This window comes from Cupressus sempervirens, chromosome 1 (assembly GCF_028749045.1).
Source record: "Cupressus sempervirens isolate cs-2001-9-10 chromosome 1, ASM2874904v1, whole genome shotgun sequence".
NCBI lineage: Eukaryota > Viridiplantae > Streptophyta > Pinopsida > Cupressales > Cupressaceae > Cupressus > Cupressus sempervirens.
Genome location: NC_143118.1, coordinates 392,662,020 through 392,734,108, shown reverse-complemented (window position 1 = coordinate 392,734,108; position 72,089 = coordinate 392,662,020). Strand labels below are relative to the sequence as shown.

The 72,089-nt window shown below is 35.9% G+C and overlaps 1 protein-coding gene across 1 annotated transcript; it reads right to left on the bottom strand.

Moving 5' to 3' along the window:
• Positions 1-14,381: 14,381 nt before the first annotated feature.
• On the bottom strand, positions 14,382-63,544 carry VPS41 (vacuolar protein sorting 41). The gene is made up of 19 exons (XM_089826730.1): positions 63,058-63,544; positions 60,756-61,025; positions 60,383-60,562; positions 60,038-60,301; positions 54,859-54,988; positions 54,675-54,765; positions 53,852-53,954; positions 51,619-51,725; positions 51,448-51,541; positions 51,165-51,320; positions 50,975-51,037; positions 50,736-50,801; positions 22,774-22,974; positions 16,562-16,639; positions 16,351-16,470; positions 16,074-16,154; positions 15,847-15,932; positions 15,684-15,765; positions 14,382-15,414 (listed from the first exon to the last, which is right to left on the bottom strand). The coding sequence occupies exons 1-19, from the start codon at positions 63,466-63,468 to the stop codon at positions 14,959-14,961; spliced, it is 3,039 nt and encodes a 1,012-aa protein (XP_089682856.1). The 5' UTR covers positions 63,469-63,544; the 3' UTR covers positions 14,382-14,958.
• Between the last annotated feature and the right edge of the window lie 8,545 nt (positions 63,545-72,089).

The window sequence follows — 72,089 nt, the reverse complement described above, 5'->3', positions numbered from 1 at the left end:
GGGTATGAATTGCCTAAGAAGAGTGATAGGAAAAAGATTCATGTTGTTAATGATGAACCTATGAACACATCTTTCATTGTGATGAATGAAGAACCAAATGTTTTCATATTTGGAGTTCCTATTACACTCTCACTACATCATATGGATAATGATGAGGGAGATATGCCAGGTGTTCCAAACATTAAAATGATATTTCTTGAAGAAGATATGAGTCTCTCAAAAAAGAAAAGGAGGAAGAGATGAGGGAAATATTTCCAATCATAGGTAGTTAAAGAAGATATGAAGGAAAACTAAATGGTAGAAGCAGATCTAAATGAAGATGAAGAGGATTGAATATAAAAGGAAGCAGACTTGAATATTGAACTTTGTGGTGATAAGATGAATGCCATTAAGAACTTGAATAAGGTAGGATTCATTGGCATGGAAATGAAAGACTCTAAAGATGATGAAAACTCATATTTAGATGACATGTAAATCATATAAGTTCCTTACAAATTGCATACATTGTGTCGAGTCTAAATCATGAATAAAGATGAAGTAGTCTAGGCTAAGACTAAGGAGAAAATACTAAAGGATAGTGAAATGTTAGAAAATGCATCAAGTGTATTAAGTGAAATAGTACCCAATTACACACCAAATACAAATGATTCATCTTCAAGGAAAAGCAAGTAGCTAAAATATAGTATTGCTAATGATAAGATATCTTTGGGACTTGTTATTTAGAGTTTGAAAGGTGCTCTAACTGAATGAAGTAAAACATATAAATCATGCATAGAATACCCCAAGTATGTCCAAAAGATTGAAACATTTATTAATGAAAGTGAGGGAGATTTGTCAAAAAAAATCAAAAACCTAGGATCCCTTAACAACTTCAGCATCCAATCATATAGTGCAAGTTGCATCCATAATTGACAAAATCCAAACTTCGTTGGCTGAAGAAAAAAAAATGAAAGGACATCTGCACCAAAGTTAGACATCTTAGTCAAGGGTGTGAAGAAGGTAGAGGTAGGATGTTTACAACCAGATCCATGTAATATAAATTTTGTTGAGAACTTGACATGTGATAATTTTGGGGAAAATTGAAGCTGCAAAGATCATAAGAATGAGTTGGGACAATGATTTGGGTGCTCTATGTAGCAATTTCTTAGATTTTTTTAGATTTTTTAAAGTAAGCTTCATATACCTTGTAAATATGCAATGAGAAATAATTAGGAAATTTTGATAATAACGTTAATGTATAGTCCAACCTTTGTTATTAATGTCAAAGGGGGAGAAGTAGGAGTGAAAAATGAAACTGGTAAAATATTTATTCATCTTTGGGGACATATATCTTTTTAGTTTTTTAGAGTTGGGGACTTTCGCAATTTTGTTTTGGATACTTAGTCTTTCTCACTAAGTGTTGTCCTCAAAGCCAAACGGGAGAGTTTTGGCAAGAGAAATTGTATTCTAACTTATATGATGTCATTAATAAAAAAACTACATGATTCTTTTGGTTTCTTACTATTACCAAAGCTTATAGAAGCTCAAAAAATTAAAATGACTATGGAAGAACAAAGATACTGAGTAGGACTCAAATAAAGCTTGGATGCAGACAGGTTTGATTAAATCTTGGACAGTGTACCTAGGGGAATCTTTACGAGAATGTATTTTATTCTAATCTACCTTCATAGAAATTAGAGATGAGCGGTAATGAATTTATGATAGACTAAGCATCGGCTTGACAAAGAACTAATAATATTGAGGATTGTTAGTAGATCAATAATGGATCTTGATAGGTTGATTATCAATGATCTTTTCTAGTTTGAGATGATTAATCCAACCCAATAGAAGAGGTATGTGGTGTCAAACAATGTTAGGAGAATATTATGTGCAAAGATCTAGTTGACTAATTACACACAGGATGTTTTTTTTCTTGGGTTGACTAATGAAGGATATTATATTTGGTAAATGATATATAATATCAAGTTTTTGAGTGGATTAAGGTGTGAAAGAAAGGGATAAGATAATGAAATAATAGTGATTTTATTGGGATGCAAGGAAGCAAATGATAGAGGGTAAGAGAGCATAATGGAAGAGTTTGTGTTATGTGATCAAAGAATGATATTCTATAGAATTGTTCAGGCATAAATGATGTTTTTATCTAGTTCATCTTTCTTATTGTAATATACACAGGTATTGTAAGGCAATGATCCTTCCTTATTATAATTTTAGTTGCAAGCTCTAGGTAGAGAGCCTATATGAAAGTACATACTTATTGTACTAAATCCCCTAATAGTGTATTACTTCTAGTAGAGTAGTTTGTGAGTTCCATCCTCATCATGCTATTTCCCTTAACAGGGTTTCCATGATAAAAATTATGGTGTCAAAGTTGTAGATGCTTGTTTCATGCTTCATTTGTTTGATTTTCGTTTTGGTTTGCTTATGGTTGCATAATCAATTAAAAAAAAGTTGCAAAACACTAAATCAAAAACCTAGGATCCCTTAACAACTTTTTCATTCGGTCATACAATGCAAGTTGCATACATAATTGACAAAATCCAACTTAATTGACTGGAAAAATAAATAAAGAATGAAAGGAAGGACCTATACACCTAAGTTTGCAATCTTACTCAAAGGAGTGGAGAAGGTAGAGGTAGGATGTTTACAACCATATCTATCTAATATAAATTAAGTTGAGAACTTGACCTATGATATTTTTGGGAAAATTGAAGCTGCAAAGATCATAAGAATAAGTTGGGACAATTATTTGGGTGCTCTATGTAGCAATTTATTAGATATTTTTAGAATTTTGTAAGCTTCATATACCTTGTAAATATGTGATAAGAAATAATTAGGAAATTTTGATATAAGTTTTAATGTATAGTCCAACCTTTTTCATTAATGTCAAAGAGGGAGAAGTAGGAGTGAAAAATAAAACTGGTAAAAGATTTATTCATCTTTGGGGGCATATATCTTTTTAGTTTTGGATACTTAGTATTTTGTCACTAAGTATTTTCATCAAAGCCAAAGGGGGAGAGTTTAAGTGAGAGACATTGCATTCTAACTCATATGATGTGATTAATGAAAACAGTACATGATTCTTTTGGTTTCTTACTATTACCAAAGCTTACAGAAGCTCAAAAAAATAAAATGACTAAGTATGGAAGAACAAAGATACTAAGTAGAACTCAGAGAAAGCTTGGATGCAGAAAAGTATGATAAAATCTTGGAGAGTGGACTTAGGGGAAGCTTCAGAAGAATGTATTCTATCCTAGTCTACCTTTGCAGTAATTAGTGATGAGTTGTAATGAAGTTATGATAGACTAAGCATCGGATTCACAAAGAACTAAGAGGATCAAGGACGGTTAGTAGATCAATAATGGATCTTGATAGGTTGATTATCAATGATGTTTTATAGTTTGAGATGATTAATCCAACCCAATAGAAGAGGTCTGTGGTGTCAAAAAATGTTAGGAGAATATTGTGTGCAAAGATCTAGTTGACTCTTTACACACAGTATATTTTCTTCTTAGGTTGACTAATAAAGGATATAATCTTTAATAAATGATATATAATATTGATTGTTTGAATGGATTAAGGTGTGAAAGAAAGGGATAAGATAATGTAATAATAGTGATTTTATTGGGATGCAAGGAAGCAGATAACAGAGGGTAGGAGGGCATAAATGGAAGAGTTTTTGTTATGTGATCAGAGAAAGATATTCTATGGAATTGTTCAGGCATAAATGATGTTGTCATCTAGTTCATCTTTCTTATTGTAATCCACACTTCTATTGTAAGGCAGTGAGCCTTCCTTATTGTAATTTAAGTTGCAAGCTCTACGTAGGGAGCCTATATGAAAGTGCATACTAACAACATCATTAAGCACTCAATTTTAGATTTTCGTCTTTAAGAGATATTTTCTCAAAATATGTATTCATATTATGTAGTCAACATATTTTTATATTTAAAACCTTAAGAGAAAGTCCTTAAGGTAAGATCAATCCAATGTTTTAAGGAGTGAGGGTGGGTGTTATTTAATTAATGATAAAAATGGGTTTTGAAGCGGGCATAAGACTCTTTACAAAATGGTCACATAAGATATTCTAATAAATCTCCACAAAACTAATAGATCTAGACCAAGGTGAAGGTTTTACCAACACGCTCCCTCAACCTAAGAACAAGGCTACACAAAAACCAATATGCAACCAAAGATAAAAGAAAGGACCAAAGAAAACTCCAACCCAACCACCCACAACCATAAGGAAATCAACGATTTCCTTTAGCCCTACCCTTGTATGAATGAAAGTCCATTTTAAAATAAGGTGAAGGCACTTTTAATTTTCTACCTATTAGTACAATTAAGCCCTCTTCCACCTTAGCAGTGACATCCTACCATACCAATGAATTTAGCATGGGAGTTTAAAAACCCTGAGGGGGAAAACAAGTAACACCCATAAAAGAACCAAAGATTGGGCCATCAACATCCTAAGAGCCATGGTCTCCAAAAACTAGGGGAACAATGTCAACCTCATCCTCAAGGGGGCAGGCTGGGGGCCAAGGTATTTTTTAGTGGCTAATATTCACCAATTGGCTAATTTCAAAAAAAATGGCTAGTAATTTGGCTAAAGTTTGAAGATTTAATGCAACATAAATTGCCACATCTTTATCAAATTTAGTTTTAAAATATTTAAAATCGCTCAATAATTTAGTTTATTGAAAAAATTAAACTCAAAGATTTGCCACAATATTCGATACATGATTACATTTTATTCACCTAAATATTATATATTATTGGAGTAATTAAAATTAATTCAACAATAATTATCATAATTATTAGTTTTTGATATAAAAGAAGCCAAAATAATGGGGTTGGCCCTATACAATAGTGGTGAAACTATCAGCGCATAACCAAATAGACCCCTTAATGAATTACATAAAAAATAGAAGTAAAATAAAAGTACTAGAGTTCATGTTCTTAAAACTAACAAAGTTTAACAAATTAACAAAAGACATGTAGGTGGTCAATGCATCATACCACCCACAACCCAAACCCAAGTTTCACAAAAAACCAAAACCATCTAAACTAGATGGAAAGAAAGAACCAATAGAGCACCAAAAAAACACCAGGCATAGGAAAGGCCACTAACTGGCATCCTTCTTCTTGCCTTTCCCAGCAAAAAAAACTTTCACCCAATCCTCTGCAAGAAAATTGTAGAGCAGCTCCGAATCATCTTTCCCAAGGCCAACCTCCTCCTTCTCATGAGCCAGAAACTTGAGGGTGGTCATTTTCGTATGGATCACCATCATAGTGAACTTGGAGAAGAGGGTGAACCCTTCCTCCAGCGCATGACACCAATCCTTCAGTTCCTAGAGGTCTTTGGAGGTAACAACCACCTCCTCCACAGTACCTATCTTTAGTTCTTTGATGTGATTCACCAAAGACTTCCTCTTATCCTATACATCCAAAGTGTTAGTGGGAGCCCTTAAGATTTCCAAACCATCATTCTTTATTAGGGAAGAAATAGTTTCAGGGGGGGCTTTGTCAGATTTGGGGTCTACCTAGTTGGCAGCAGATAACAGGGTGAAAGTGGTAGAAATATGAGTGGGATCTTGGGAAGGGTCCTTGGTAGGGTTCTCCGCCTCAAAATTCCAAGTGCCATCAATATTGTCATCCCACTTCTCCTCCTCTTTGTTATCAGCATACTCCTTCAAATTCTCCTTATCATCCCCTAAAGTCTTAGCACTCTCCTCTAAATTAGTATCTTCCTCCTCATCCTCCTGAGAGTGTCTAGCCATTTGTTTAAATCTACCCTTGGTCTTAGCAAGCCTACCCGATCTTCTTTTGTTCCCACGGAACTCATCATCCGAGTCCCCAATCTCCACCTCCCCCCTCGTTTTAGTTTTTATTTTTTTTATAGGCAGCCAGCTCCAAAACTAGGGTTTTTTTTTTCCTACTCTTGACTAGGGTTTGGCATGGTAAGGGTTGTGAAGTAGGGGCATAACTACCACCCGCAAACTCCAAATGAAGGGGGGCACCAATGGGGACAAAATTATCAATGGCTATCACTCTGGGAGGGAAAAGGGCCAAGTGGAACTAGAATAAACAAAACATTAGCCCTTGGTACAAAATAGTGAAATTAGCCCCTTTCTTTTTTTTCTCCCTGACATCCCTAACCATCTCTTCTAGGGTGTGCATCATAAAAAAGGCAATGCAAAATAACTCCCTATTACAAAAGTGATTAAGAAAAGGGAAATTGTAAAAATAATACACATCATATCTTTCTTCCAGGGTGAGATACTTATTATGACTAGTCGCACATCGTCTCAGGGCATCGGTAACTTATCCCTTTGAAAATTGTCACAATACCTGTCTGGGGCTTCGTTGCCTCTGAAAAAACTAGACAGACTAGCTTCATCTATCACCTTCGTGATCTTCTAACACTTCCTTCCAATTATGTCAAGGCTCATCACCATAGCTATGGTCTCCTCATTCACCTAGAAGGTGATACCATTGATTGTGACCCTTTTATCCTTCTGGTTGCTAACGAATTCTTTAGAACAGTTATCATCATAGCCAAACATGGCTTGCATGTACGGGACAAACTCTCCTTCCTTCAACATTATCTACGTTGCCCTCCTTTTGGAGAAATCTTCCATCTTCGTGGGCTCCAATCTATTAAGGTCCCCACCCATGGAATCTTGCTCCTAAACAATATTACTTTCTATGAGCTCGGTAATTTTCATTTGCAATAAAAACACCAGCCAGAAAATCACAAAAGTAGAGCTAAAAATGGTGTGTCCGACAGTTAAAATGGGTTCTTCCTTGCACTTCACGGGGATGTAATATCTAGAATGTTCAGGCCATCTTAAAACATCATTACGGGGAGTGCAAATGATTTGAGTGTAATACTTTAATGATCTGACAGTAATAATAATGATGACTTTTTTCATAATCATCCCATACCACAAAAAAAAAACTATGGCTCTTTTTTTAAAGTCGGGCTTATCAATTTCTTTCCTTTTTATGTGCTATTGCATGATGAAATCCACATAATTGATCCTCGCTAAATGTCTTGTCATATTTAAGATGATCTTAGTCATCATATTAATAGGAAGGCTACCAAAAATGCTAGTTCTCCAGATTTAGGTAGTCATCAAACATAGTTTAGAGGGGTTCTTTCCCTACTAATTAGGGAATTTTTGTATTTCAGTAGCATTTGAATACTCATTCATCTTTTTAGGCTATCCAGATCAAATCCCATGCCTACCATAGCATCTATCACCACATTGCCTTCCCTAAAAGTGTGTTGTAACACATATTGATCAAGGGTCGTTAGGAATTTTCAAATGTCCCCTAATATGCAATGTAAAGCCCAACCCAATTGAGCACACCCTTCAACAGAGTCAATGATGAGTTTAGAATCACCTTCTCTATGGTTAACCTCCTAAACTTCATCACCATAGAAAATTTAAGACCCCAAGGTAAGGCAATGGCCTCCACCACATTATTGGTTCCCTGGCCCAAATTCCCTAAGTAGGCTAACAACACCTCTCCCCTAGCATTTCGCAGCACACCTCCAGCTATCACCAAACCATCTCTCGCCACACCATCAAAGTTGAGCTTGGTAGTAGACATGGTGGGAGGGATCCAACAGGTTGTTCTTCTTGCAAAAAATTTTGAGTTGTCAAAGTGTTGGAAGTTGGGGAGAGTGTTCCAATTTCTAGAAATCTCCCCATTCTTCATGCTCAGGGGGTTCCTATGTAGCTTTGAACTTGGCCACCATAACATACTCTGTAACAAGCTTCCTCAATATCTCTCGCACTACCTCCTCCCCCCTTTCTTCCTCCCTGAAGACTCAATTATTCCTCTCTGTCCAAACACCCCAACAAACATGTGGGGGGAGTATATTCCAAAGGATTTTGAGTCAAGGGTGGTAGAAGGGACAGTTCTAGTTCTCCACAAATTGTCCATTCCTTTGTTCATGACCCAAACCAATTAGAATTTGCTCCAAATGTAGGACCATACCCTTAAAGTATAGGGGCATTCAAGAAAGAGGTGCACTATGCTTTCCTCTTCCTCCTTGCAAAGATAGCATATGTTAGTAATCAGTATGCCCCTCCTTAGGTTGTCAGTTCTTAAGATCCTCTTGTGCATGACCGTCCACGGAAGAAATTGACTTTGGCAGCAAGTGACTATTCCATATCTTTCTCCAATTGATAGGGGTTTGATACTTTTCAAATATAAGTTGGTAGATAGATTTAACTGAGAACTGGCCATTAGTCGTCCTATCCCAAACCACCTTATCAAACTGAGCATGCAAGGGAGTTTGTGGTAGTTGGTCAATTCCTCCAATTTTTTAACCAGAGGATTCTCTCTATTGGGAATATCAGTAGTGGATAAACGTTTCCATTTCCTTTGGGCATCAATATAGTCAACCACCTTGTCTCCCACCATTCTTTTTAAAGATTCATGTAGACCATTGAACTTGTTGTAGATCAATGGTTTCCTCGAGCCAGTTGTCCTCCCAGAATCTTATTCTTTTATCATTTCCCACCATCTCAACCCTTTCCTTAGAAAGAAATTGTTCTTAAGGATGTTACTCCAAACCTTAGAGCCGCTTGAGAGGTCATTATTAAGGAGATTATACATTAAATGGGTGTTGGCAAGGTATTTAGCCCTCATGATTATTCCCCATCCGGTCTTGTTTTCCAACAATCTCTACCCCATTTTAGTGAGTAGTACTTTATTCAGATCAACAATTCTTCTTATTCCCAACCCCCCCTTCTTTTTTGGGTTTACAAACATTCTCCCCATTAACAAGGTTCAATTTGTTTCTCTCCTCCATGCCTGACCGCAGGAAGTTCCTTTGCAGTTTTTCTAGTTTTTCAGCCATACTCTGATTAATCTTGAAGATGGAAAGAAAGTATATAGATATACCCTATAGAGTCGCCACCAGTAGTTGATGTTTCCCCACATTGTTAAGTACTTTACCTTTCCACCCAACAAGCTTATTTTGCATCCTTTCTAGGACAGTGTTCTAGAAGGTGGTGGAGACATCCTTGATTGTCAGGGGGAGACCAAGATAGGTGTCTGGGAGGTTCACAGAGTGACATCCCAAGATATTTTTAGCCTTAACTTGCAAGACTTCAGGAGTGTTAAAAAAAGAGACCTTATTTTTTACCAAGTTAATTTGTTGACCTGAACAATCTCATAGTTAGTGAGTAGATTCCTCCAAGCTCTAGACTCCTGGATAGAGGGTTCACCAAATAGGAAAGTGTTGTCTATGAATTTTTGTATAACCTCAAGAGATAATGTAGTAGCAAGTTGGATTCCTTTTATGTCGCTCGACTCTGCCAACATGCAAACTGACCTACCCAACACTTCAGAAGCCATAATGAAAAGGTAAGGGGATAGAGGGTCACCTCGTCTCAGGCCTCTGTCAGCTTCAAAGTTACCCCAGGGGGTCCCATTGAGCAGTACCTCATATTGTGTTGTTTCCACCATATTTCTTATGGCCTTCACTACATCCTTTATGAACCCCACATGTTCCAGTACATCATATAGGAAGGTCCAATTGACTCTATCATAGGCTTTCGAAATATCCAATTTAAGGGCCATGCCCGGTCAGTCTACTTTTTCCCATCAAGTGAATGATTTCATGGGTGGTAATGGCAACACCCAAGATTTGTCGACCAAGGACAAACCCCTTCTCTGGGCCCCTAATAACTATTTTCAAAAAGGGTTTAATCTGTTGACCAACACCTTGGGGAAGACATTATAAATGGTATTGCAAAGGTTGATTGGTCTAAAATCCCTTATTTTTCTAGGTGTCTGGATCTTAGGCACAAGAACAATAAAGGTTTTATTGATCCTTCTTAGCATTTTCCCAAATCTGATCATCTCCCTAGTGACCCAAACTAGTTCATTTTTAATCACTTCCCAGAAGTGTTGAAAGAAGGCGGATTGGAAGCCATTAAGGCCTGGTGCCTTGAAGGCCTTCATAGAAAACACAGCTTTCTTCACCTCTTCTTCCGAGACTTTCTCCCTTAGCTTATCATTTTCCTCATTCCCCAACACAAGTGGGATGGTACTGAGCATACTTCTCCTAATTATATTGTTGCTCCTCTTGTCCTCCCTTTTCTAGGCATCCATGAAGAACTCAACCGCATGTTTTCCCATATCCTCCTGCTCCTTCCAGGCCCTTTCTCCATCCTCTTCAAGGGAGGTAATGGTGTTTCTCTTTTTGTGTTTTTAAGCTAATCTATGGAAGAAAGAGGTATTCCTGTCACCTTCAGAAAGCCAAGAAATACAGGATCTTTGCTTCCAGAAGACCTCATTGTTAATAGTTTCCTTCCACCTCCCCCTGCAATGCTCTTCTTGCGTGATATAGCCTTTGTGTCGTCCCTAGCTGCCATAGTCGCTTGTAGCCTTTTAAGTTCCTCTTCAATATCTCTTTTGATTTTAAACACATCCCCAAAAGATCTCTTTGCCCATTCCTTTGCATTCCTCCTAACATTATTTAGTTTCTGGGTAAACCTAAACGTTGTGGTCTTGTCCATCCTGATGTTCCACCATTCTTCCACCTTATTTCTAAAGTTTGGGTGAAATTGCCACATAATTTCATACCTGAAAGGTTTAGGCCCATTCACCATACCATTCACCTAATTGAACATAATCAAGAAATAGTCATAAATAGTTCTTGAAATTTTAACAAGGGAGGAGGGGCTAAGGTGCAACGAGTCCCCAAAACCAGGAGTCTATCCAATCTAACTTGAATCAAATCCTTACCCTTCCTATTATTGGTCCAAGTAAAGGGGTTACCCTACATTTCAACATCCATGAGATTATAGGTATTCATAAAATCTAAGAGATCTTGCATGCTTTCCAGGAAGTCATTGTTCCCCCCATCTTTTCTGAAGGGTGTAGGGGGGTGTTAAAGTCCACCATGCACATAATATTTTTATCCTTCATATTTCCCAATACTCCTCCCACCCTCCCCCAGGCTTCACTTATGCCAGCCCTAGCATTCGAGGAATAAATGTTCACTAGGTTCCATAGTATTTTTCCATTGTTGAACTCTGTAATCATGAAGTTCTTTTCTTTATGGACCTCCCTGCTCGTCAAGACATTGGGATTCCACATAATTGTTATACCCCTCGAGGCTCCTTCTACTATTGAATAAAAGAAGGCAGCCCCAGGCCATAACTTATCAACCAGCTTTGCAAAATTTTGGTCTGTCATCTTAGTTTCCTAGATGGGAATACAATCTACCTTTTCAACTAGAATACATTGCCTAAGAACATATTGTTTCTAGTTATTCAACCCCCTCATATTCCAAGAAAGGAATTTCATTTCTTACCTCTCTTGATTGTCTCCAGTGTAAGTTGTCTTCCACTGGCCACCTCCCTTGTTGCTTACTTCGTTCATGTTGTTTTGTTGTTAGGGTGCCCCACAATATTTGTTACCCCCACATCTGTTTTCTTTCCACCTGTAGTCTTCTTCATAGGGAATTCCCAATCTCTCGTAACACTTATTTGAGTGGAGGAAGGGGTCAATAGAGCCATCATACCCTCAGCCACCTCAATACTTCTCATGACTTTGGCAACAGCTTCCTCTGGAGTCACCAATTTGAGCCTTTTCGAGGTGACATTCCCCCAATGGGGGCTATTAGCAATATTTTCAAGTTCTCCTTTGTTGGAATCTCCTTTTACCTACTTTACCAATAAGGAGTTCTTGATAGGAGTTACCAACATTGTGGTCTGTTTATGGGCCAAATGATCAGAGTCCCCATAGGGGTCTTGGCCAAGTTCACTTGGCACTTAGTTATAGCATTGCCTGTAATTTCTTCTACCATTGGGTCTTCCCGAGGGATCTCAATCACCTTCTTCCAAGGTCTAGTTTGCAGTATCCCCTCCCATAGCTGGGGATTTCATGAGGTCATCAATCTCCTTCCTAAAAGGGTATTCGTCTATGTCCCATTTTTCACTACAACACTTAGCGATACATTCAAATGGTCGACTTTCACATCCTTATCCTTCTCGTCTCTTTCCTCAATGATCTGGCCTTCTGGGTTATCCTCCTTCCTCTCAACTTCTACCCCCGTAGGAGTAGTCGAAGATTCCCCTAGCACCAATAATTATTAGTTACTATAGGGATATATCACCAAAATTTAGTTTTCACTATTGAATCAAAATATAATGTAATGATCCTCATAATATTCCATGAGGTAAAAAATGTTCAATTTTGATTGTAATATTCCATGATCTACACAATAATTATGATTCCAAAATAATTGTCAATATAAATAAAATTTAATAATAATAAAATAGAGAGATCCGCCAATAGAATTAAATTTTTTTATGAAAGATTCGATAATATTTTATATCTTTTCTAGATGGTGGTTTCTTGAAGTTTACCATGGTGAGAGCAAGGTGGGGGTGGATGTTGGCATAATACCTTTTTCCATAATTTTTTGATCTAAGTACTAAATGATTGGATGCTCAAATGAGGTTATTCTCAACCTTTTTTGGCCTGTATAAATTGAATCTTCATTGTTAATAACATATTGAACATTTACCAAACTATTTTGGATTTGAATGTGTGCTCACATCTATCTTGTTTAACTTGTCATTTTTTTAACTAAGGCTTCGAATCTAGCATTATGTAAACAACACAATCAACCTCCCTTTTATAATAGTCATATCTATGACAAGGCATTTGTGAATATCAAAAGCATAACTCTCAACCCCTCTATATTTTTTCTATGCGAATTCCCAAAAAAAGAACTTTGTTTTCCTTATTACCAAATATTTCAGTAAGACTTCTATAGAATTCATCATTCATCATGCACTGTGATGGACATGTCCCTGTAGTAGTAGCCCACTGCTTTGTACCCTCAAAAATATAGAGGTCTAAAAGATGTCCAACTTCTGTATACATTTATAGAACACTTGCTTGATCCATCAAAAGTGGGAAGTGATAACTAATTGGTCCAAGGCATGTTGTTGTAGATCATGTGTAAGAAGATTTTTTAACTTCCTCGTACTCACATGACTAGCAAGTGACACCTCACATTAGAAATCCTTTGAAATAGTTTCATATTTAGCATAACTACTAACTTCATCCTTTGTATAACAAGTCATGGTATCATCAATCAAGAGATTAAAAAAACTAAAATATTTTCATTCTCAAAATTGATGTAGACATTAAAGTATTTTTGTTGTGCTTAGGAAGAGAGTTGTTATTGTTGAAAAATGGGATCACTTCCAATAAATAAAAAAATAAAAAAATAAAAAAACCAAAATCTATTTTCATTGAACTTATAAATCATAAAGTATCATTTAGATCATCCTTTCCTATCATGAGCTCAATGACAATTCATCACTAATTAAATATTTCTTCATAATTAATAATAATTTGTTTGATTTTACCTTTCTGACAATATTAATATTTAATTATTTATTGTTTGATTTGATATTTTGCTAAATCGGAATTGGCTATAATATTATGTAATAAACATTGTTTAATCATAATCAATAATCAATTATAAGAAACAATGATAAGTGAACATAGACCACCTTTTATGGGGTATATTGTTTTTTCATATTAATACATTCCTTTTGAAAGTAAAGTTGCTCTTTGTCCATCTTAAAATCTCTATAGCATGGAATTTGGAAACGACCACATCAGGAAAAGGCAATGCAGACTTTGCACCGCTATTTCCAATTACCCCACTCTGTATAGTGATGCCCATTGCTTCCCCATGGTTCCCATTGTCTGCTTTTGTTCCAACTCTTTATTTAGCTTCTTGACAACCTACAACTTGCACATTCAGTTCAACTGTTCTATGATATACTGAGGCGAGAGAAAATTGTATCAGACAAGAAAGGAAAGTGCCAATCATCTATAAAATGTAATCAACGAGGAAATGCCTAGTTCATTTTTGCACGATGCCCCACTTTTGAATCCTTTCTGTTCCTTAGAGAAATGTCACCTGTATTGAAAAATCTCAAGTGATATTTGAAAGAAACGTTAACAAAGAAATTAGTTATTTCAGAGTTGATCCAGCCTAGATTCATACCTTTCCATACTGTCAGGCAGCATATAATATCAGCCTTGAAATTCTACCCCAAAGTTAAATACGAGGTTTCAAACTGCACACCCACAGTTTGAGTTGGACGCTAAAGAAGTTTCAAGTGCTCATTTATACATCATACAAAATCATGTGTGAGACATAAAAAGCTTAATTATTATAGTTGGTTTATGTGGCTAAATCGGAGCTGGAAGTCTTCTAAACTACAGAATTCAAACATAGCTGATAGTCTGAAAAATCAGATCCCAATACGGTACATCAGATCTGAGTAAAACTCATGGAAGATAGACTGATGAAGATTGCCTCATGATAAAGATATTAAAGTAATATTACACCATTTTATTTCAGATATCCATTTACAGCCTCAATTTTTGGCAACCCAGATCATCTGTTGATTATAAATGACTAGAAGAAACTGTTATTGCTTCTGCTCTTTTGTGTACAGCTGCCATTTGTCACAAACGCTGCAGCAGTATAAGGATAACCATTTGTTCATCTGACATTAAAAGAGGTGTGTCGTAAAAATTTCAAGACTTCTTGGAAGTCTAGCCTTTCAAGTCTTTACTTTAAAAAAAAATAAACAAATAAATAATTTAGACAGTACATGTAAAAGGATCTTGCAATGTCATGTTGGAATGCTGAACTTCAAAACTTTGGTTTTCACTATAATAAGCATTTACCTCCCACCTGAAAAAACCTAAAGTAATCACTCAACATAAATCTATTATCACTTTAAGATGCAGAACCTGCAAATGGGAGGGAAATAATATGAACTAGAAAACACCTTCTGTCAAAGGATCACCAAAAAGACACAGAAAACGCCTATATAATGTTACAAACAATAAGGCAAAACCAAATAAAACAATGCACATTAAAATTATGAATCAGGCTTTTCTTTTTGATGATTTTGCAGCCGTGGTGCATAGAATACAACGCATGCGCAGCCCATCAGAATCAGTACTAGAATCATCATCCGATTCTTCATCATCGAAAGAGTTTTCTTCTGGGTCTCCAAAACCTCTGGAAACTTTTGGACTGCTCTTTTGGCTTGAATTTTTTGTGATGGATGAACTTGTATCCGTAAGACACGTGGTATGATAAGTATGAGAGCAAAAGAAAGCTACAATTGAAACATTCTGGATAGAGATGGGATCCAAGCATATGCAACACCTCCCCGTGGCCCTTGAACTCAAGTTCTTTGTTGTACTCTTCCCATTTCTTAGTCCTCTGTCATCTCTAACTTGATGCTTATTTGCATTAAACTCGTCTTCCCTACTTCCAATGTAAATACCATGACGAGCCTCATAATAATATTTTACCAGCAGGTTCACACAGTCAGCCTGTTATTGCCAAGCAAGACAAAATCAAGTCTTGAAAAATAATCAAGACAGCATGGTGACACTAAATAAAAAGTCATTCCTAAAACAAGTGAAATGTATTATTATATACTTCTAAACTTCATGCATAAAATAACAAAGCAAGCCAAGTCATAAAAGGTACTCTTCAATCACTAGGTGCTTTGATTACCAACACTTCAATATTCAGGCAGATGGATCTATAAAATGTTTACCGAAAGATGAATCACATATAGATCTTAAAAAATTATTACCTTTAGAATGTCATTGCAACCATGCCGAAGTGAAGTTTCTGTGCGATAATCTGTGATAATTTTGACAAGCCGATCCCTTAACCTGCATAAAAAATATGTTAAATCTTATTTTAAAAACTCAAAAACCAGGCAAACCGAAATAAACAGACAACATTCTACTTGCCTTGGGATACGCAAACCATTTGGTACCATATTTACAATATGAAGCGGATCTAGATTACCCACTGTGTGCTCCAGTAACATTCCAACCTAATTGCGATAACCAAATGTAAATTAGAAATTAATGTCTCACAAGACTTACAGCAATACCAAAGCAAAAAAGATTCAAACAAAGAAACACGAGACAATGGAGATAATATATTATCAGAAGGAGAAGTTCTATGGGCTAACCATTTCTGGATTGCCAAGGCTTTGCTTAATCAGCTCCTCCCACAGATCATCATCATGTTGCATTGTGACAAACTCTATAGCCTGTCAACATACGAAATATTTTAGTTGAACACAACATCATAATGCATCCTCAATGCTTGAACTGTGAGTGTAAAAATATTCTGATCAGTTTTTCAAGAATGTTGAACGCTTGACTGGCATTCTTATAGTCAAACCTCTACTGTCTTCCATAAAGATTTCTAGTTGCCATGATAACAATTTAAAAACAGAACCCTACCTGTTCCATATCTTCCAATTTATTTATGATAAGTGCAAGAGCCTTCCTTGAATTGCCCATCCTCCCAAGAATAAATACTTGCTCTTTTATAAGACCTCTTCTGATACAAATCTCATAAGCCTGCATCATTTAAACTTGAAACTCTGCTCACTACTGAAAACAAATTACATTTTATATTTCACTTGGAAATTCACTACAAGTGTGTATTCACCTTGTCAAGGGAGTAATGTTGGCTGCTGCGGAGGAATGGGAGAAGCAATCTGGGCTCATATTCTGCATAAAGCTCTACCTACACATGATAGTTGTGGAGTTAGGATACGTTTAGTCTCCAAAGTGAACAAAAAGACACCACTTTTTTCAACTTCTTAGAAGCTCGCATCATTGTAAAATAGTCTTCATGTCAGTTGGATGATATAGCATTTGGAGTGTACAAGCCTCAGAGACTGATACAAGTTATCAGCCTATAATGGCAAACATTAAGCCAGAAGTAGAAAATTAAACATCGAACGTTCAGATGATGTGTACAAAGGCCAGAATTCTGTACACCCTGCCTAAACAAGAAGAGAAGCTTGAGCACAAAAACTAATATCACTTTTGATCTAAGTTGCCGGTTCGTATTTGTGTCCGGATTAGGGTTTGAGATTGGCAAGCGTTCAACTTTGTTTTGGGGCCGTCTGTACAAATACATATATTTGTTTGTGTGCGGCATGCGTGCGTGTGAGCGTGCATGTGTGCATGTGCGCATGCATGCGCGTGTGCATGCGTGTGCATGTGTGTGTGGACTTGATGATGAAGAATAGGATGATGATTCTAGTAGAGAATCAGAAAGGCCAAAATAACGAGTCCACACTTTCTAAATCAACACTATGATTCCATACACCTGTTTTCCCAAAAAATACAATTGCCAAAAAATAGACACAAATTTAAAGGGATAACGGAATCCAAAGGTTGGAATTCATGCCCGAAAATAGCTGAGCTAAACAATCCAAGAAAAAGGAGGATGGACTTGAATTACAAACCATTCTTGATGAGGTAAATTCCAAAATAACCAACAAAGGCATTAAAACAATAACACCCAATATCAAGCAAACGTATAAGAAATCTGTGGAAAACAAACCCCCTTTACACACTCCTAAAAACCCTTCTTAAAAGGCTCACAAAATAATTATTTCCTCTCTGAAACTAAAAGCACTCATTTTATTGCTTATCACAATGCCGCTTCACAGAAAGCTCCACTACGTTTCACAGAACGCCATTTATTTAATGTTAATCTTGTCAACTTGCAGAGAAGATGTTGAAAACCCCGTAAGTGGCTACATGCAATAAACAGTTATAGTTATGAACCATTCAATGGAGCCCGGTGCGGAGGTGGATATGAAGTTTTATTTATTTTGGAAGATATAAAATTATAGTTTAGTGGTGAACAGCAGAGATTTTAGAATTTACTCTGCAATTCGGGGAAATCATTCCAAAGAGTATTGCAGATTTTGAAATTAATAATTTAATTTCACATTTTTTTTATTTCATAATTTAATTTCACAGATTCCACCAACACCCGCCCCCCCCCCCAACTGACTCCAACTGTAGAGCCTCCAGGCCAATAATTTAAAATTATATATATGCATAGAAAAAATATATAATTAATGGCGCGAGTGTGTTAATGTTAACAAGTAATGACAGCCTTTATCTATGTTACTGGTTTGCTACAGGGATGTCTTAAGTTTGAATCTCAGTTCAGTGCTGACAGGGATGTGCCTAGGGGACATTTTTCAACTTGACGAATCCAAATCAAAGCTAGACTAGTTTTGAGAAACCAATGGTTAGTCTGGGCATTTTTTAAAAATTTAATATCAATTTTTGATATTTTTTAATTCTTTAAGACATTTGACTTTGACTTGAATGCATCCTTAAACCTTAAAACTCATTTCAAAGGCATTTAAAACACAGTCGTTTGTGTCATTGCAAATGCAAAACACAAAAGTCACTTATTTTTGTTCAGCTTTCTCAATTGCTTGCCATCAAAAGAATAGACTTACAGATTGATTGGTGAAGGATTCAGAGTGACTGATTTGCTATTCCTACAAATGTGCAATAGCTCATTCACTTACGAAGCAGATTGTCGAGGAAGATTTTTGCAAAGAGGTTTGTTTTCTTTCAAATTCTTGTTTTTTTGTCCTATGAATATATTGCATGTGCAAATTCTTAAACTAAGTTAGGTTCTATTTTTCTTTTACTTTCAAGCGTTTTGTATGTTTTTATTGAGCTTGTTGCCATAAATATTATAAGATTCAAGTTAACCTCTATGGAATGCTCCTGTTTCAAAACAACCCCAATTTCTCCCCTTTGGAAGTCTATTGATATTGTACAACCAATTCAAATTTGATGTTTAGTATTCAAGCAAATGCAATCAAGTGAAAGCCCATTACTGAGGCAGGGCATCAAAGCCATTCAAAGAATGAAGTACCCATTCAATTAGATTAAGTTATAGCATATGATAATGAGCTAGAAAAAGTTGATAAAATAGCAAGTCGCAAATTAAATCATCCTTTGCTAAAGAAAGAATCTCAAGGAATAAAGCCCCCTCCACCACCATCTAATCTTCAACCTAGAGAACCACCATTACTGGCTAAACTCAAAGAACCTGCAGCCTTACAGGCAAGTGTTCAAAAGAATCATTTGAAATGACATTTCACAATGAGTCTCACCAGATTGTCAATCAACTAGTGTTCATTGCAATGGATTGGCTGTCAATGCTATTCACTTAACATATTGGTAACAAATGGTGAATAATATAAATGAGGCTTGAAATAGGGGTATATTAAAGGAAAAAAATACAAGAAACAAAATGATTACCAAGATATTTGATGTTAAACAAAGAGTGTAAAAGAATCCTGATGAAACCAATTATCCATAAAAAACAAAAGACAAGATCAACAACTAATAGAGCAAATGGATAAGAACTAAAAGAATAAAGAATATCCCATCATAGACTAAAAATTACAATATTACTGTAATACCATCCCATAATGATCAATCTACTAACCACACCAAGCCTATCCTGAAGGTTACGACTTTGTCAAGACTCCGAAGAGATGGTAACAGTTTGCTCCTCAATTGAACAGTGCAACATCACCAATCCTCTTTGACAAGTTTACTAATACAATGACAATCTGGTACATCTGTGAAAGTATATTATATGCCGTTCGACCTTGATGCTGATCATTCTTGTACACAAAATCACTAAGAAGTCTGACTCAAAATATGAAACATAAACCCTTTAAGCAGTTAGTAATCGGCTTAATCTGTTGGACATCACCATTGTCTAGCCTTGAAAGTTTCAGATTGGAAATCGAATCTTTTCTAGTTTTTGCTTTGGGATTTGATTATGTATCATTTTTTACATCAGCATTGCGGATCACATTGTGATCTATTGTCATTTTCTTTCTCTTTATGCTTTCTCTTTATGCTCTATTTCATTCTGATGATAAATTACAGAGTGTGATCCAAAACATTGATGTGAATAATGACACACAAATGAATCCAGAAGCAAAAACTACGATTTACATTCATGGATTGTGGAAATCTACTGACATTAATCGAGCCTTTCTTAGCTCATTAAGGGTTCTCAACGCATCAAGTGAATCACGCAACTGCATCTTCATAAAAAATTTATATCCATGATGAGATATCATTATCAAGCATGATGTTGAGCGTAATTTCATAGCATTAAAGTTCATCATTTCGATCATATTAACTGGTCTATTCAAAGTGAACGAAGTCCCTTCAAGGGACTGGAGGATAAAATCCTTCTTTGCTGTGATTCTCTTTGCTGTTGGAAGACACAGTCTGGAGAATCTTTGAGCATCTATTTTCAAAACGTGTATGTCTATGGCTGGATTTTGTGTTGGAGGACATCAATACTACATAAAGGAAGGATGCTTATTGTTGTTTAGACAGCTTCAGAAATTGTAACAAACTCCTGAACATTTCCAAAGATCTGTGTGACTTTTAGCAGCCAACACAGCAGATTGGAGGGCATTTTGGTATTTATTATAGTTACAACCAGCTGCACCACTTGGAAGCTCATATACGAATGGTATGATCAACATACCTGGGCACTGGTTAGTGCTGAATGTGATTTGAATGTGATTTTGTGTTGGAGGACATCAATACTACATAAAGTAAGGATGCTTATTGTTGTTTAGACAGCTTCAGAAATTGTAACAAACTCCTGAACATTTCCAAAGATCTGTGTGGCTTTTAGCAGCCAACACAGCAGATTGGAGGGCATTTTGGTATTTATTATAGTTACAACCAGCTGCACCACTTGGAAGCTCATTTACGAATGGTATGATCAACATACCTGGGCACTGGTTAGTGCTGAATGTGATTTTTACCGGTCTCTTATGCTTTACAAGCCAACTATGTAGTACTGTCAGTAATTCTGGGCACTCATATCGGTGATTAGAGACAAAACAAGATCTGCAAGCAGTTCATTTCTATTCTGCAACATTCAAACAATGATCTATATAATCCAAAATGAGCATTGTTGATTGGAAGTACTCAGTTATAACATTAAAATATAATGCATAGTTTTGTGCACTGTTTCTTAGCTTGAATTCAAGTCCAAAAAACATAATCAAATTATAAGAAGCCCAAATTCAAACAAAAGACAAACTAAACCAAGGCAGCCCCTTACAACAGTGCAAGCCCAATGTAATGATCCATTAAACTCTCAAAAATGAGCCAAATGGTTCCTTAATTTTCAATGCTCTCTTGCCCATTTTTACACATGTTTAATAGAAATCTGTTGAAGTGCATGTTTTAACTCATTACACTCAAAAGGGACAAAATATTATTCATCAATTTTAATTGATCTTTTTGACACCATAAATTTTAGACAAGCTCCTATTGAAAGTTAGCAGATATGATGACCAATAAGGCCAATGACATCATCTCAGCCCCCTAGTCAATAGTTGTTTTTTGACAACCATTTGATCATCTCCATGATGAGAATCTCATAATTCAGGTTTTGTCTTCCCTTACTCCTTGTTTTTGCTGCAAGTGCGGCATGCCTACAATAAGATTCTATTGTAATTGAGCCATTTGTCTCCCCCAATTCCTCGTTTTTGTTTTATTAGAGAAACAGAGAGAGAGTGGGGGGATCCTTCTTCTTTTTTTAAAGAATTTCCTGCTTCTAGTGTGTGTGTGTGTGTGTAGAGAGAGAGACTCTTTTAATATATATGCATGTGTGTGTGTATGCTTAACAAGCTACAAAGTAACTCAAATAACTAACTACACATCTGTTCATTGAGAGGTGTCAACTTTGGATGCATGAAGAAACCCATGATAAAATTTCACTTAGTAATTATTTAAAACTAATAAGCAATATACATTTAAATAGTGGCTGATAAGCTGTTAATCTGTATAATATCCTCACAGGCCTTCACTTCATTCAGAAGGTGGTTTTCCAGAAGGAATACGATTGCGAAGATTTCGGCTATGGAAAAAAGGATGAAATGAAGAGATTTATGGTTAATTACATTCCTATGCAAAAGGGATCCAGGGTAAAGGTGAAGGGTCAAGGAAAGGAAGGGAACTAGACAAAAAACAAGACAGAAATTGATTGATTGATACCCAAACAACCATTACTAAATAAGCATCACAAAACCTGAGATATTAATTATATCTAAACTCAGTGGCATCAATAAAAGCTGCAATTGCTAGCCTCTCCTTACTTTGACATAAATTTGAGAATGCACAGAAATCTTGCCATGTGAAACAAATGATAGATTGTTTTTAAACAAAATACTAAAATATAGTACAGAAGTCATTATGGCCTTCTCAGGTATGTCATATCTTTCATTCATTGAACACTTATCCACCTTGCAAGGTAATATTGTAAGAGCCTTCAACACCCCTGGGCTCACACAGTAAAATGCCTGGTACCTAATTACCTACTAGATATACCACAGTTTTTAGATATACGTTGTATATTATGCATGGTTGGCATAATCGGCGATTAGCAACTAATCAAATCACAACTCTGCACTTCTAAAAACTTGCCAATTTTTTACCTCGGCAAGTTTTTAGCTGCGACTCAGCTGCGTGACAGACAGCAGCATTAAAGGCAAAAAAAGGTGTTTTTTGTTTTTTATTAAATTTAAGCAGATTTTTTTAGGTTCTCAAGTTTTTCCGTAGTTTTTTTGAAAAGCTGGCGGATGTTTTCCCAAATAAACTTTTTGGAGCATGGTGAGTTATTGCTGAGTGGGAGCTTTCCAACTATGATATTATGCAACTAAAGCCCAAATATGAAACCAACCAGCACAGAAGGAGGTTATGATATCATAGATTACAAAATTATTCATCACCACACTAGACATTAACATCATAACCAAACTATTGAATACAAACAAATATTACCTGAAGGCCATGGAATTCTTCCCCTGCATTAGGATCTGTCTCAAAGAGTGCATGCAAATATTCGTGCAGGTATAATCTGTGTGTCTTATCATTGCCAAACTTCAACAACTGTGAAACTACATCAGATGGTGGGATAAACTTCCGTTGCTGGACAAGTAACACTACAGCTCTTTTCAAATCTAAATTCATCAGAGCTTCTGCCTGCAAATAGAGATCAAAGTAGGTGCCAGTTGTCAAGAACACAGATAACAACTAATACAACAAGGAACATGGCATGAGATTCAAATGCTGTTGCAAAAATATACAGTTTTCTGCTATGAGCTTTACAATATAAAACAGCTACTTTTCAGATTTCATTTACGTAGAAATGTGTGAAGTGAGAAACATCAGCAATGAGCATTACAATTAAACCACATTATAAAAGTGAGGTAATGTAACAAGTTCAAAGTTGAAATCATCTAAAAATAAAACAAATTATAAAAGTGGCTAGTACCAGGAAAAGTGAAAGTGAGCAACATCAGCAGTAAGCATTACAATCAAACCACATTATAAAAGTAAGGTGACATTACAAGTTCAAAGTTAAAATCATTTAAAAATAATATAAACTATAAAAGTAGCTAGTACCAGGGAAAGTGAAAGTAATAATTCTCATAAGTAAAATTAGACAGTATCCAAACCTTACTGTTACATCCCAAAAAAATTATCTTTTAAAATAATCTTATAGCCGTTGTAATGGTTAGTTAAAAACTCTCAGATATCATGATCTTGTGAAATGGAAGTTATGACTAACCGAATTGATTCATGTGAAAATGACTTGTTACTTGATTATTGTTATTTTGACTAAAAAACGAATGCTTATATTTTAAGATAAATGATAGTGTTGGTTAGCCTGTGTGACAGCCATCAGTTCTTGTGTTTTGCTGATATTTCAATTTAAATGGAGGAACATGTTATCATTGTGGAAATATGCATTTTTGGTTGCAGGAGCAGACAAAGGGGGGAAGCATTGCTAAATGGGATTTAAGGAATGGGGCACCAATTTAGTCCACCGTCAGACCATCAAGTATGGGTTATAACTACTTTGGTGAAGGATTTAACAGCTAGGCAACAGAGTATACCTTGGACAGTCATGAGCTACTCGGTCGATTCTTAAAAACAAGGGAAATATTACAAATTGAATATCTTGAGAGAAACTATTACCTTTCTTTTATTTATGAGACACTGGAATGGTCAACAAATGTAACTTTATATATATATAATGACACCATGTTATTTGCTAACATCTATAAGTTGCACTTACATGTATATATACGTATATGCGTGTGTGCACGGGCAATATAATAATAAACAGAATTATACGTGCTCTCAAAATTACACACACGTGTGTGTGTGTGTGTGTGTGTGTACGTCAACTATAGGTAGAATTCAATAGCCTGATGACAATATATATATATGACATAAACCATGAGAAAGTACAATCTTTATGTTTTAATTATGGCTTCATTCATAAACCGGTGTTTGGCCTTGATTGAGCTTCTTTTCTTGTAACCGAAGAAGCCATGGGAGGCCTTATTTTACTCTCCCCGAAGCTGAGGACTAAAAATGATAATTCATTTTCTTCTCCACGTGATTGCTCTGAACCGAAGCTCTTCTCTTTCTCCATAATTCCTTCAAGCAGTATTCCAAGATCATACTACCATGCCTCAACTACAGTATTGGCAACGCTTATGACAATGATTCTGCGTGGAGCTGTGTTATAAGATCATGTCAACAGATTCTAAGTTGCATTTCAGGTCATGATATCATTTTCGCATGTCTTATTTCATATTTCATATGCTATGCCTTTTACAATGCATCTTTTCTTTTTGAATTGCACTATGGAATGAAGGAACATTATGATAATGTGTAACCACGATCTTGGTTAGGTATCTTGGCTGTAACCAAGGCTCAAGATGTATTAAGAATTCTGATAAGCATCAGCACTGTTCCCCTTTATACACAATAGTTCTTTTATCCATGCATATTGGGTGCTAATACAGACCCGTAGAGTATGATCCAAAATGGTCCCATTAAGAATGTTGAACAAATATTGTATAATGCATAATACTGTACATTTTGCGTAAGGATGGTTCCTTCGTATATATTTGCCTTGTACACTGGTATTAGTCATATACCAGTTGAGATAAGAATCAGATTTGTATATATAAATTTTGATTGATAAATAGCGCATAGTTACCAGCAATCTCCCAGGATGCACCCCATAGCAACAGAATCGAGTATAAATGGGTGAAGAGGAGAGGTAGCACTGCAAGAACAAACTGTAAATCAGTAACTAAAGTGCATGACAATTTAAAAAGAACTGTTTAGTCCAAGTCAGCTCATGATTGTCCAAAGTATATTCAGTTGTCAAGTCGAGCGGTGGTGATCAGGTTGTTCATTTGCCCATCTAAATCCTTGGCCGAGGTAGATTAGAGGCATGCTTGCCACAATTGATCACTAGAGGTCAGAGTGCTAGCTGACAGAGGGGAGGTTGTTGGAGGAGTTCCTCAACCTTGTCTGATGCTTAGCCAACACTCTTAACACCAGAATGCTCCGATGGCAGGACTATGGTGCCCCAAGCTTAAATCTGGGGTAGGGAGGGTCTTTCTCATAAGAGATTGTGTGAAGATATGTTAAGCTCTATGGTTGAGAAGTTAAGCTCCTGTTCACCAAATGTCGAGGCTTGCACAACACATCAACAATTATTACATTACATGTATGAATTCTTAATGTTTTGCTTGTACATATTTTTTATGTTACTTTGAAGTGCATAATTGCAAATATGGTTAAATTACTAGTTTCTTCCAAAATATAATCATAGAAGTTGGTTATGGAAGTTATATTAGACATCTTTCATATGAAATGGATATAGTCACTACTTAAATTCTGATTACTTATCTTTGTATAATGAATTCAGTTAATAGTTTTCCTTTCTATATGATGTAATGAATTTCAACTCTTTATGTCATTCCATTATAATATTCAGTTATAATCTTAGAATATGTTCTCTTTTTTCAGCTTAGTAAAAATGGTACGTTACACTTACGCATCTATGAGTACCCTAACCAAGCCAATATTGGATAACATCTTTGGTTCTCTAGTTACAACTAACACAATTATGCACTCAAGAATTCTGAATAACATTCTTATTTTATGGATTTTGTCTATTGGCCCAAAATTGAACACCCAAGGACTGATCTTATTTTCAGTTTGGCAACTTGACATAAAGAACTAGCTTAATCAATCTATGACATACTAAACTATTCCAAAGAGATATTGGAACAGCACTACAATCCCAAATTTAAAATAAGGGAAACACATTCACAAGCATAGCCCTATAATGGTAATGGCCTCTTTCATTTGTTTGCTTTTAAGTAAAATCATTTTCTGTATAAGTATCAACCATTCATTCAATGTTCAATGACTACCGACCTTGCGCAGTTAGCCCCAAGTATTTACCAAGATAGATCCTTTAGTTGTTCAATTTACCTACAAATGGTATATAAAAAATAAACTAATAAGTGTTGGACTAACCACCAACATTCCCCTTCAGGATTCGTGACATGGCTTAACGGCCTCTTGTTTTCTATAAGTCGTAGTTGTATCGAGCATTGACAAGTCAATCTTTTGGTGTAATGACAACTATAGCTTGTAACAAGTGGTATCAGAGCTTGGTCACAAGTTCAAATCTCCTCAAGAATCGTTGCGGGAGGGGGGGTAGAATATGTTGGACTAACCGCCAATGTTCCCCTTCGAGATTCATGACATGACTTAACCACCTCCTGTGCTTTATAAGTCTAGTGGTTGTATCGGGCATCGACAGGGCAATCTTTTAGTGCAAAGACAACTCTGTTAAGGTTGTAGCTTCAATCGGATTAATTTGATATAAAATACATTATTGTTATTGGTAAATCATCATTTCCTATATATACTTATCCATGTTAAATAATATATATTATTGTGTGTGTGTGTGTGTGTGTGTGTGTGTGTGTGTGTGTGTGTATTGTTATACATATTATTATTTTTCTTAATATATCATTATTAATTAAATGATGATTAAACCATTGAGACATGTCTCCTCATATTTATATGAGCTTCAAATCTGCATTTGGAACACACCTATAACAATGGCAATGTTAGTACATTTGCAAAATGTGATCTTTAAACATTGACATGGTATCAGAGCTAGGCTGCAAATGCAAGTGTTTTAAGGCAATGGAATAGTAGAGGAATTATTGAGAGTTGAAAGCCATCAAATTTGAAATATTTAGGCAACGATTGTATTTAATATTTTATCTTAAAGGCTTCATAACTTAATTGCAAATTCACCCAGTGGAAGAAAAGGAGTGGTGCGGAAATATGGAAGAGTTTGATATGGGCAAATGAGATGTGAATGAAAATGTTTTCAATGTTCCGACTACCTATTCAATGCACAAATCATACTACAAATTCTGTGTCTACGTGACTGGTCACTGGATGAACATCAGATTGGCATGTGACTACAAAGTGCAGCTCGATGAGGAGATCAATATCCAAGGTCAAGTTAATGGAGTGAGATGGGAGACAATAAGCCTTTAATTCCAATCCATGGTCATTGTGATCTTGGCAGGCTCTTCTGGAGACATATAGCAGGAGTTTTACCATTACAGAGACATAGTTAACATCTGTCTATGCAATGTTTCCACAGCTGAATGCCAGATGAGATTTGTGTGATTCTTTGAAAAGGGTCAATCATATTTTTATTGAACTATTCAATTTGATCAAACCCTAATCAGTGGTCAAACATGTGTGAAAGACTGCTTGCAAAGTATGGAGTGTCGAGCCATGCAAAAAGGTAAACCAAGGCGGCTCAATTGTAAATGACAAACAAGATTAATACATTGCTCCAACTTGTGCTTAAAAAAAATGTTGTAGCAAATTTGTGCCAACCCTCAACCACATGGCAAAGATCATGATGGAAGTTACCATTAAAGAAGAGAATTATACACAAAAGCAAGTATAATAGCTGGTCCTACTATCCAGATCGTAATCCTTTATAGCGTCGAAGACATCTCAAAGGTCTATTAAGGATGTTGGGCACTGGTTCCACTAAGGTAAAAGAACACCTAGCAAAGTTGAATAGATAGTCCCGTCAACAACAAAATTAAGGATAGAACACAAAAACACGAGCATGAGGAAATCACATGTACAGTCAACAAGTAATACCAAAGGGAAAAACCATTTTGAAGAAGTGTAGATCAACACTCTGGAGGAAGTTCAGCAATAATAAAAATCAAAGGATTTGTGTAGGAAATTTATACCTCAATGATCCATACCATTTGATAGTCATTCAAAATCACAGAATGTAGGGGGAAAAGAAAATACATGGAAGATTATTCATCTCTAGATAATCAATAAAATGCATGGGACACATAATACCATTCCTACGTAACACTGCAGTAAACAGGAATTCAACAAGGTTGTTGGGACTTTGTATACGAAACAAGAATGGTGCATATATTTGCAAGTAATTGAAGTATGAAGATCAGACCTATAAGAAAGAGATAACACGTGGCATAAAGGCAGGCCACATCGATAATCCTAGTCTAAAAACGTCTCTAAACAAATCCACATATATAGCCGCCTGTGTAATGACGTATTACATGGAAAAATATATTGAATCACAAAGTATGTAGATACCTAAGAAGGAAGAGTTTAGACAGAAAGGTTTCACTACAAATTATTATCAAATTAGTAATGGTCAACAAAGACATGTTAGAAATTTCCAGAGATAGCAGATGGGATGTTTAATGCATAGCTAATGGAGATATAGTACCCATCGCAAAAGCACAACAAGGGATGCATTATAAAGGGTGACGAAAGATGCATTAAGCAAACTATTTCAAAGGGAAATGAATGAAAAAGAGCATGCAACGTACCCATCGTGAGACAAATTAAAAAAATAATTATTTGCATATTAATAATATAATATTTGAGGAAGTGTAAAATCTAATATTAGTAGAAATGATAATGGGAACATATATATAGCAATATAAGAAGAGTAATTGGCCCACGCCTAAATATCAATAGAGAGGTAATGATTGGAAGTCTTACCAAGCTATTCACACATCTACAATATAACCAATATATGAGATGGGGATGGTTCTGATGAATAAGTTTATTACTCCTCAGTGAGTAATGGATATTCTAGGTATTAAGTTTTCTAAGTCAATATATTAATTTGGAAATTGGATTCAGATTTATGATCCTTACTAGCAAATTTCAATGGAAATTAGGGATCCCAGCCTTTCGTTGAGATATATATAAGAGCAAGATAAAATACATTCAAATAGGAAGGATGAGAGGATTATAATAAGTTGTATAATAGTTCTATGGACAAACGTACAAAGTGAGAGCTTCATGGTTGGGAATGAAAATAGACTAAGGTTCTAATATATAAGAAAGAAAGTTTTCTATATTTGAAGAAATCTAAAATGGAACAATGATATAGGAGTGGGAATTTTACATTGAGTGGGGTGAATAATTACCTTAACCAATGTTTCATTCCCCATTTAAGGCATTTTCTGATTTGATGCATATGGACCTTCATTGGAGGATTTACATCAAAGATGTTGAGGTGCAGATAAGTATTTCATATCTTTGAGTATTACATTTATCTATTTGTGTTTCTATACATACTATTAAGAGCTATTTGCCTTGATCTTTTCCTTTATGTCTGAGGATGTTCTTGCAGGAAAAGAAGTTTGGTACTTTACACATGCTACCAAAATATTGTGCAAATTCAATCTTATGACAGTAGCTCGGAAAAAGTTGTGATCTACAATTCATTAGTCATCTAATGACCAGACTGGATAAAGTGAAGATCTTTAAGCGAATATTCTTGATGATTGAGATTATGACTATTCTTCCACATTAAGAGGGAGTATGACACTTCTTCAAAGGCAACGCAGGAGCTTAGAAGATTGATACTCATAGGGAGTCTAGAAATTGTGTGAGTGCTTGAGATTATGAGCCTCCTCTTGTGTAAATCATGCAGAAGTAATGACTTATCACCAAAAAGTCAGGAAGATCAATATCAAATTCAGAGGGAGTTCGACAAGCATCCTTAGGCAAAGAGAGCTCTAAGGGAGTAACTAGAGGACTTGACTTCCCAGGATTGTTTTTCAAAGGGAGAAATTTGAAGTGTGATCTCTTCTCTATAAGGGAAAAGTTCGAAGTGAACTTCCTTGTAATGCATTCTTATCTATGAGAGAGAATTGAGGTGAAAGCCCTTGTACCACCCTCTGACTTGGTTCATGGTGGTCACTATTTTGCATATGATGTGTAATGAAAGGTGACGATCTTTCATTGACATATATAACCAGAAGGTAACCATTGTAAGGTGACGATCTTATAAATGGTAGACCTGTTATCATGACAGACTTCATTAAGTTGTTGTCCCAGAGCGATGGAAGTCATGATAACAAATGTATCATGATCTGACTTCATTAAGTTGTTGTCCTAGAGTGTTGGAAGTCATGATAACAAATGTACCATGATCTGACTTCATTAAGTTGTCGTCCCAAAGTGCTGGAAGTCATGATAACAAACATATCATGATCAAACTTCATTAAGTTGTTGTCCCTGAGTGCCGAAGATCATGATAATTGTCATGATAGAGACCATGACATTGTGATTTCTTGTTAAGTTGTTGTCTCGAAGTGTTGGAAATCAGATAACTCGTATCATTCTAGGATATAACATATTCTTTTGATAGGCTTCATGGATTTGATGCCAGTGCACATACCAAAAGAATATATGTATGATGAATATCATATGATTGATATTTCTTGTTGAATCGTACTTCAGAGTATATTGAAAGATAACATCTAAGTTGATGGATTTATGTTGATATCCTTAAATATGTCATTCCAGGAATATTGTACTGAGATGATATCTCTTCATATACTTGAGAGCATAATTTGTTCTACAAATCCTCCCTAGCTAAGAGAGGGTGTTAAGGTTGTAGCTTCAGTCAGATTGATTTGACCTGAGATACAGTATTGTTATTAGTAAATCATCATTTCCTATGTATACTTATCCATGTTAAATAACATATATTATTGTATGTATGTATGTATGTATGTATGTATACATATTATTATTTTTGTTAATATATTATTATTAAGTAAATGATTAAACCATCATAAGACATGTCTCCTCTCATATCTATATGACTTTCAAATCTGCATTTGGAACACACCTATAACAATGGCAATGTTAGTACATTTGCATAATATAATCTTTAAACATTAACAAACTCTAGCTTGTAACAATAAGCACTTAGAGAACCCTCTAATGGTTATTGCCTCTACCACCATTTACATTTGTATGGTATAATGTTGGGATTAGGAAAGGTTGTTGGCACTTAGAGTGTTTGTTCAAGTAGCAGACATATTGTATTGATGATGGGTTTTATCATTAATGTCAACATATGTTCTGAGGTTGCTGACAGACTCAGATTTTGCATGTTGCAGGTCATTGATAAGTTCAGTACAGACAGTGATTGGTAATTTTGAATATGTGAGCTTATATTTGTGTTGATGGAGGAGTACACATCATGTCTATGGTCATTGTACTTTATGTGATTGTTTGGTTGAGTTACAAATGATTTAATGAAGACTGGTAGCAGACCAGTGGGCAGAGATTTAAGTCAAAGGTAGTTGCAGTATTTTGCTTGTAGCTTGATTGCAAGCAAGAATTAATGTTGGCAAGCATAGAAGATGATAGAAGACTGTTTGGTGCACATATGTTCAGATTTGTGGACCATTTAATTAGTTCTAGAAAGGTCATTGATGTGTAACATGCGATATGCAGTGCCTCTCGTGTTTGCAGTCTGTACCTTGCTTATTTTGATTCGAGAGATACTTGATACTCTTATTATTTGTACTTTGAGATGACCTGAGGGTCGGATGTTATACTTTGATTTCAGTATCTTAAATGCTATACTGCTATGTTGTTCAGTTTATCATATTGCATGTTGATGCTATTTTGAGATGACAGTAGGTCTATGACGATATCTGGTTATCTGGTATTTGGACATATCTCTAATTATGTTATGTGATGGATTTTATGCTATGGTGATTTACTTCATTCTTGATTCATTTTTCTTTGTGCGGAAGTGAGTGATGTAAATGGATTATTTAGGTATAAATTGAATAAATGGTTAAATTAGTCATTTAATGCATTTATTGCTTCGGCTATGATATTATATGCAATTGCACTTGATCATGTGTTTAATGTGCAGGAATTATATCCCTATCAATGGCACATGGAATTAGTGATTCAACTATTTACATTTCACCAATGTCGTCCCTGTATGGTCGACGTATCCTTGTTTTAATTGTTTAATTAAACCTTTTGGTGATTATTAAATCCGAACTCATTTGCATTATGTGACTAGACTTGTAAGCGTGTCTTTGCATTTAGAGATTCGCATTGTCGCGAAAGTTGTTAAGAAAATTTCTGTGATTTTGGGTGTTTGGGCTTTAAATTTTATAAATTTAATTTTTGGCAGCTTTGCCTTAGATGAATTCCTATTTCCAAGAATAGTCTATTTTCATTTGGGTTGATTTGGAGTCTAGCTAGTCTAACTAGCTATTTGCCCAAATTGATTATTCACTCGAAAAGTGAATAAGTATGGAAAGAGGAATTTAATTCCTCACTTCTCACTTTTGCAAAATACAAAATTGAGAGATTTTCTTCTGAAATCCTTCTTTGAGGGATTGCATTTTTTGTTCGTTGTGAGAGCTTCGGGCATGGGATCTTTGCAAGGTTAGTCTCATTGGATCCGGCTCAAGGAGACCTTGCTTTGCTGCAGTTTTCAGCTGCTCACGCGGGATTATTATTTTATTAGATTGATTCACATTTTACCCCTTTTGATATCAGGTAGGGCTCTCCCATTTTCTTGTTTTAGCTCAGATTTTGTATCTGTTTTTGGTAGTTGTTTCTCTGGAGGTTGAGAACTAGTGTTCCCCTACGTTTTTGTTTGTTTGTTCTATCCAGTTCGTCGAGTATGAACGTTTTCCCAATTTTTGGGATGAAGGTTTAGGGTTTCGTGCCATTATACTGGCTATTTTTGCATACAGTGTCTGAACCCAAATTTTATTGGATTTTTGGGACTTTTGTGCCCAAAGACCAAATGGGTTTTAATTTCGAAGATTTTCCAATTTTGGGATTTTTACCTCGTTTTGTGTGTCGCCCTATTTTCTCAGGTTTTCTTAGCATGGGTTTGGTTGTGGACCTGGATAATCCGTTTGGATGTCAGTCCGACCATTGTAGCACTTTTATGTTGCATTGAGATGTGTGTTGCATCCGTCCTCCCAAGTTTCTTTTCAGTTGAGTGTATTTTTGCATTGTCTTCACATCCAGTCCTCGTGTTATGATCTTCATGATGGTGGTGCGCCACACACAAGTACGTACGCGTACATTTGTCGAGTGACTTGCAAGGCCCAATCTTTTGTGGTACTTTTGAATGTTATGATCATTGGGGTTGGGTTGGGAATATGCATGCCTATGGGCACTCATCATTGGATGAACATGGGTAGCGTAGGGTAGCATATGGAGGGGGCTTCTATCTCTCAGCTTGGCAATCATGGCGCCATAGGTTGGTAGAGGGAGCTTTAATCAAATGATAACTAAATAAAATATTGGGTGGTAATAAAACTAAGATAATAAAAAGATTCAGGATGTGCTCCTTCCATTGGGAAGTGTGAGCTGTCAATACTAGCTTAGGCTTTTCGATGCCAAGTGAATCTCCATGATGTTAGCCTCTACATAATAGCCCATTGAGTGTCTAACCAGGACCTATAGTTTATGCATTGTCTCTGATCTTGGTTTCAATCATCATTATTGTTTGGCGTGGGTGTTAGCCATGGACATTTGCTTTGAGCGTGTTTGTGGTTGGATCATTATCTCCATCAACACAGCGAGAGTGGACCTACCGGTTTCATGTGGTTGGGAGGCGTAGCTAGCTTCACCACTGTTGGGGACCAGTGTACAGAGACGCTCTATTATCCCAGTACAACCATTGCTAGATGTTTTCACTTAGTACTTTGGGTTCCGGAGTATGTCTTCTTGTGATTTATGCTTTCATTAGAATGCGTGTATATCATGTTTAGATGATGTTAGTTTATTGACGCATTCCCTTATTAAGATATTTAGCATACAATAGATGATGTCATCTACTTAGTTGGAGTATCCATTGCTTTTGGTTTAGCATGTTAGATTTCCTATTCTTATGATGTTTTTAAGCTTTAGTAGTGACATCCTTATAAGATAGCTCTAACTATCTAGTTGGTAGTTTGGGATGTTACGCACGGGGGATGGGTAAGACCTTTGAGGTTTTATGATGTTATTACGGTTGGGAGGACCTGCACACTTAGTTCGTTGTTTCAGTTCATTGCGATGTGGTTTCAGTACACTGTGATGTTACCTTTTGTACTTTCCCTTCACTGCTATGTTAGATGGTTAGATGCAGTTTCCATCTAGTACTTATTGTTTCGAGTGTCTATGCCTCAACTGTTGATCAGGTACTCCCCGGTGTGGAGGTTCTCTCTTTTGTTTTATGCTCGTGTTTGCCTTTGTGCATTTCTTGCTTTCCCTAGGCGACCATGCATCAGGCAATACTTTTAAGTATTGCACGTCTAAAGAAGAAGAATCGTGCAATACTGGAAAGTATCACACACCCATATAAACTCTATCGTGCGATACTTTGAAATATCGCACGCCCATTGGAGAAAGGTCGTACGATACTTGTGTAGTATCGTATGCCTTCAGAAGAAGTGTCGCCAAAACCCTAAAAGTATCGCACTCCTTCATTAGAAAGGTCATACGATACAAGAAAGTATCGCATTGTACTGATTTAAAGTATTGCCTAGGTTTTGGAAAACCCTGTCAGAGCGAACAGCGAGCACTTTTTGGTTTGACCGAAAAATTTTCGAAGGTGTTCTGATACCCTATACGGTGTTCTTGAATACCTTGGAATTGCATTTTGAATTCGGAATTTTTTCGGATTCAGAACCATTTGCGTCCTTCTGTGGTTAGTCATTTTGGTCAATAGTGGCATTTGGAGATACTTTGGTGTTTGGATGTTTGTTTAGTCTTCTGTTGCGATCTTTGTGATCCTTGTATGTTGTATGTCATGTGCATCCATACTCGTTAAAAAAGAAATTATCTTGGCTTATATTTATCCTTGTTCCAAGGATCTTTGGGTGGGGCATTACACAATATATTTTTCTAGCAGCCAACTAGGCATTGTAATGTGTTGATTATTATTGGCAAGTGTTAAATATGTATTGTAGCGTGCGGAACACTTCATGTAATGATTGTATAATTTCTTAAGAAGGCATGTATGCCTTAGCATGGTCCTATGTATTTAATTATGCATTGGGAAAGCCCTATCAGGCCAACCTAATTGATTATTTGTAATTGGTATAAAGGTTATTTTCCTCATTTGTGAAGTATGGAATGATATGTACATATGTAAGCCTTGATGTTGGATTGTCAAAGCAGAGTTGAGATATTGTTAGATGCTTTGAGAAGAGGTATGAATAGAATTCATCATTCCTAGTGGACATCAAAGGAATTATTTTGGCAACTAAGCCGATTAGTCAATTCACATTTCTTGGATTTGTAATCCAGAAGTAAAGGTGGTTTAACCTTTACTCCTTTAAGCAGTGTGTTCAGATAGTAAGCCTTTTCTTCTTATCAACTCATAACAGGGTTAAAACTTTCTAACAAGGTTTCAAGGTCTCCTAACAAGGGTTTGTCCTTTAACAGGGACAAATGTACTAAATGCATCGAGGGAACTTATATTAAGTACAACATCTAGTGGGTTTTCCTCGAGAACAAAAATCAATATGTTATGGTGTATGGTTTCTTGTTATTGTGCATTATTATTTTAATTGTTGGTGATCAATTTAATGAGTTTGGAATTAATTATATTTATGCACAATTGCCTCACCCCACCACCCATAAGAGTTGAGGTGTGGACTTTACTTCTTAACACAAACTATTTGATGTGCAAGTTGAAGCAATTGTTAACAGTCAACGACCAACACATGGAGGATAAAAATGTGTCATCAAATAAATTGCAATAGATCATCACTAATCAAATCAAAGATACAACACAAAAAGTACCACTCAAAGCTTATACAAAGAAAGATAATTTAACATAAAAAGAATATTAAAGCTTTTTTGAAAAGTAAATCAAAATTATGTCAACTATTTGTCATTTAGCATGATTCTTGTAAGGTACACTAGCCGTTTTGCTACATAAGGGAAGACCCTAGCTCTACAAAGAGCAAATTTCCTAAAAAATTGTGTTAATGTCAATAAATTTCCAATATATTAGAAATTTGAATAATATCTTTATTATTTCTCATTAAATGGTCAATATTGTAGATTCTGTAAATATTATATAGCTTCTAAGTTTATCATTGTTTCATAATGGAAACATCATCTTCCTACACTGAAAATGATCGTTTGATCGTTCAATTTATTAAGATAATATCTTTAATATCTTTATTATCTCCTTAGTTAAATACTTTCTATAATGGTCAACTACTTGTCTTTAGTCCGTCTTTCAATCTAGATAGGAATGTTTCCTATCCTGTCTCTTTTGTCTTCAATCCAAATAAGAATGTTTCCTATCCTGTCTTCAGTTTTGTTTCTAATTTCATCTTCAGTCTACATTGTTTCTTTTAGAAACAACGTCCTTGTAATTCTTTATAAGAAACACATTTGTTCCTCTATTAATCAATCAATCATCCGAAAATTTGTTAATCTACCAATTCTTGAATCTTGTAACATGGTATCAAAGCTAATACTTAAATTTTTTTGAAAAAAAATTATAATTTCTTCTTGAAATTATTTGTTCAAATTTTTTTCAAAAAAATTTCAGTCGATTTTCTCTAAAACCCGCCTAGGGTTTTCTGCCTAAGAAATCTCAAGCTAGGGTTTATTATCCAAAATCATTTTATCAAACATCTGAAAAAAATTGTGGCCATTTTTTAAGAAATCGCCGATTTCCTTGGCAACAAATCGCAAATTCAAGCCACATCTCTGCTGCTCGCTTTTTTTGCAAACCCTCCATCAGATCGCCTCTGCTCATATCTGCAAACTCACAACATCCATTTCCAATTTCCCTACCACTCATATCTACAACCAATCGAGGCTTGTTTCCTCTTGAAAATCATGGCATAAAAAAACACATATTCAACTCGCATTTTTTGTAGGGGACTCATGATTCTGATCAAAATCATCTTGTGGTATTTGGATGTCCGTTTTCCAACCCTCTACGTGCCCTAAACTACCATTATTTGGAGTTTTTTGCAGCCGACTGGTATTTTGCTCGAAACCCTAACTTTTGGATCAGGAAAAAATTTTTGCTTGCAAACTCTTGGTAGGGTTTTCGAGATCTCAACTTGGTTGTTTGTTTTTTCTAGGTGCCTCGATTTTCGAGCCAACAAATCCAAAAAAAACAGCATATTCCTTCTTGGTTTTTTGAGTTCTCTTATGGGTCACTCTCTGATTTTTTCTGGGTCAGCTGGGAATTTGCCTTGAAATCTATGTCTGTTGAATTTCAGTCTTGAAGTTTGTACCTGAATTCTTCGAAATGGCATCTTTGACTAATCTAAAGTCGGAGGGCAGTCTACGATTCAATGGCCGCAATAATAAACACTGGAAGCAACGCATGTTAACCATCTTCGAGTATCGTCGTTTGGATGAGCTTGTTCTAGGCACAAAGACTCGTCCAACCTCCCACCAAGCAGAACAGGACAAGTTTGATGATCCCAATCAAGAGGTTGTTATGCTTCTTAAGCTCTCTGTTATTGATGATCAGCTACCGCAAATTCCTTCCGACAAGTCAGCTGCAGAAATCTGGAAATATCTGAAGGAGCTGCATGAAACATCTGACAAGAGTTGGGCATTCTTTCTAAAGAATCAGTTGTTCTCCATTATGATGGATGAACATATGTCCTTGCAAGAGCATTTGACAAAGATTAAGGACATCCGCGATCAGCTCGAAGCTATTGGTTGGAAAATGGAGGAAGAGGATATGGTAGTCATCACTCTAAAAAGTCTACCATCGTCCTATGAGCACTTCATAAAAACACTCAACATTACGTCAACTAATGTTGATCTGAAGTTTCAAGAATTATGCACCAAACTTCTGCAACAGGATCGTTGGAAACAACAGTTTGGCAGCAGTGCTTCTACAACCTCCTCAGAGGAGGCATTTGCTGCAAAATCCTTTCAGAAGAACATCGGCAACCATCAGTCTTCTCAGCCTTTCCAGCATCAACCTTCTACTCGATCCCTGGATGGCTCTACGAAGCAAAATGTACAATGTAATTACTGTCACAAGTTTGGCCATGTGAAGTTCGAGTGCCGAAAACATTTGGCTGCCCAAGCAAGGCAAAATGCTTCCCAGCCAACAGCACAAGTTGTCAAGCTTCCTGATCAAGGTGAAGCTGCATTTTTCGCCTTCGGAATCTGTTTTTCTTTTTTCGGGTTTGTTGATTTTCTCCTGAAAAATCATTTCATGTTGTCTATAATAGGCAAAGGTTGCATGAGATTTTGGGTTTTGCTGTTTTTTTCACAAAAATGAAGTTTTGTAATTGCAATTTGTTTTGAGTCATAGTGCTCTTCTAGCAAAGCTTCTTGGTTTCAGCATTCTATAGATCCAGGGAGGGTCTCAATTATCACAAAATGTTCCGACATCTGTATGTTAATCATTAAGGTTGGATATTAAGATAATATCTTTAATATCTTTATTATCTCCTTAGTTAAATACTTTCTATAATGGTCAACTACTTGTCTGTAGTCCGTCTTTCGGTCTAGATAGGAATGTTTCCTATCATGTCTCTTTTGTTTTCAGTCCAGATAGGAATGTTTCCTATCCTGTCTTCAATTTTGTTTCTAATTTTGTCTTCAGTCTACGTTGTTTCTTTTAGAAACAACATCCTTGTAATTCTTTATAAGTAACGCATTTGTTCCTCTGTTAATCAATCAATCATCCGGAAATCCATTAATCTGCCAATCTTGAATCTTGTAACACAATTTAATTCATTCAAGTTTTTATGAAAACATTGTATCAAAGCAAAAAAAAATACAATTTTTCATTTTTCCAAGGAAGTTTGAATGAAATTTTTTTAGTTTTTGGAAAACAGATTCATTTTTTTGCAACATGGTTTTTTCATTTGAAAATTGAGAGCATGGTTTTTCGAGTTACTTCATCATGCAATTCATGGGTGTTCAAATACCCTAAACTTTAATTTTCTTTTACTCAACCATATTTTTTTTCAAAATGTTTGTGTTTTCTTCTGGTCATTATTCTCCACCTGTTTATGGTCACTGGTCATGGGTTTCTTTTTGTGTTTGAGGTCACATTTTCTCTTTGTAGCTTTGTATCCCACAAACATGAACTCATTTGTTGTAGACAATGTTTTGTTACCGATGGGATTACTCAAAACGTCATCTTTGCAAACCCCATTTTAAGTGGTTTTTTTGTGTTTGATGGCTCGTGCAAGATTTTTCCTACAATTTCTTTGTTTATCAACCTTTTTTGGGTTTAAAACAGCTAGGATTTTCTCATTTCTTGCAAAAGACAGCTACAACTGTATTTTTTCTAAAATGTGCTACTCCTGGTTATTCTCTAGCAAATATTGGTCCGTATTCTGCTTTTCTTGCTTGTTTTGTGCCATTGATTCTATGTATAGGGTTCTCATATTTTATTTTCTGCAAACTAGGGTTTTTCTCAAAATTCTTTGATTTTTTGGTTGAATTAATATTTAACCTACATATTCATTATGGGTTTTCAGTGTAAGATGTATATGTCTTCGACAGAATTTTCTGTCTGTCAAACATCTGTACACTAAAATTTGTGCCAACCATACTTCAGATTTTTTTAATTTTGTACCTGAAACTGCCTTTGTTCCTACATTGGGATTTCTGACTCAAATTTCATAATCAAGTTTTTGCCTCTTCAAAACTTCTCATTTTTTGTGGCCTAAGAAAGTGTGCACAATGGCATCCTTGGCATCCTTGACCAACATAATGTTGGAAGGCACTAAGGGATTCAACAAAAATTACAACACATAGAAGCAGAGAACATGATGACTATCTTCAAGCATTCACCTTGACGAACTCATGTCTGGGGAACAGTCTTGTCTACCAGAGTTGGACAAGATTGGGATAAGTTTGACAAGCACAACCAATAAGCAATCATGCTTATCAAACTCTCAAAGTCTCATGATTAGCTGCCACAAGTGCCATCTGACTTAACAACTACAAAGATCTTGACTATTTTGAAGGATCTCAATGAGACATCAGATAATAGTTGTGTAATCTTCTTTAAGAACTAGCTATTTTCTATCATCACAATGGACGAACATACGTCCTTACAAGAGAAACTGACAAAGATAAAGGACAATCGATATCAGCTAGAGGCCATTGGTCAAAAACTGGAAGAGGTGGATATGGTAGTCATAACCCTAAAGAGCCTACCTAAATCCTACGAGCACTTCATAGAAACGCTCAACATTACTACAACTATTGTTGACTTAAACTTTTCAAACTTGTGCACCAAGTCTCCAGGACTGTTCGAAACAATAGTTTAACAGTGTTGAAACTTCTTCCTCCTCATAACATGCATTTGCAACCAAAACCTTTCACAAGGATAAAGGAAGATCTTAATCAGCTCAGCAAAAAGTTTCCAATCAGTCAGTATAACTATCGCCACAAATCTGGGGACTAAATAAAGGACTATTAGAATCAAACAGCTTCACAACAGCAGAAGCAAGGAGGGGTTTTAGCCTAAGGCCAATGTCACAAAGCACTCAACGTAGAAAGAATCTACATTTTATACTTCCATGAATAAATGTCCTACTTATCATGTGAAGTCTTTTACTCGGTACATAGATTCTAGTGCCTCTCGACACTTCACTCATCAGTATAATTAATGCAAATAAAGTTTGGTGGGAGGAATCTAATATTTCTAGATATGTGTACTACATTCCCAGTATGGAACTAAATCTTCTCTCAAGTGTTCAATTGTTAATTGTTGTTACATCCAATTTCTGCCTAATTTGAAATTGCTCATATAGCCATTGAGTTTCATGTGAAGTCAGTTGGCTGTTAAAATTAGTTGTAATAATGTGAAATGGTAAGATGGTAAATTGTTATGATTTCATGTGAAGGTGACATGTTAGCTAGTCAATATGATGTTATTATATTGTTATCTTGAAATATTGGAAAGTTGGTTATTCATTCATGGGAAGTGCAATGGTAGTTAGCCGATATGATGTTTTATGATTAATAATTTGTTATAGTAATTATGATAATTTGAGTAATATGATATTATTGTGGAGAACTTCTTGCAAGAGAAAGTCAAAGGGGCAAAGCATTGCCAAGAAAGGAATTGGGCATGGGAAACCACTTCACCTACGAGTCGACAAGTATGGATTCTAACCACCAAGGCCAAGGGAAAGAGCGACTAGGCAAGGAAGAATATACTAGGGACTACCATGAGCTACCCAATCAATAAATATGCATTATTTAAAAAAAAGGATCACTAAACATTTAATTAAAATATGTTACCTTATATTTGATGATCTTAGAGCTTAATGTGATATTGCCATGCCTTAATACAATAGTATCATACTATCTATGTATGCTTGCATATACACACAGACACACACATACGTGTATTTATGCGTGAATTAGAATAAGACGTATATATACATCGACATAATATTAGACGTACACGTTAGATACACAAGTATAGGTAGGTGGTACATGATATTATTATACTAAGGTAAATAACGTGGGTTGATATTATTCCTTGGCAATAGTTTATCATTCATCTTGAGCGGCTATATTTCTATAATGTTTTCCATCAGCCTTATATTATTTTGTTGGGTGGCCCACATTAGTATTTGTTTTTTTGGCCACATTGAACCAATGGTCGTGTGTTATGAACCATTGTTCTTTATTTTGCACACACAATAAGAATGATTTAGAACTGTAGCATTCTCTCATTTAAGAAGCTCTCTCTCCAAGATTATGAATACTGGAGTATAAACTTATACAAGGATATTTGAATATATATTTCTTGCGATAAGAAATAGCACTTTGCAAATTCAAAATAGTGTTTTTTTCTAAATTCAATTACCTTTTTTATAATGCTAGTGCCAGAAGGGCTAATGCATTAGTTGCGTGTAAATGCTCTAATATTCATTTACCTATTATTATGTCAACACCAGAAAGGCAGATGTATTGCCTGTGCAAATAAATGCTTTAGCATTTAGCTATCTTTTGTTATGTCAAATGCCAAAATGGCAGATGTATTGTCTATACAAATAAATGTCTAAACATTTAGACTTCTTTTATAAATGCCAAGGCTAGTTTGGCAAAAACATTGGCTTTGATTACAAATGTTCACACATCCACCCAATGAATCATCCAGTAAGACCAGCATGGTCGAGATAAAGGGTGAGCTATGGTCTATCTCTGCATGATAAAAGAAAAGAACCATCAATAACTCAAAACAAGTAATTATGATTTGTTTAAAACCCGTGTCAGATCATGATAGTCCTTAGTGTAGTCTTGTTGTCAAGTCGAGGAGTGGATGATCAGGGATATAGTGCCCTCGCAAGTCCTTGGCCAAGGTAGGTTAGTGGCATGCTTGTTGTTGTGATAACTAGAGGCCAAGGTGTTAATAGTTGGTAGATAGGTGTATGGAAGGTATCCTAAGCCTAGCTGATAGTTTAGCCAGCGCTCTAACACCAGGATGCTCAGTGGTTGGACAATGGTGCCCCAAGCTTAATCCCCAAGGTAGGGAGGGCCTTTCTCGGAAGAGATTATGTAGGGATACTAAGTTCCCACGATTAGGAGGTTAAACCCATGGCAATGCTTCTCCTCTCCTCTGGTAGCCAAGGCTTGTACAACTCAATGTCAAAGTCCTTATGCAAACATCTGAAATTTGGGTACTTTACTTTATATTTATGCTTTGCATTTTCTATTAAGTAATATAGTTAGATAAAATGGTTGGGTTCTATTTATTTGGATTAAGGCAGTTGATTCAGCTACTCATTTACTTGTTTAAGTATAAATGGAAAGGAAAACGATATCCATGCATAGGTAGTTATAACTGTCTTTCATGTTAATTGAAAAGAAATGTTATTTTTAGATATTTCGAATACATTAATTTAGTATGAATTTTTAGCATGTTACAATTGTGTGACTCACACTATTGCAGATGTTACCATTGACAATCATGGTTTGTACATACTTGTGGATTTGGGTGATTTTCTTGAGCATGCATTTGCAACTAAACCATCTTTCATCGGGTGTCTGACGTTAATTGTATGGTGATCTAAACATTTGCTATCTTACTTAGCTTGTTTGGGAGGACCTAGTTCTTGGGTTACTGAGATTTAAACTTAGCATCACCAGTTTAAGGAATTTATCAGGTTGGAAAGCAATATAGAACACCATTCAAAGATGGGGACTCATTGTGAGCCCCAAAGTTATTGTAGTTGGATCGCGCTAATGTATGTGGTAGACTACATATAGGCATCGTTGATAGGTGTAACTGAAGAAGGAAGCTAAAGATTGGCAGCCTTTGAACAAATAGTGGAATCTCCCACGAATCTCATTGTAAATGGAATAGTGGAATAGGAAATGTAACTCCATCTCGGCCACACCCAGATCACAAAGCTAGCAAATCCAAGCATCTCTGTCAATCTGGGGGTTGATCTATTTACGAAGATGATGAGAACACACTCTAAGGAAGCCCAGAGGAGTACTCAGGCCATCAGGATAGTGCGATCGACATAAGAGGGGCGCATGATGAAACCATCCTAAATTGTAGTGCTCTACATAGAAGGCCATCCAGGGACAAACCCCCTTCTCCCCAAGATCAATCCAGGTCATGAGGATATACCACCTATAGATGTCCATCCTTATAATCTCGCTCAACTCCCACTCGTTAAGGAGGAGGTGAGCAGGAGCATCCAAAGAGTATTAGAAGGGAGGCAAATGGTGAATATCAATGTCCATAAAGACTAGGAGAGCAATGGCCTAAGAAAACTAGCAACAGGCCTTACTAGTGGGATCGGCACACTAAGTTCACTTTAGAGGAGTGACAAGCCAAGTAAGGATATTTGTGACAACTCTCTACTAAGTTTGCAAAACCCCCAAGTTAATGAATAAACCAGGTCAAATCAAAAATGGCTCCAAGGTTAAAGCAGTGAGCCCTAAACTCGACCAAAATGATGCTTGTGGGTGTATATTGGTGACATCTAATGGTATTTCAAAGACAATGGCCTAGACCCACTCGATAGGAGCCTAGTTCGCAACAAGGAGAGAAGACACCCGAACAACAGAGCCATATAAAAACAATCGGCCTAGTCAAAGAATCCAAGAGAGATATCTTGGACCTGGTGTCCTGAAACTGGTGAGGAAAGCACTATCTCTCAAGGGTGAGCAAGGAAGCCCAAGCCCTTGTTGCCTCAAGGCTGCATGGCCAATCTCATGCTGAACTAGAGACCAAAGAATTGGATGCCTAGGTAGGTGTAATTGGATGAAATCTCAAGATCCACCCCCTGAAAGAAGTGCAAATGGGAAATCTTCAAGCAATTAAAGACCATGACCCAAGTCTTCCACAAGTTGACTGTGAGTTGTCTCAAACTCTCAAGTCACAAAAGGAATACAAACTGTCCAAGAGGAGTTACAAGCCCTCAACAGAGGAAGCCAAAAGAACAACATGATCAATAAAAGAAGTATGGAAATCAAAACTTAGTGCAAATAGCAACCATCATCAAGGAGCAAGGTGTCCCAAAGGAAAGCCTCCAGCTAGTCAATGTAGATATAGAATAAGGTGGGGGAGAGTGGGCAGCCCTACTTCATTCCAATAGTCCTCTAGATGGTATCGAAGAGGCCCTGCTGAGTCTAGAATGGACAGACCACACCCTCATATAGCCCTATAGTAGCTATCAAAACGACCTCTGAGATCCCAATGTCTCTAAGTCTCTGAAACAAAGTGGCATGGCGGATGGAATTGAATGCTTTGTAAAAATCTACGAAGCAACAATAGACTTTATTGACAGGTGGCGAACCTCCTCAATGATAGCACGAAGAGTCAAGATGTGATCCATAGAATGAAAATCTGCTTTAAACCCAGACTAACCTCTCGCACAAAGATGTCATCTATCAAGTTCTCTGTAGAGAATAGTGTGAAAGACAGTAGCATAAAATTTGGCAAACATTTGCCCAACCATGATGGTCTTGTAGTTACCAAGGTGAAGCCAACTTGTCAATTGGGTGAATAATGTGCTGCAACCAAGAGGGGGGGAAGCCAGTGCAAACCTCTCTGTTAAAGAGCACTCTAAAGAAAGAACCTAAAATTGTAATACCAAGTTTAAAGAGTTCCACCTGGAACCCTTCCTCGTCGACAGCTCTACCACTTCTCATGGATCTGACAACCTCACAAATGTTGGTGAAGACGAAGAGATGGTAATGGTAAAGAGGGGTGAGATGAAATGGGGGTTAGCTAGGGATGTTTTAGAGGGTGCAAGTGTAAGACACCAATGAGCCTAAGTCTAGAGAGGCGAGGGTAGAGGAGGGGGATGGGGAATGGGTAAGGGAGGGTCGAAGAGAAAGGGTACACCATAAGTGTTTTGAGGACTGGCAAAGGGAGGCAGTGAGGAATTTGCACTAAGAGAGGTAGAATAGACGTTTCTTATGGCGAAAGAGGTGACGGTAGGAAAGTCTCAGCTGGGGGAACAAATGGTCATGAGAGGAGAAGGCACGGCGAACAAGGTCGTGGGCAAATTTGCAATCATCATCAAACCAATGATTGATAGGGCAAGATCTAGAGCAGAATTGGCGACAAGAGAAGGAGGTGGTGTGATGGTGGAAGGAGAGGACAGCAAACTCACAAATCAAGGTAGCAAGGAGGTTGAAATAGGTGGAGGCACAACAAGAATCAGTGGGGACAATGGATGAAGGAGTTGTTTGAGATGGGAGGTAAAGGTATCACAATCGGCATCGACTAAGGAGAAGAGAGCGTGAATGGGAGGTGGCACCAAGGGAGGGGCGGTAGGATGGAGAGGCACAGAAGGAGAGGCTGAGAACATAATGATCGACATGGGGAGACGAGAGATGGAGAAGTGGGTAATAGAGGAGATGAAGGAGGTGCACGAGAGGGCATAGTCCACCACAGTAGTGGCCCTGTAATGGGGCCAATAGGTGAAGAGACTGAAACTTGGAAAGTAGGAGAGCTAGTTCAGGATCGCAAGGTTTGAAGACTCGCATAACTATAAGAGATGTCGACCATATCGGGTCAAGTGGCCGTCACAATCATCAGATGAGTGCAAAAATGCTAAAAGGCCCAAATCAAACTCTGCGGTACAAATAGAATCCATCACCCAATCATAGAGAGGGTATGAAGGTCTCTAGTACAGGCATTAAAGTCCCCCAAAATGATGATCTCCCCTAGTGCCAAAAACCTACTAATACAATTTTGAAGTTCCTCAAAAGGGTCAACACCCTTCATACTATGGATAGCGTAGGGTGAAGTGGTCTAAGGAAAATAACAAACAACAATGTCGATATCTTTGGCAAAGCAATCTCTCATCTGAATACAGAGCCATGGGAATTATGCAAAGCAGTCTAAGTGTACAATAGAGATCGCGTTAGAAAGGTGATCTCTAACAAGGCACACAACCCCACTGAAACCACGGACCCCACTAGAAAACCTAACTTCATCTTTGAAAGCTAAAAGCCACTGAAACCCAGAAATGCCACAGAGAGGGCCAACGAGACTCGGGGTCTTCGTAACTAAAACAATGTTGGCAAAACCAATGACATCCAAAAATAATCTCGGTAAGGACCATAAGGTATCATTACCATTCCAACAACTGACATGTAGGGAACCCCGAGGAGTCAATCGTTTTCCCAAGTGCTCCTGCAGTCGTCATTTGGCCATAGTTGTCATCCTCAACTCCCAACTGTGGGGAGGAGAATCCCAAGTAATAGCACAAAGATTCCTAATGAGAGCCCACTTACCGACCCATCTAGCCTCAACAACTAACCTCTGTGAATGTTTTAAATCTACAACCTATGATTTAGTGAGGTCTTGAGCCAAGCTATTGCTCCCAAAGAGTGTTAGCATCTCTATCATTATACATTTTTTTAAGGGTCTTGAAGAAGCTCTCCTTCGCTTAAGTCGAACAAATAAAATATATATTAAATTAGCACAATGTCAAATAATGATTAATGACCATTGAAGATTGAAATGATCTATTTTGAAGCTTGCTATTTCATATTTAAATTGAAAAGTAAAACTTGAGATTTTAGAATTGAGACTCATCTCCTCATTCCTAGATGGAGGCACTCTCCCAAGCCTTGGTGTATACCATTTAGGATTGACAGCACAGGTTGCCATATGAAGTGGAGTGCCACCTTTGCATCACAATGGGCTTAAGAAGCTCGCCATAGAGCCCCAAATTAGGGTCCTTGGCAAGAATAACAATCTTGATCTGCCCAAGCATGCTTTCAAAAGCCTCATAAATCTCTCCAAGGCTAGGAGAGTTAGTATCAACATATCTAATGACCCGCACAATAGGATCAATGAAGGAGCAAATGTAACTGCAAATGCAAGCAATTACAAGTGAGAAACATCATATATTTTAAAATTGTTAATTCTTAAATGATAAAATCAGCAAATGCTAAAATCAAAAATGACTTTATCAAATTAACAATAATAATTATTTAAATTTCTTATCTCATTGTGGTCCACCAATTATCATCCAGGATTCTTTGTTTTACACTTCTTCCATTCAAGCTGCTTGATTCATGCCATCTATTCTACTTTGCATAAGCCACCATGGATTGTAAGCCCTCTTGGACCTCAAGCATCCTCTCCAACAAAATGAAGTAGCTAGCATATCTAGTGTGCACGGGCTTGAGGAATTATTTCTTTGAAAATGTCCTAAATAATGCAAGAGATGTGTGATAATTGCAAATAAACATTTGCACATCTCTAGCCTCAGATACCATAGCCTTTATCCAATCAATTTTTCAATATCCTTAAGTTGTTATTAATGCGTGTACACAACATGGGGTCCAAAAAATGTGTCTATAAGTACTCTCAACCATCACTCCAGCTAACTTACACACCCAGGCTGAATTAGTGACTAACAAAATTTGAAGGCCCAACCTCTTCTATAGCATCTTTCAAAATCTGAAATTGGACGGGCACATCCTTTCTTTTCCCTGTACAATCAATAGCTATAAGAAAATAAGAGCATGTTGTAAACTAACAATAAGATTGATGAGTGGCCAATGTTTGATATCGATCTACCCATCGATGATGATCGAGCATCCATGTTTGTCTCATATCCTCCATTAAAATGACTAGTAATCTTTATTAAGAACATAGGTACGTAGTTTTGTCTCTCCCACTAGTACAAATGATGGACCAGCAGCATATATATCTTTGCATGATTGTTTATAAAATGAGGAACGCAACAAATGGAATGGCATACCATGAACAAAAAGAAACCTACCAATAAATTCTTCAGCCTTCTCTTTTGCAGCCACATTAAACAAATCAGCAATATTTGTTTCTCTTTTGGTCTTTTTTCCCTTTTATCTACTAGTTAAGGTTGTGATTGTGGAGCATTGTGCTACTCATAAGCATATTGGCTTGCGCATTCTCTATTGAACTCCACATTTTCAACCCCTCCCCTTCCATGTGCAATCTAGTGGCCTCATTTTTTCCTCATCTAATCAATTTGCATCCTTTGATTCCTTGCACACCTATTCATGAAAGATGGCAATACACTGTAGTGTAGCTCCCAAAATAATGTTTGTAAAACAAAATGCATACCAAGAATGAAGAAGATATGAATGCAAAACCTCATTTTGCAACTCCAAAATGCAAACTTTCCTCACTGCTGTTGCTGCTCTATATTTTCCTCTTCCTCTTTGCAACTTTGATAATACTACAAATAAGAGGACTTGCACATTTAGTGTTTTCAAAGTCAAAATAGGGTTTCCAAAATTTTACGTATAATCTAGAAGCTACGTGCGGCCTGTGTGGTCAAGCAAAACATTTTTTAAAAAATTAACATTTTTGCCTTTTATCTGTGTCTTGTACCAGCTGGAAAATTGGGGACAGCAATCAATACTAGGGACGAGCAAGGGGTGGCCTTGCCATCCCCAAAACTGATTGTTGTCCCCGCGTTTCCACTGATAAAAAAATGGCCGGTTCAGGGACGGTCCCCAATTTGGTTGACTTGGGGACGGTATGGGGAAAGGGGAAAAATGTCCTCACATTTCCATTTCACCCCCAGTACGCAAATGGATTAAAAAACCAAAGGGACACGTCCCTGTGGAACATAGGAAAATACATGTATGAGAGTATGATTTATATAGATCTCCTTTGTTTTATTATTTACTTAAAATTATTTTAATTTATTTTAGAATTAAAAGGTTGTACATTGTAATAAATGAATATGTTTTTAACATTAGCTCAAGAGCAGTCTCCCAAGCAGTCGAGAATCAAATGAATGTTGTTATTTCTTTATTAGAAGGAAAGTGAATTTTTCTTTAAATGATCAAATGCTAACTTGAAAAAACATAGGTGATATAGATATTCTAATGGAATAAGTTAAACATTCCTCTAATCCCAAGAACTTTTTTCTATAGTTTAATATGTATACTGAAAATTGTGAACCACTGGTGATGACAAAACAGCTCCTAATACAAAACTGGCATTTCTACACGTGATATATTTCTGGTAAACTTGTGAAAATTCATTTAGAACTCACAAATATTAACAAAACGAAAAAATATAAAGATTTAAATATAATTAAAGTCTACAGATTTAAAAATTGGAAAAAAATTTATAGAGATTGAGTATGATTGAAAATAGGGGATGTTCACTTTTTAAAACCAAGTTTTTTTAATGATTTAAGAAAAATACACAATTGTTTGGGCAAAGTCCCTCAGACATCCCAGGCAAACTTTGGTGTCCCAAAACATATTGTGGCCCGGTCCGTTGCAAAAAGTGATCGTCATGGGATGACAAGGGGACATCACTCTTGGTTTATCCACTCACCCAAAAGAGGGGGTTTAGCACATGGGGAGGTGGGGAGGTCATTCCCATGGATAAATGATTTTTTTAAAACACTAGTAAAAGCAATAATAGCTAAGCTAATTACCTAGTGTATATATAATCGTCACTAAAAATTTGTTATGCTTAATTACATATACATTTAGAAATCAAAAGTTGACTATCCAGCAGATCAGAGATTTATTATCCTTGCACATATTCATAATCCAGCTATAGCAATTATTTATCTGAAGTTAGTCTAATGTTTCAAAACAAGATTTCTATAACCAACTGTGTGGCCACCTATAAAACTCAAAAATTACCATTTGAGTATTTTTTATTTATACTCAAAATAATAAACCTACTTCCACTAGTTTTTTAGTTAGCTTAGTCCTAATAAACCTACTTCCACTGGTTTTATAATTAACCTAGTCCCCTTTTAGTATTTTACTGAACGGATGATTAATAAAGATCAATGATCATTATGATGACTATCAATCAAATGTATTGCAGAGTAAGACATTGTCATAAAATTTGAGCATACTCTTGAAAAAAAATTGGAAATTGTAGTTCTACTGTCCTCATCGAATGTATAAGGAAATTCCTAAGACAGTCTTCAGCATGCCAAAAAGGGTAGTTTGGTAGTGGTTTGGCCAGGTAATTCTTGAAGTTCTGTAGGAATTTTTTTAACAAGCAAAACAGAAGAATTCAGTAAACTCATACTCATTGAAAAACTCAGAGATTATAAGTCTCACACCTTGTCCTGTAAAGAATCATATAGATTGTGCTCCTCGATAAATTCAAATATGCCAGGCTTCCTCAGCTGTAATAATGGTTATGTAATGTTAGGTCAAGCATTAATCTACTTGAAAGATCAAATTAATAGCATGAATCCCATGTAAAATTTCCAAATATTCTACCTATTGCTCATAGGAATGCTCTTTAGTGAATAACAATTTCAGGTTTGAATAAAATTCAAGTTGCAGTAACACATACATCTGCATATATTGCAAAAGCCTTCTCATATTGTTTATCAGTGACATACAAATCAGCTAGAGCCTGCACCCATCAAAATAATATTTGTAAAAACAAACAAGCTAAGGTTACCCTCAGGGAAAGAAAATTTAAATAATTTGGGTTCAAAACCATTGTTCAAGATTAATGTTAAAAAGTTTGTAAATGCTACCTCTCTCAAAGTGGGAGTTGTGGAGCTCATATTTAACTGTGGTTCAATAGCATCAATGACTGTGGATGCGCTATATATAGATGATGGCCAAGTTTGAATTGTTGACAATAGTTGTTTATGGAATGCTGGATTTGTCGCTAGAGCTATGAGAGCTGCCTGAAAGAAAAGATATCAAGATCTACTGCCGTCCAAAAAGGTGTAATCTTTAAAAATAAAAATAAATTCCTCTTGTTTTTAATTAGAAAAATCCAGACTTCAGAATGGAAATCAGGTTTTTCCATACCTCATACACAGTATCCCGTAGTTGAGGATTGTAGGTGGGGATGTAAGGTACCAAAAGGGGTAGCTGCCGATCACGTGCAAATTCAAACACCCATCTGTGACAAAGAGTTTAAATTATTTCCAAAGGTTTAGCATAAGCAAATAATCACATATATACCAGAATCAAAAATACCTCTCCCATGCCGTTGCAGATCCATGCAACAATTTTGGGCACAAAGCAGCTGCTTTAGCATATTGCCTTTCTGAAAAAACCAAGAAATGAAGGTATTTTGAACCCACCTGCAGGAATGACGTATGAAATAATTACTAATGTGGAAAGCTTGACAAACTAAATGATATGACAATAAGTTTAAAAACAATATGTACATCTAGAGCTTGCATTCCAAATGGTGACTCTTGGACTTTCATTATAGCTGCCAATTGGATTAACTTAAAAGTGTGCCTTCTAACTTGATTAGAAGTTGAACATGTTGTATAAAATGGACATGTCAGTGGGGAGGAGGAATCCCACTTCATAACTCATTCAAAAACAAAGACTAAATCAGGGAGACTTTCCAGTATGTCTAATAAATAATTCTTACTTACAAATAATTGTTAGCCACCTAAGATGTGATCAATCTAGCTTAGGAGACTGGTCTGGGTTTTATGGTCAGAATCAAGACATCAACCTAATATTCTGAAAACTCCGAGGTGGCGATCTATTATCCCTTTGGTTGGAAAGTAGTCCTGTGCCAGAGTGATTTAATCACCATAAGGAAAGACATCAGATACAGAAGCTCGACAAGGTCCAAGTTCTCACTATAGCATAAGAAAAACAGTGGAGGAAACATGTTAAGCCATTTGTTATGTGGAACCCCCCTTCAGTGGTACTTTGTTTTAATATCATATTGCCTCAAGTCTAAAAAACCATAACAAAATCTAGACCAAAAAGTGACTTGCCAATCCACCTACATCCCCATATGTGAATTGGCAAGGAGATTTATGTTAATCTAATAGCTAGCTCAGATATCTTTTCTATAGATGCCTATTAATCAATTAGAAGGAAATAGACACCGTTTTTCCAGTCCTAATATTATAGAAGCATGTAAATTTTAAAACATAAGACATATACTAACAGTACCTTATATAATTTCTTTTGCATATCCTCATTTAAAGATCCAACTTCAATTGGCAAAATGAAAATTACACTTTTATATAATTAAATGGGGTGCTTCAAATTGAAATATTCATCAAATATAAAAGAAAGGTGTCCTCTAGCAAGGGGAAGCCTACTCTTCAAATCAAATGTTAGAAGCTAGAGTGATCATTGCACCAAAAGATCGACCTATCAATGCCCGATACAACCACTAGATTTATATAACATAGGAGGTGGTTAAGCCATGTCAGAAATCCCTAAGGGGAAAATTGGCAATTAATCCAACAATTCCCCCCTCAGCGTTACCCAAGGAGATTTGAACCTATGACCAAGCTCTGATACCACTTTTTAGAAGCTAGAGTTGCCGTTGCACCAAAAGGTCGACCTGTCAATGCCCGATACGACCACTAGACTTATAGAACAGAGGAGGCGATTGAGCCATGTCACAAATCCCGAAGGGGAAGGCTGGCGGTTAGTCCAACATCAAATTCACGCAGACATCATAGATTCCACTTTTCTCTTTCTAATAAATACAATTTAAAGGGCCATAAGAATCAGCTTGTTTCTATGTCAGTTAGATTTGATTTTTTCTTCTATTAATACAGTTACTCTTTAAAGGGCCATTAAAATTCTCGTGCTGCTTTATGTCACTTTTAAAAAGTCAAGGTTTTTTAACCATATGATTACTGTATTTACATATTTCTCTTTAACTGATAAAATTTATGTCCAAGAAGTTGAGATCAAGTGGTTAAATGCATTGGGTTTTCATTGTGCACACCCAAGTTCAAATACCCAAACTGACACCTAAAATGAAATCCTAAGAAATGACTCTTGATCATTCATTGTTTGGCTTCTAAGAGCATTGTATTGCTTTTAAGAAGCTAAGAATTAGTATCAGTTGGCCTCAGATGCTGCTATAAAGAAGTCACCTTTTTAATAAACCGGAGAAGTAGTGTTTGTAGCTCCAACATGCCTAAATGTTTGTCCATCTAATGAAAGACAATGTACATGCCCAAATATTTGTCCATCAAAGGAAAGACAATGTTACAGTCTCCAAAAACCTCCTAACTACAGCACCTAATATCAATTCAATGCTAAAGATAACAATTTTCCCATGTGTATCTGTTGCAGTCTTCACAAACCTCCTAACTATAGCACCAAATGCTAGTTCAATAACAATGCTAAAGATAACAATTTTCCCATGTGCATCCCAAAGTAGAAGTGACTTTCACAACCAATTTATTAAGTAACAACTCACAACGCTGCTCACCTCATCAAGAAGTTCGATTCGGGCTTTTCCAGCTTCAATTGCAGCTAATGCTTTTTCATGCTGTTGATGTTGAAGAAGCCAAGCTATATGGTCATCTGCATCCCTAAAGTAACAGAAAAGGTGCTATTTACATTTTATTTGCAATTGTGGATAGACAGGCTTCACTACAATATACACATACAGTACACCTTACTAAAACTATTACAGATCCCAGTTGTCCAAAAATTGTTTACAAACAACATATCTCTGACGAAACTTAGAATTCTGTTGAGTCTTATCACACAGATATAAAATTAACTTCAAGACTTCAATTATTTAAGGTTGACTAATCCAAACTAAAATGTTCTGAGGATGACTCCAATAAGCAATCACTCATGTGAGCATGTGGAGATATTATGTCTCATACTGAACCCTTCATAATAGATAATTTGAAATTGAAATAGACATTACTTCAAGCAAAAAAGTATAAATAAGTGCCAGAGTGCATAAATCTTGTTTCCTACAAAGAGATGAACAGACAATAAAACATTGTGGATTATTTATGCAACTAAATTGAGCACATTGTAAATTTCAAGCCACATAGATTATCACGAAGAAACAAAGAAACAATAAAAAGTAAGAGATTGCAAAAAATGATATTCTCATGAACGTTGAAAATGACTGACCCAAGACAATGGAATCAATTTATACTTTCATGTTAGCATACACTCTAAATTTGAAGGAATATCTTAAACCACAGAACCAATGTCATGTGATTTTAGTGAAATAAGGTGATAGTGTTTAAAGAGGATGATCACCCTTTCAAAAAGTGGCTCATACTGACCTAGGCTTCGCAATGATTACACCTTTAGGAAAAACTATATAGTATAGGGGTTCCTCCCCAGGAGCCCACTGCCCTCCTGCACCACTGTTTCCTGAAAGTAAGAACAAAAAGTACAAACCATCCAGTTATAAAAGCTGAAACTCCTATATGTGCTCACAATAATATCTGGTTGTTGATCAATTACCTGAGAAAGAAGCATCGAGAAGATAATCTTTGGCCTTGAAATGCTCAAATCCATTTATTGGAAGTTCATCTGTTGCAAGGTCTTCATTTTTCCAAGTAATTATATGTACCTCTGGTCTTTGGGCACATCCCTGTCTTGGCAAATTTTTCAGTGTTACACACAATTTAGCTTTTTGGTTTCAATAAGTACATAAACAGTCCTAGCAGCTTCTTCAAATTGTTATGCACCATTTAATGAAGGAAGCACCGAAAGAAATTACCTGAATTATTTAATGCATCAATCATTGAATTGCTAAAATAGAACCAAAAAAAGTTTATTATAGTAGCAATTAAAATTGTGTTCAATTTACATCAATAACTAGATACGGACAATAAACCTTTATAACAGCCTTATCTAGGTGTTTATCATACACTAGAATCTATATGTAGACATATAAGATTTCTTGATAATGTCCCTCATATACATAAATATCAAGGTAACACGGGTACAAGGGTACTTGGGTACTTTAGGTTCAGGTACAGCTATTTTTCAAAACAGAGGATAGAGGTACGTGGTTATGCCTATTTTTTTTCTAATTTTGATATTTTATAGAAAATCTGAAAATATCAGTCATGAGTCATGACATTGAGCTTCCAAAACAAGAATTCTGAAAATCTGAGACATAAGCCAGAATATATATGCTGAATGTTTAGACTTTCGATGCATAAGAAAGAAGGCAAACTTTAAATAAGAACTAGAAGATCATAAATCTTATAACGACATATTGCAAATGATAAACTTCTAGTTCTAACTTGAACAGTAAAATTCAGAAAAGGTTTAGTAGTTTACTGTTAATCAATGTTGTATCAAAATTTCAAACTGATTTCATATTGAATTAAGCTTGATAAACAGCAAGCTGATATGCAAATGGAAAACTGAAACAAAAATCAGACATCTGAATCTATGTGGCAGTTTTTTAACCTTTTTGCAAGGGGGGGAATTTGTGAGCTGACATAGCATTTCCGGCTGCAGGGTACATACCCAGGCAAGTACCCTTCTTATTGAATGATCACTTTATGACAACTCTGACATATATGCTAAAAATATTGTTCACAACCTGAATTACGTAACTGAGAAAATGTATACAACATTCTATACACCTATAGAATTCATTCAGGGTGGTAAAGTTTGCTCAAGTCCTTGTAGTATACAGAAAGTAATTAAATGGATATTACTCCTCCTATATAATGAAGATATATATATATATTATGTAGCCTTCTGATATCGTCAATGATTGTATGCAGATTTCACACTTCCAATTTCCTTCTACAATCTATACTTAGTGGTATACACGTTGCTTCTATTTTAAGTATCAATTCGACTTTATTTTATGCCTACCATTATCAGATATGTATGCTTGGGATGCTTGCATTGCACCATTTAAGGATTACAAATGCAGCCATGAATTTGGAACTTGGTAATAATGTTAAAAATCTTTGTGATTAGTAGCACCTGGACATGGAAAATGGGATTGTTGCACTCTACGCGTACACATCCAATCTATCGAACAGAAGACCACCAAATCTAGATAAACAACTCACAAATATATTAATCTGAAATGTTGCATCCCATTAGACCTAATTCCGCATGGGCATGATCTCAAATAATATCAATAATGTTGCCCGAATAAATAAATACCTTGCATTTCTGAATTTTGAGTTGCAGATTTTTACCGCTAATAACCACCACAAATTGCATTCACACAATTAAGTTTAGCTGTTCAAGGTAGGGGATTTGATCCTTGCTTACCTCAGGAAGGAGAGGCTACCCAAGGGTCAGCCAACTAAGCTACTCATGAAGAAGATAGACCCATTGAAGATTATGCACAAATATGGCAAGAATACTTATGAGGTGGAGCTTTCACAAACAAGTCACCAAAACTTTGCACAAACAGGTGGAGAAGTACAAGGCCAAAGTTGATCGATCAAGAAGAGATTTGCAGTTCGAGGTAGGGGATTTGGTCCTTGCTTACCTCAGGAAGGAGAGGCTACCCAAGGGTCAACCAACTAAGCTACTCATGAAGAAGATAGGCCCATTGAAGATTTTGTACAAATATGGCAAGAATGCCTATGAGGTGGAGCTATCTCATGATTTAGGAATCTCACCAATCTTCAATGTTTGTGATCTGTATCCTTACAAGGGGCCACCTTTAGACTTAGGTCAATCCACTCTTGGAGCTTTGGAGGATGAAGTTGCTCCATAAGTTGTCAAAGTTGAAATTGCTTAGCAATTGTTTGCACAATGAGCATTTTAGCCCGTTTGACAACTCGGTGGTTGAGTGTGAACACCTTGACTCTAGCAAACATCCGAGTCCTAAATCACCCCTCAAACTCATCCTATCCTAAAATACCACTATTCCTCTATTCTAAGCCAAAATAGCAACTTTTAGCAATTTTTCCCCTAGTGAGCACTATAGGCTCTTACAACATATGGTTGATCCACCATAGATCAAACCCATTGTAATTTACTCCACACATCCAAAAACATCTAAAAGCATCAAAAAGAAAGGTGCCTTGCACCACACTCCCCTGGGACAAAAACTCAAGTCCCTTGAGTTAGGAGGTCAGAATGTCTGCCTCTGTCATCCAAGTAGCCTCAGAATCAAGTAGTCCTTGCCAGTTGATGAGGTACTCTTTATAGTTACACATCCAAAAACATCTAAGAGCATCAAAAAGAAAGGTGCCCTGCACCACTATCACAGGTAGCAGACAATTATCAATTTCTCAATTTTCTAATTTATAGACCATGAAAAAATAGATCATTATTTTAAGAGATTTTCTTGTTCGTCCATGCATGCTCTTTAGATCTACCTTCTCGTTTGTAAGACTAATTTGAAGGAACTTCACTCTGATACCATGTTGAAGAAAAGATCTCTGCAAATGTTGTAACACTTCCATTTTTTTCTGTGTTACCGATTTGAATGGATATAAATATGTGTAAAGGAGACATTTCTCATGAAGAGACATGTCTCTATGGCAATTTATAAGTTAATAACCATTTAAACAATATTAACATTAATATAAAAACATCTATATATATATATATATATATATATATATATATGAGAGTTTGTCTAATTGATGATTGACCAATAACCATTGAAGGATATATCTCTAGGTCAATTCAATCCAACCGAAGCTACAACAATAACAGAATTCATTTGCCCAAGTTTGTGTAATTATTATATGAGCTTTGTCATTTTAGAATTTCAAACTAAAAGGTGGACCCAAAGGCAAGAGTATTGTTCTTGGGGATTTTAATCCCACATTGACAATCAAAGGCCCTTTTTACCTATTTATCTACCTCCACATTCATATGGTTGGTTGTGAGTTGTTTATTGACCATACATGGAGCTTGTGTTATTTGTGAAGCTTGTTGAGGCAAGTAGATATTTATGTTGCCAACAGCTACTTGGCACCTAATTGTGCCATCAAGACCTCCTCAGCCCACAGGGCTCATATTTTTTCCCCTGATGTCCAACACAGTCACATGGAGTGACCAAATACTACAATTAGGACCCTGGTGCTCTTGAAAGTGCCTATTATGGGGTTATTTTCTATTTTTTGCAAACAAACACCATTTTTTGCAAACGAGCTATCAACTAGAAAGCTCTTTTCATTAACTTCACAGTGAACAAGGTATTTTTCAGTTGTATTGTTGTTTGATGTGTTTTTGATCAAGTCTAATTTTGGTTTTGCTTAGTTTATTGTCAACAAAAGGGGTTGATTGTTTATGTTATAAAGTATAGTTTATTGCTTTCTTGTGTTGATCATGGATTTGCCTAAACTAGATCCTCTAACTCCATATAATTATCATAACAAAAATTGATATGAGAGAATCTGTTGTTGAATTCGCAGTTGAAGCGAATAACTTCTGGCCAAGGTCTGAAACCCTCAAGTACTGCAAAAAAAAACAGGAAATGGTTTGATCAAAGAGATAAAGCTCTTGGTACATTCATTATGTCTATTTCTCTTGATTGAGATATCATGTTGTATCTTATAAAAGTCTTAATGAATTTGAACTACCTTAAAGAGTCCCTCTAATAGGCCAGATGAGATGAGAAAATTTCAATTGAAGAATGAACTGATTAGTCTTAATCCTAGATATTTTGACAATATTTGGGATATCTTGACAATGCTTAATTATCTTTGATTGCAGTTGACAGGATGAAGGGAGGGTTACTGAAGAGGATAAACAGTTGATTTCTATTGATTCTCTCTAAGCTAGGTCACAATTTATCAGTATTTTTTTCTGAACTTTATGCTTGTATGGATGCTCTAGATAGCGCACACAAAATCCTTTACTCAAAGGCTTTTTGATCACGCCCTTAACATTCATCTGATTGGATACCTATCTCATTGGTATCATGATTCAAGTCCTTTATGCAAGATCACTCTGTTGAATTGCATTATTAAAATATCCTGTTATTATATTATTGAGTTGTGTCCAAATCAATTCACAAGCAAGTCATCACAATACACTCAATCTTGAGGGTTGTTATGGAAGCTGGTAACAAGGACCTTTTTGTTTGTATTTTCATGTTCATTGCTTTTTTATTTTCAAATTTTCCGTGCATTCATTTAGTATTTTAGCCCCCCCTTGTCAGTTGGTTGTCTATTTTAAGCCAATAAAGATACGTCTATAAGATCTTGTTTAATTGACCTTATTTATGTCCTTTAAACTCTTCTCTAATTAAAATTATCTTGTAAACATATTTCAAGAAAAAAATCCATTCATGCCCATTAAAGTCTTCTCTCATTAATTATCTTCATATGCAATCCAGTCCAGAAGCACTGAAAACATATTTTCATGAATTGTGGAAATTACTTGGATTTCAAAATTTTATAAAATTATATTGCAAATAAAATTTTGAAGAAATTGTTGCAATGTTTCTCTCTTTCATTACCTATCTTTCTATTTCTACATATGTACAGAAGATTATTTATTTGTAATTGAACAAACAATATTCTCTATGCCTACGTGTACCTATATTTTCAGACTAGCATAGTTGTTTTCAAACAAACTGAAATTGGTTCAATAAAGAATTGTATAAAAAGGATTGTACTCTTTCAAATTTATGAATCTGTAAACATAGCAAGAAATGAATCCTCAGGCGGCTAAAGCAAACAAGAATAATAACCTGTCGTGATGGTAGAGCGTTCCCAACTTCATTTTCTCCATCTTCCCTATCAGGTATATATGCTAGAATAACTAGAGCATCTCCATATGGTGCAAGTCCAGAAATGAAATAAGTCGTCTGAAATACAGCCACAATATCAACATGTCTTGCACCAGTATATGATGCATACTTCCTATCTGTTACATTGGCTCCTCCATTTGGTTTGGAACGAATAGCTGCAATTTTCACAGATGTCCCCCAACCTATGACCAAAAGTGTCTCATCCTGATTCATGAAAACAGTCAGGAGAATACATGAAGTACTTACAAATAATTATCAGTAAACTACACCATCCCTTTCTCTGACCTGCCAAACAAGATGAGGTTGTAAAAGCTCTGCACGTGGACAATTATCTGGTCTTGCAATATATGTAATGCGTTGGTTACTTGCAGTGTCATAAATTTTCACACCAATATCATTTGCCCATGCTAAAAGACTGCTCTTCCATTTCACTGCATGGATAGGGCCTTCTCCAGAGTGTAAAACCTGCAAATAGATGCAGGGAAACATTACTATAGTTATTTTCTAAGCAAATTGTCCTAGTTTATATAGTCAATATTAGATCAGAAGCAATGCCTAACAAACAATATAACTTATATATTTATGGCAATGAAAGCTTACAAAATCAGATGTATGTGTGAGCTCCTAAATTAATGTTGTAGTTCTTGATCAAACTAACCTGATCACGGTATCCTAGCCATCCCTTTGTGTTAAGTAAAAGTTCACCAGCAAGACCCCCAGCAGAAAATCTCTTAGATGTCTTTCTTGCATACTCTGGATCAAGAGCAACTGCCTTCATAGGTCGGCGGTATTCAAACTTTACCTTTTCATCTGTGAATAAACTATTTACAACAACAGATCCATCATCTGAGCAGCTCCCAATATACTCACCATCTAAATCGAAACTGAGATCATTCACCGTAGCATTGTGAGCTGGAAATTCTTTAACCTGGCAACCACAAAAAACTAGTTGTCAGAAGTCATAATCACCATACATATGTGATGCTAATAGTTGCAGTCAAAATGGACTTCTCCAAAAACAGTAATGTTCTTCAACTTAACAACAATTCTAACAGACCCTAACAATACACTTATATAACACAAGCGCAAAGAGAAAGCGAGAACCAGCAACAATTCCAAGACCATGCAAATAACCAGCATTCAAATTAAAAATTAAGAATCATGTGAAAGGTGCTTATGCAGAAACTTGGAAACCAAGAAAGAATTTGTGTATACCTATCTATGTTATGCTTTAAAAGAAATATCCAAGTTCACAGTAAATGCCTCTTCTGTTAACCCCTAATGATATATAGTGAGTAGTAGTTTAGTCAACTACTGCCATTACTGTTACCAGTGTTGGCCGTTGCCCATGAATTGAAAAACAGATTAGATTTTACTTTTGTTATTGTTTTAAAGAAGTCCAGACATAATATGCATTAACATAACTGTAAAAATTAGGAGAAATGGCAAAGTCAATGTTAAAAATTTGTCCCGTTAGCAATTACACACTCACACCTCCCAATTAGGTGCTGGTAGAGCAGTAATCCGCTGCACTATCCAATGATGACTCGGTAGGCCAACTTTTGAGGAGGCAGACGTGGTGTGGTTCCCCGACAGTCTGACTTAATATGGAAGCAAACAGGGACAAGTTTAGAAAAGCATACCTCAAAAGTTTGTCATATCACCATTTTTTTAAATTGACTTCCATTCCTAAGCATTTCTTGAATTACAATTTGGTTTTTTGAATAAGAGAAGAGAATCAGCTTAGGCTTAAGGCATTTCAGGACAGACTGCATATAAAAGAGAACAATCTGCTCCAGGAAAGCAGCAACTAGATAGAGATGACAAAAACTGAGTGAAGTTGCATTAAAATGACATAACCTATAAGCCAATCTGTTAGCTTTTAGATTTAAACCTGCTCTTGCCGGAGATTTTTGGAGCAGAAATAGGTCAATAAATTTTGACCATTGGTGACCGCAGATGCAGCTAACAGCCGCAATATGCCAAAACAAAAACTTATTGCATTTCATTGACATACATGAGTGGGTATCCTGCAAAATTGAAAAGAATTTCAGAATACGCATCACTCAGCCAGGTAAACAAACCAGACTTTTACTGTTATATTCCTTAAAATGCTCCGGCCAAATTTACTTAAACTCTGACTTCTAACAGTCAAACAAAGCCCATTTTTACCCAGCAAAGCGGATGTTCATCCAACCAAGATACTAGAGAGGATCCCCAATCACTTGAATAGGTATTTGCAGACCAATTACCAACTCGATATTCCCCCAAATGGTAAAATATAAAAGTAAGTTTTGCAAATTGAATGGAAACAGCACTTGCACACTAAAAATTCACCTATTCATCCACAGCCAGGCAATTTATACGAAACGCATCAAACAGAAAACAAACCAAACTTTTAGTCAAAAAATTCGTTTTAAATAGCAAAACAAAGTAATAATCATTCAACCTAGACAGTGTGTGGACGAGTTTTACCAGAAAATCGAGGTCCAACAATCGAATGTAAGTCAATTTTTCACAAATTTCAATCAGAAAATCTGCGAATTTCACTTGATATGCAAACTCAAAATTTTCATAAAAAGTAAATTCCAAACGATCGATATTATGGCTGAGCTTCCGGCCATGTATATCAGCATTGTTCCCAAATTTTGCCCTCACATTGGCCGAAAAAATTAAAATTCCACATTGGACACAAAGTGAAAAGTGAAACGATCCAGCTTCTCTGGCCAGAATAACTAACCTCGGCACACCAATCGGAAAATCAAAAAAAGCACAAAAACCCAAATTTTGAACAAATATATCCATCACACACAATCAAAGTTCATGCGATCAAAGCTACGGGATGGGACTCCAAACGACGAAACTCTAATTCGAAAAGGCTACAACATAACAAATTCTTACGCTTAACATAAAAATCCAACCTCGATCCACCGACCATTGCTAAAAACGAAACCACCCACCTGGTTGCCCTGGCAATCGAGTATATGCACAGTGCCATCAAGCGTCCCAAGTGCGATCATGCGGTCGGAAACCGTTATACATGACGCCGCATCGCTGTGTAACACAGACGAAATGCTGCCCCCCATTTTTTGATACTTAAACTGGGGCTCCTCTTCTTCCTCCTCATCTTCTTCCTCCTCCTCCTCTTCAGGGCAATCGTCTTCGTCATCGTCGCGCTCATCATCGCCGTCAACGCCATCGTTATGATTATTATTATTACTGTAAATCAGAGAATGATTCTGGTCATTATCTGAGTTCGCTTCAGCGGTGACTGCAATTGGAAGCGCCGTGGTTTTGTTTCCGTTAATACGAGGGATCCCACCGCCACTGTCGCCATTAGAAGCAGCATCCTCGGTCGGCTCTTTCGCCATGGGTGGGTGATATTCATTTCACTGCTCTGCCATCTCTGTAAAATATCAGTCTACTTCACAGTGGTGTTGTGTGCATGAAGCTGGAATGCGCGGTATGGAAGGGAGATTTATGTGGAAGCATAGGGGAAATCCAAAGAGCAATTCGGGCTTTTGCTTTTGAAAGTGGGGCCTAGTTGTTTGAACACCACTTTTGAAGGGCGAACAGGGTGAAGTTTCTCGGTCGGGGGAACGGGAATGAAAGGCTCTGTGAGGGGTTAATGGGTCTGGACTCTACAGGCTTCCTGTTGCAGCAGTTTTTACTGTCGGCCTTTTAAGGCATCCTATATTGTGGGGTACTAGTCCTGGGACTACTGCGCGCCAATTCATAAACGTCGTCTCTAGAAGCGACGTTATCATAAAATTCCCTAGTTCCGTCTTGAGAGGGATTTGGTTTTTAATTCGTATGATGTTTTCTAGGAACTATTTTTGGAGAGCTAATAATATGGTGAAACAATGATGTTAAGTGGGAAAATATATATAATTAATGTATGAAAAATGGATTTTTAATATTTATTTTATAAATGTCTGCAGTTCCATGGTTTTGTTTTTGTGGTTTCAAATTTTTTTAAAAATATAATAACAAATTAGATTTTTAATAATTTTTAAATTAAATAACATAATATTTACTAAAATCTTTTAAATAGATCAATAAATATTATTTATTCAAATTCAATTTATTAAATATGAAAAAAATCATTTTAAAAAATCTCATCAAAACTAAATATTCTATTAACTAAATTATAAAAACTAAAAATTAATATTTAAACAAAAATTAAACTAATATTAAAAAGTTAAATTAACATAATTTAAAAACTAAAATCTAAATCAATTTTAAATATGAAAAGTTAAATAAATAGAAATAACAATATGAGGTAATGGAGATCATAGGTAATTATTTTTTAAATAAATAGAAAAAGAAAAGTAGAGATTTAAAATATAAACTTATGTGAACAATGAGATTATTAATAATTTTTAATTTAAATAACATAATATTTACTAAAATCTTTAAAATAGATTAATAAATATTATTTATTTAAATTCAATTTATCAAATATGAAAAAAATATATATTTTTAAAAACTCTATTAAAAAATCTATTATGAAAATTAATAAGAGAAATAAAAAACTTACTTATATATATTTTATATATATACAAAAAGTCAAGAGATATCCTTCTGAGGCGCCTATTGCACTGAGTCTAATTATGAAAATAGGTGCCTCGAGAAAGATATCTCTTGGCTTTTTGTATATATATAAAATATATATAAGCTAGTAGTAGTCACGAAGCAAAATTAAAGACATTATCATAGGAATATATAATATTTTATGGTACATCATATATTTTATGTGTTTACCACAAAATATGTTTAATGTAACAGATCCCCTTTGGAAAAAAAAAAATGTGTTAGCACTTATATGATAATTAATACAATCAAAATATATATTTTTTATTCAAACAATTAGAATTAAAATTAGAGTTTCAGTTTGCATTAATGGTAGCATAAATTTGTATTGTTAAGGTTAGATTATAATTTGAAATAGAGAAAAGGTCATAGTAGGGCTTTTATATATATATATATATATATATATATATATATATATATATATATATATATATATATATATATGAGAAGAAAAGAGTTATCAAAGCTTTATTTTTAATAATATGTAATTTTTTAATAAATTATTAAATTAAAACATCTCTCTCACACTCATGTCTCTTTATCCCTCATCCTCTTACTCTATGTATACCTCATGTCTTACCCTCATCCACTTGTATCGCTCTCTCACATACTCCCTCCTATGATTACCCATCTCTCTACTCTCCTCAACACCATATCCATCTATTTTTTGCCTCAATTATCCTTTTTTTAATATTTAACTCATCTCTCTTTGCTTCTCCTTCTAGCTTTCTTCAATCCCCCCCACCACCATTGCTTCCACAATATGACCATCTCTCCCTCCTTCCCTCCATGGACACCTATTACATGTCATAATTATTCTCTTTATCTCTCTACCTCATTTGACTCCTCATCCCCATTCTCTCTCTATATGATTTATCCCCTTCCCTCTTCTCCCTTTCTTCCATATCCATCCCCCTCTCACCTTCTACTCTCTCTCTCTCTCTCTCTCTCTCTCTCTCTCTCTCTCTCTCTCTCTCTCTCTCTCTCTCTCTCTCTCTCTCTCTCTCTCTCTCCCCCTCCCTCCCTCCCTCCCCCCCGCACGCGTGCGCACACACACACACACACCAATTCTATCCACTCAATTCCCTAATTATTTTTTCCCTCTAGCTCATCTATTTCCCCATCCCTATTATCTCTTTCTACCCTCATCTCTACCCCCTCTTCTCTGTTTATCCTACCTCCTCCCACCCCATCATACCATTTTTTCCCCTAATTTATACCATATACCTCGCTCTCTCTCTCTCTCTCTCTCTCTCTCTCTCTCTCTCTCTCTCTCTCTCTCTCTCTCTCTCTCTCTCTCTCACACACACACACACACACATAGTATCTTTACTGCTAACCGTCTCTCTTAGTATCTACTTCATGTCTCACCCTCATCTACTTATTTCATTTTCTCTTACACATATTGCCCTGTAATTACATCTCTCTCAATATATCTCTCCTTCACACACACACCCCTCCCCCTAATTAATCTCTTTCACTCTCTCCCCTCCCTCATCTCACTATTTATTTCCTCCATTTATGTGATCTCTCTCTCTCTCTCTCTCTCTCTCTCTCTCTCTCTCTCTCTCTCTCTCTCTCTCTCACACACACACACACATGCCCCCTGTCTTGTGTCTCTGTATCTCTAAAGTTCTCTATCTATGTCTACCTCATGTCTTTCACCCTCTCCCCCTTATCTCACTCTTTCTCTTTATCATGTCACCTTGTGTTATTTATCGCATATGTCTCTCTCACCCTCACTCTTAGTTTATATTGCATTTCTCATCCCCATCCCCTTCTTTCATTCAATATCACATGTCCTCTCTCTCTCTCTCTCTCTCTCTCTCTCTCTCTCTCTCTCTCTCTCTCTCTCTCTCTCTCTCTCTCTCTATTGTGGACTCAAGTTATCCTCTTTCTCTCCATATCTCATCTCCCCCCTCCCCCTTTTTCTATCTCTCCCCCCCCCCCCTCTCTCATGCCTCTCACCCTCGCCCCCTTATCTCACTCTTTCTCTCTATCATGTCACCTTGAGTTATTTATCTCATACATCTCTCTCACCCTCTCTCATAGTTTCTACTTCATTTCTCACCCCCCCCCCCCCCCCTATCTCTCTCTCCTATACTTTCCTCTTCTCATCTCCATCTCCATCTATTGTGGACCCGAGCTATCCTCTTTCTCTTCATATCTCATCTCTCTCCCTCTCCCTATTTCCATCTCCCCACTCTAACCATGTCCTCTCTTTCTCGTGTCAAAGGATTGACTTTACTTGTAAAATTTGACTTCATTTTTTAATTTCATTTATATTACCAAATTTTATATAATATTTAACAATTTTCGTCTAATTTTTTTTTTAAAAATTCAGTTTCAAAAGTTTATTGTTATAGTCATAACTTCATTATCTAATCACATCATTAAAGTTTAATTATATTAATTTAATATAATTTAATATTTAACTTTAATTTAACTATTCAACATTAATTTACTAATTAGATATACAAATCATAAAATTTAAAATTAAATTTATTAAATTTCAAATTAAGGAATGTCTATAATGAACTTAAAATAATAAATAAATTTGAAATATAAATTTTGAACAATCACCTAAAAGATCTTATGTGCAATAATTTCCAAAATGAAATTTTATTATTTTGAGTAGTTCATAATTTTGACTAATCTAATTCTATTAAAATTTATATTTAATTATAAATTATTCAAGGAACAAAGAGGAAATGCATACTTATTGTGATCTTCTTTTTTTTTTTTTTTTTTTATGTGAATGTGCACGTGATATAATATATGGACACTTGTGAGTCGAAATTTTAATTAAAAACATTAATCTCATCAATATTGTAATTTAATATTAAAAAACAGATAAATAAAAAAATATTATAGAAACATAATTATGTTTTATGTTTGTAGTCTAATTTTGTTTAGTTTTATTACCATTAAAATTTGAAATTGTACTATATAATCTATTATCAAATGTACGCACGCGCGCACACACACACACACATGCATGCACACGCGCACACACATGCACGCACACATGCACACACACGCCCACACACACACACGCATGCACGCACGCACATGCACACACACACACACACACGTATGCATGTACGCACATGCACACGCATGCACGCACACACATGCACACGCACGCACACACACACACATGCATGCACACACATACTTACACACGCGCACACATGCACACGCACGCACGCACATGCACGCACACACACACTTATGTGCGCACACACATGCACACGCACATGCACACAGACGCAGACACAGACACACACGCGCACATGCACACACACGTAGACACCCACACGCACACGCACACACACATGCACGCACGCATGCACGCACACAGACACCCACGCACACACATGCACACACACGCACACGCACACATGCACGCACACACACGCACGCAAACACCCACGCACACATGCACACACGCACTCACACACACATGCGTACACACACGCGCACACACACATGCACGCACACGCACACACATGCACGCACATGCACGCACACATGCGCCTGTGTCACACACACACACACATGCCCCCTGTCTTATGTCTCTTTATCTCTAAAGTTATCTATGTCTACCTCATGTCTTTCACTCTCTCCCCCTTATCTCACTCTTTCTCTCTATCATGTTGTTTACTTCATGTCTCACTCTCTTCTAGTTATTTCATTTTCTCTGACATATATTGCCCTATAATTGCATCTCTCTCAATATATCTCTCCCTCACACACACACACACACACACACACACACCCTGTCTTATGTCTTTTTATCTCTAAAGTTCTCTATGTCTACCTCATGTCTTTCACTCTCTCCCCCTTATCTCACTCTTTCTCTCTATCATGTTGTCTACTTCAAGTCTCGCCCTCGTCTACTTATTTCATTTTCTATGACATATATTGGCCTATGATTACATCTCTCTCAATATCTCTCCCTCACACACACACATACACACACCTCCATATCTCTCTCTCACATGTGCGCGCGTGCACACACACACACACACCTCCCCCTAATTAATCTCTTTCACTCTCTCCCCTCCCTCATCTCACTTCATTTCTTCCCTCCATTTATGCTCTCTCTAATGTCTCCTTATATCCTACAATGTCTCCTGATGCCAACCTCATGTCTTCATCCTCTCTCTCTCTCTCTCTCTCTCTCTCTCTCTCTCTCTCTCTCTCTCTCTCTCTCTCTCACACACACACACACACACACACACACACACACACCCTATCTTATGTCTCTTTATCTCTAAAGCTCTCTATCTATGTCCACCTCATGTCTTTCACCCTCTCCCCCTTATCTCACTCTTTCTCTTTATCATGTCACCTTGCATTATTTATCTCATATATCTCTCTCACCCTCTCTCTTAGTTTCTATTGCATTTCTCATCTCTGTCCCCTTCTTTCATTCAATATCACATATCCTCTCTCTCTCTCTCTCTCTCTCTCTCTCTCTCTCTCTCTCTCTCTCGTGGACCCAAGTTATCCTCTTTCTCTCCATATCTCATCTATCCCCTCCCCCTTTTCTATCTCTCCATTCTTAACCATTTCCTTTCTCCCCCCCTCTCTCTCCCTCTCACATGCCTCTCACCCTCTCCCCCTTATCTCACTCGTTCTCTCTATCATGTCACCTTGACTTATTTATCTCATACATCTCTCTCACCCTCTCTCATAGTTTCTACTTCATTTCTCACCCCCCCCCCCCTCTCTTGCCTATACTTTCCTCTTCTCATCTCCATCTCTTCATATCTTATCTCTCTCCCTCTCCCTATTTCCATATCTCCAGTCTAACCATGTCCTCTCTCTCTCTCTCTCTCTCTCTCTCTCTCTCTCTCTCTCTCTCTCTCTCTCTCTCTCTCTCTCGTCAAAGGATTGACTTTGCTTGTAAAATTTGACTTCATTTTAAAATTTCATTTGTATTACTAAATTTTATATAATATTTAACATTTTTCATCTAATTTTTTAAATTTTTTTCAGTTTCAAAAGTTTATTGTTATAGTCTTAACTTCATTATTTAATCACATCATTAAAGTTTAATTATATTAAATTAAATATAATTTTATATTTAACTTTAATTTAACTATTCAACATTAATTTACTAATTAGATATACAAATCATAAAATTTTTAATTAAGGAATGTCTATAATGAACTTAAAATAATAAATAAATTTGAAATATAAATTTTGAACAATCACCTAAAAGATCTTATGTGCAATAATTTTCAAAATGAAATGTTATTATTTTGAGTAGTTCATAATTTTAATTAATTTGATTTTATTAAAATTTACATTTAATTATAGTGGCTTGCCACTTTTGCCTTAAAAAATAATTAAAATTTACATTTAATTATAAATTATTCAAGAACAAAGAGGAAATGCATACTTATTGTGATCTTATTTTTATTTGTTATTTTTATGTGAATGTGCACGTGATATAATATATGGACACTTGTGAGTTCAAATTTAAATTAAACCATTAATCTCATTAATATTATAATTTAATAATAAAAAGTAGATAAATAAAAATTTATTATAGAAACATAACTATGTTTTATGTTTGTAGTCTAATTTTGTTTAGTTTTATTACCATTAAAATTTGAGATTGTACTACATAATCTATTATCAAATTAAAATACCATTTTATACCATTTATATGTCAATCTTAAAAAATAAGCAGAGATATTTCTGAAGTCTTAAAAACATATAATCCTTTGCAAATATAATATTCTTAAGATATAAGTTGTAAGGATTATGCAATATATTCTTCTAACGTGAGATTTTATTTCTTTGTAATGGAGCTATTTTTTGCTTTTCAAGGACATGGAACCTAAGCCGAATGAGGAGCAATAGTAGATGAAGAATAATGATAATTGAAACCACCATAAAGCAGATGATTGACATTTAAAAAATGATTGGCATGCACGTAAGCAACTAGTGTGACCAATGTAGGAGAGTTATAGTGAAGTGGACATAGCAGCCAAAGTTAGCTAGCAAAATGCATACCTGACTGGACTATTGTACTACAGACGTAGAGCTTGCAGGGAGATGCAATAGTTTTGTGAAAGCCATGTCATATGAGTTGAAGCCATGGCCTTCAATCCAATCCTCTCCTCCGTTGTTCCATGGATGGAAGCGTTAGGGTTTAAACAAAAAAGTAAATTGCACAAAATTTCACCTCCAACCTCTCATATTCCTCCAACAATATCTCAGTCATTTTTGTTACAAGATCTACGATAGAAAATGGATCAGCAAAAAACATCACAAAGAAACCATATGTTGTAAAATCACATAAATTCATACAAATTTCACTCATCCAAACCTGCAAAGTTAATGCTTTGATCGAATACTTTGGTCTCCCCTCTAACGTACCAGGGCTTCCCATCAGCAAGACAAGGAAGAGTTTGTCTGCTATAACTGTAGACAAATGATCTCCATCAAAGAGAGTGGGAGATGAGGAAATGAAATATTCGCCCAACAAATGAAATGAAATTTGTTGCAGAGCTGAATTATACTCTTCACTTATCATTTTTCAGAGGCACTAGCTACGAATAAACTTAATCTAGTACAACATCCACTCTCCTTCTCCACTCATTAAATATTAATGAAAATCATAGAGCACGACAGTTATTGTTTGCAAAAAATGACTCTTTAATGTTTATCATTACATTTTGCTAGCATGCATTATTAACAATTACATTTGTAGTGAATAGATTTTAAAAGAATTATTAAATATCTGACTCTTAAATGAACGTCATTTTTTTTTAAATTGTCAAAATGTTTACAACCATGAATGCTCTTATTGTAGAAGTCTCTTGGCTTAATAATAATCTAAAAAAATGAAAAAGTCTCTAACAAATATTCTATTGACTAAAAAACAATATTTAAAGAAAAAACTAAACCAATATTTAAAAATAACATAAAACAATTTAAAAACTAAAATCTAAATCAATTTTAAAAATCAAAAGTTAAATAAATGGAGATCACAACATGAGCCTATGTGAAGATCACAAGTAATTTATTTTTTAAATAAATAGAAAAAGAAAAACAATAATTAAAAGTGGAGATAACAACTAATAAATATCAAAACAAGACTTAAAAGTGGAGTGAGATAAAAACTCGCTGGTAAATAATTAACTAGAAGGATTTACAATTTTTCGGCCAAACTAACAACTTTTCCAACCAACTGACAACTTTTTCATCAAAAAATCAACTTTAGTGAACAAAGTTCCCACAAATAGCCTATCTGCTAAATTAGTTTGTATCATATCTTCAAAAATTATTAACTTTTTATGTTATACATTTCATCAAATCTACTTATTCTTCTTTACTATATGTTATATATAACAAAAGTTATCAATAAAAAGTTAGT

Bases quoted from the DNA above. Each gene is read 5' to 3' on its own strand.
- VPS41 (XM_089826730.1), bottom strand. From the start codon at position 63,468: ATGGCGAAAGAGCCGACCGAGGATGCTGCTTCTAATGGCGACAGTGGC. The intron at 54,989-60,037 runs GTTATTATTCTT...TTGCCAAGACAG, and splicing joins ACGCTCTACCATCACGACAG to GGATGTGCCCAAAGACCAGA. The intron at 51,321-51,447 runs GTATGGAAAAAC...CTTTTCTTTCAG, and splicing joins TACGGGATACTGTGTATGAG to GCAGCTCTCATAGCTCTAGC.